At 46.0% G+C, this 70,809-nt stretch overlaps 3 protein-coding genes and 1 pseudogene across 3 annotated transcripts; 3 read left to right on the forward strand and 1 right to left on the reverse strand.

Moving 5' to 3' along the window:
• The first annotated feature begins 303 nt into the window (after positions 1-303).
• LOC118081325 (zinc finger protein 883-like) lies at positions 304-12,178 on the forward strand. The gene is made up of 4 exons (XM_060269241.1): positions 304-384; positions 3,149-3,353; positions 3,450-3,576; positions 8,329-12,178. The coding sequence occupies exons 2-4, from the start codon at positions 3,255-3,257 to the stop codon at positions 9,606-9,608; spliced, it is 1,506 nt and encodes a 501-aa protein (XP_060125224.1). The 5' UTR covers positions 304-384; positions 3,149-3,254; the 3' UTR covers positions 9,609-12,178.
• A 3,353-nt stretch (positions 12,179-15,531) lies between these two features.
• Positions 15,532-29,741, forward strand: LOC118081415 (zinc finger protein 571-like). The gene is made up of 9 exons (XM_060272219.1): positions 15,532-15,716; positions 16,530-16,710; positions 16,840-16,966; positions 18,085-18,699; positions 23,980-24,073; positions 24,183-24,342; positions 24,466-24,592; positions 24,755-24,829; positions 26,954-29,741. The coding sequence occupies exons 2-9, from the start codon at positions 16,636-16,638 to the stop codon at positions 28,390-28,392; spliced, it is 2,712 nt and encodes a 903-aa protein (XP_060128202.1). The 5' UTR covers positions 15,532-15,716; positions 16,530-16,635; the 3' UTR covers positions 28,393-29,741.
• Positions 29,742-32,862: 3,121 nt separating this feature from the next.
• Positions 32,863-43,231, forward strand: LOC118081356 (zinc finger protein 239-like; annotated as a pseudogene).
• A 1,923-nt stretch (positions 43,232-45,154) lies between these two features.
• LOC118081282 (vomeronasal type-2 receptor 26-like) lies at positions 45,155-46,507 on the reverse strand. The gene has a single exon (XM_035107712.2). The coding sequence runs from the start codon at positions 46,409-46,411 to the stop codon at positions 45,530-45,532; it is 882 nt and encodes a 293-aa protein (XP_034963603.2). The 5' UTR covers positions 46,412-46,507; the 3' UTR covers positions 45,155-45,529.
• Positions 46,508-70,809: the final 24,302 nt, after the last annotated feature.

Here is a 70,809-nt window from a genome sequence, read left to right on the forward strand (position 1 = left end):
GAAATGACACTGGACCAGCCATTAGGGTTGTCTTAAGTTACTGCTCTAAACCCCTTCCAAGGAGGAGGCTTTTCAAAAATATGGGTGTGTGTGTGTGTGTGGCCTTTTGCTGCCGCTGGAAGGAATTGAACGCATGGATTTCTCACTCAATAAATGGGAATATACTGTACAGCAGATCTATGCTGCCTGGGAAGGGAATTTCTGCTTGCAGGGAGGCGGATCTCCTGCCACTCATCCCTCCCTCTGGGCCAATGAGCTCCGTTTCCTAGAGAGGCAGGAAGTGGGGTTTTTTTGCGGGGGGAGTAGAAGCGAAGTTGGAGGGGAGGGGGGGGTCTCCATGCACATCCCCGGAAGAGAAAGAGGCCTGCAGAGGAGGATGAAGAGGTGCCACGTATTTTGGGGGGCGGGGGGGCGCGAATTGGGGTTGGGGCTTGGCAGAAGAATTTGCATTTCCTCCCCCTGAACCTATAAACAGAGCAGCTGGGAAAGGAGAGGGGGGAGGGAAGAGGGGGGAGGGCAAGGAAGGGAAGGCTACCCACTTTCCGTTTGGGAAGGGAATCAGTAGGGGGGGGCAGGATGCAGACCGTCCGTCTGCAAAGTGGAGTCCTCCCCCCCAAAAAACAGGGTTTGCATTGCAAGATCCTTTTTGAAGCGCAGAGATCAAGCCAGCCTCCCATGGTGGGGGGGTAGTGGTGGTGGTGGGGGCAAGACACTTGAGACGAACCACAAAAGGGTCCCCCCCCAGTGCACCCTAACTAGAAAGGGACTTTCAGCCCCACCCTGTGCATGTTGACTCAGAAGTCAGTCCTTCACCGTTCAAAGGGGTGGCAGCCCCATTCCACCTAGTGATGCTCCTCTCTCTTTAACAGCCTCCATCTCCCTTCTCACTGCTGCCCCCCTCCTGCCCCCCATCGCTCCCCCCATGCTCTGCCTCCTGCGGCAGGGGAGGGGGTGAGCTCCTCCAGGACCCTGATCTGTCCCCCTCCGAAATCTGCTGCTGAAGCCCCTTCCTCAGTGGGGCGGAGATGGGGAGGGCAAGCAGGGGAGAGGAAGTGGAAGCAGCTGGAGAAGAGAGTGGCCTCTGGATTGGGAGAGAGGGGGGAGATTTCGAGTTCGGTGGGGGGTGAGAGATGGACAATGTCAAGGGACATCGGCCTCCGGAGCTTCCTGAGTAAGAAAGAGGCTGATGTGAGAAGGAAGGGTGACCCCCCCCCCAGCTCCCCTTTCAGAAATCCTAGTCTGGCAGGCTGAGGTTGCTTTGGCACAAAGGAAAGAGCCTTGTTGGGTTTCCCGTGTTGGAGGTTCAGTTGGGGAGCGTTTGCTGTGCTGCTTTTGTGCCCCAAAACTGGAGGGAAGAGGCGGGTTTTCCATTTCCTGAAGCTTGAAAAAGCACCTCATCAGTTTTCCTCCTGTTTGGCAAGGGAAATGGGCACATGGATAGGAGGATTTGAAACTTTAAAAAGCTTCAAGGCAAAGACTGGAGGAATTAAAGAAATGCTAAGGGACTATCTGCTGGTTCTGGCAGCCTCACTCCTGCCTGGCCTTGTCTCCATCCAGGTTGCCAGGAGGGTCTTATAATACTGTAGATGATCTAAAGCCCACCACCTGGGCAATGCTCACACAATAATCCTGCAAGGTGGGCCAGGATGACAGCCAGTTTAGTGTTTGGATCAGGGGTGGAGACCATTATCCAGCCTGAGGGCCACATCTGCTCCTGAGCAGCCTTCCAGGGGCCACTTTCCATTGATGGGAAGGCCAGAGGACAGAGTTGAAGGGGCTATGGAGCTGACCATGAGCTTTGTCCAGGAGCTGCCTGCCTTCCAGGGATTTTTTCAAGCCAAACAAAAGCCCCCCAGGAGGCAGCTGGGAAGCATTGAAAAGAGGGTGTGGTGCTGGGGAAATTCCTGAGGGCCAGAGAGAGGGGGGGGACTTGAGGGCCAATTTAGCCCCTGAGTCTGAGGTTCCCCACTCTGCAGTTTGGGTGCTGGGCTTACACCAGGGAGACCCAATCTCACATCCCCATGCTCAGGAGGGATGCCCTGTAGCCAGTTTGGACCCCCCCCCTGATTATTTCTCATCCTGTCCTTCCTCACAGTGTAGGGAGGATAAAAGGGTACACAACGCACACACACACACACACACACACACACAGAGGTTCCTAAGAGGAAGGACTAGGGGGCCATAAGCCACTGAACTTCGTATTTATGTCCCCTAAACTACAATCCATCTTAGCGCAGAGAGTGCTCTAAATCAGGCAACCCCAAACTTCGGCCCTCCAGATGTTTTGGACTACAATTCCCATCTTCCCCGACCACTGGTCCTGTTAGCTAGGGATCATGGGAGTTGTAGGCCAAAACATCTGGATGTTTGGGGATGCCTGCTCTAAATATTTCCATCTGCTCTGCTTGCATGGAGCTTCTGCAACCTGGTGCCCTCCAGATGTTGCTTTTCTTTCAACGGCAAATTCTGCCCATAATTTAGGAGTTTGTCTTGTTTTCTTCTAAATGTATCAAAAGGTCAGAAACTGGTTTCCTGTATGGCTGTTCGGAGGAAAGGAATAGTGAGGTCTCTATAGGTACTGACCGTAATGCTTCATTAAGAGTTTGGGATTTGAAGCTGAATGTCCTCTAAAGACAGACATCTTATAGTATTATAAAGTTCCTGTAGAAAGGATTACAGTGGTACCTCGGGTTACAGACGCTTCAGGTTACAGACTCCGCTAGCCCAGAAATAGTACCCCGGGGTTAAGAACTTTGCTTCAGGATGAGAGCAGAAATCGTGCTCTGGCAGTGCGGCGGCAGCAGGACGCCCAATTAGCTAAAGTGGTGCTTCAGGTTAAGAAAAGTTTCAGGATAAGAACAGACCTCCAGAACAAATTAAATTCTTAACCTGAAATACCACTGTACATCCTTCCACTTCTCTGCCTATGTAATTAGAATTTATGAGTATTAGTTTATTCGTATTGATATTTGTAATTTGTAACAGGTATACTATCTGTGTAAATTTCTCCCACCCTAATGAAATCCATCTTTCTGTGAACCGCCCTGAGACCTTCAGGTATAGGGCGGTATATAAGTTCAGTAATAATAATAATAATAATAATAATAATAATACAGTAATAATAATTTCTGCATTTTTCTCCTTAAAGAGAAGTTACCTGCATTGAAGTACATTGTGGCAACAGCTGAGAGAGTCCCAGAAGTGGCCCAGTTTACGCCTCCTTCTCCTCCTCCGTCCTTTTCACTGGCAACGCAATGGCCTCTGGTAAACCCTCTGAATGGTGTCTTCTTAAAGATGGAGTGGAAAGAGGAGCCAGGCAGCTTCCTCAGGTAGCGAAAGAGCAACAGGAGCAGGTAGGAGGGAAGAGGCACAGATGGGACAACCCAGCTTCCCTCTGTGTTGAGTGGGGATGATGGGGATCTAAGAGAAGCTCTGTTTTCTTCTTCCAGGCCCTCTTGACCTTTGAGGAGGTGGCTGTGTTTTTCACGGAGGAGGAGTGGGCTCTGCTGGATCCAGGCCAAAGAGCTCTGCACAAGGAAGTCATGGAGGAGAATTATGAGATGGTGGCCTCTTTAGGTAAGAGCAGATTGTTATCCCTCTTGGCTGCTAGACATTGAAAGAGTGAATCTGCTGTTTGAGCCATTTATTCATGCTGTGTCTTCTTCTTTGGTGAATCCTCATGGCCGAGTAAGATTGTCTTCCATGAACATGATCTTAACAGTGTGTCCGTAAGTAACAATAGAGTCCAATTCTGGATCCACACATCTTTCCGCAGTGGGGACATAGGCTTCCGGGCAGGAGTTAATCACAATGAGAGTTTGCCAAACATGCTGTCCTCATAGCTTGTGTCTCCGTTTTGTCCGGAGTTTGTGCTTCTTCAAAGTCTATGATGCCTTTGCTAAAGGCCATTCTCCAATTGGATAACAACAACAACAACAACAACAACAACAACAACAACAACAACAACAAATTTATTTATACCCCCTCCCCCCAAAAAAATCTGGTTGGGTTTCCCCAGCCACTCTGGGCGGCTCCCAGCAAAATATTAAAGGGAGCGCTCACAGGCCAGTGTTTCCCAATTTTCTGTGCTTATATGCATTTTTTAGATTTGCCTTTAAACCTCTTTTGCTGTCCTCCGGTACATCAATTTCCATTTTAAAGTTGGGAATAGACTTGTTGTTTAGTCGTTTAGTCGTGTCCGACTCTTCGTGACCCCATGGACCATAGCACGCCAGGCACATCTGTCTTGCACTGCCTCCCGCAGTTTGGTCAAACTCATGTTCGTAGCTTCGAGAACACTGTCCAACCATCTTGTCCTCTGTCGTCCCCTTCTCCTAGTGCCCTCCATCTTTCCCAACATCAGGGTCTTTTCCAAGGATTCTTCTCTTCTCATGAGGTGGCCAAAGTATTGGAGCCTCAGCTTCACGATCTGTCCTTCCAGGGAGCACTCAGGGCTGATTTCCTTAAGAATGGATAGGTTTGATCTTCTTGCAGTCCATGGGACTCTCAAGAGTCTCCTCCAGCACCATAATTCAAAAGCATCAATTCTTCGGCGATCAGCCTTCTTTATGGTCCAGCTCTCACTTCCATACATCACTACTGGGAAAACCATAGCTTTAACTATACGGACCTTTGTCGGCAAGGTGATGTCTCTGCTTTTTAAGATGCTGTCTAGGTTTGTCATTGCTTTTCTCCCAAGAAGCAGGCGTCTTTTAATTTCGTGACTGCTGTCACCATCTGCAGTGATCAAGGAGCCCAAGAAAGTAAAATCTCTCACTGCCTCCATTTCTTCCCCTTCTATTTGCCAGGAGGTGATGGGACCAGTGGCCATGATCTTTGTTTTTTTGATGTTGAGCTTCAGACCATATTTTGCGCTCTCCTCTTTCACCCTCATTAAAAGGTTCTTTAATTCCTCCTCGCTTTCTGCCATCAAGGTTGTGTCATCTGCATATCTGAGGTTGTTGATATTTCTTCCGGCAATCTTAATTCCGCCTTGGGATTCATCTAGTCCAGCCTTTCGCATGATGAATTCTGCATATAAGTTAAATAAGCAGGGAGACAATATACAACCTTGTCGTACTCCTTTCCCAATTTTGAACCAATCAGTTGTTCCATATCCAGTTCTAACTGTAGCTTCTTGTCCCACATAGAGATTTCTCAGGAGACAGATGAGGTGATCAGGCACTCCCATTTCTTTAAGAACTTGCCAAAGTTTGCTGTGGTCGACACAGTCAAAGGCTTTTGCATAGTCAATGAAGCAGAAGTAGACGTTTTTCTGGAACTCTCTAGCTTTCTCCATAATCCAGCGCATGTTTGCTATTTGGTCTCTGGTTCCTCTGCCCTTTCGAAATCCAGCTTGCACTTCTGGGAGTTCTCGGTCCACATACTGCCTAAGCCTGCCTTGTAGAATTTTAAGCATAACCTTGCTAGCGTGTGAAATGAGCGCAATTGTGCGGTAGTTGGAGCATTCTTTGGCACTGCCCTTCTTTGGAATTGGGATGTAGACTGATCTTCTCCAATCCTCTGGCCATTGCTGAGTTTTCCAAACTTGCTGGCATATTGGGTGCAGCACCTTAACAGCATCATCTTTTAAAATTTTAAATAGTTCAGCTGGAATATCATCACTTCCACTGGCCTTGTTATTAGCAGTGCTTTCTAAGGCCCATTTGACTTCACTCTCCAAGATGTCTGGCTCAAGGTCTGGCTCAAGGTCAGCAACCACACTACCTGGGGTGTACGGGACCTCCATATCTTTCTGGTATAATTCCTCTGTGTATTCCTGCCACCTCTTCTTGATGTCTTCTGCTTCTGTTAGGTCCTTACCACTTTTGTCCTTGATTATGGTAATCTTTGTACGAAATGTTCCTTTCATATCTCCAATTTTCTTGAACAGATCTCTGGTTTTCCCCATTCCCCATTCTATTGTTTTCCTCTATTTCTTTGCATTGCTCATTTAAGAAGACCCTCTTGTCTCTCCTTGCTGTTTTTTGGAAATCTGCATTCAGTTTCCTGTATCTTTCCCTATCTCCCTTGCATTTTGCTTGCCTCCTCTCCTCCTCTATTTGTAAGGCCTCATTGGACAGCCATTTTGCTTTCTTGCATTTCCTTTTCCTTGGGATGGTTTTCGTTGCTGCCTCCTGTATAATGTTACAAGCCTCCATCCATAGTTCTTCAGGCACTCTGTCCACCAAATCTAAATCCTTAAACCTGTTCCTCACTTCCACTGTGTATTCATAAGGGATTTGATTCAGATTGTATCTTACTGGCCCAGTGGTTTTTCCTACTTTCTTCAGTTTAAGCTGGAATTTTGCTATAAGAAGCTGATGATCTGAGTTACAGTCAGCTCCAGGTCTTGTTTTTTCTGACTGTATAGAGCTTCTCCATCTTTGGCTGCAGAGAATATAATCAATCTGATTTCGATGCTGCCCATTTGGTGATATCCATGTGTAGAGTCGTCTCTTGTGTTGTTGGAAGAGAGTGTTTGTGATGAACTCTATTAGCCTTTGCCCAGCTTCATTTTGAACTCCAAGGCCAAACTTGCCAGTTGTTCCTTTTATCTCTTGATTCCCTACTTTAGCATTCCAGTCCCCTGTAATGAGAAGAACATCCTTCTTTGGTGTCATTTCTAGAAGGTGTTGTAAGTCTTCATAGAATTGGTCAATTTCACTTTCTTCAGCACCGGTAGTTGGTGCATAAACTTGTATTACTGTGATGTTAAAAGGTCTGCCTTGGATTCGTATCGAGATCATTCTGTCATTTTTGAGATTGCATCCCATTACAGCTTTTGCCACTCTTTTGTTGACTATGAGGGCCACTCCATTTCTACTACAGGATTCTTGCCCACAGTAGTAGATATGATAGTCACCCGAACTGAATTCGCCCATTCCCTTCCATTTTAGTTCACTGATGCCCAGGATGTCGATATTTATTCTTGTCATCTCATTTTTGACCACATCCAGCTTACCCCCATTCATGGTTCTTACATTCCAGGTTCCTATGCAATATTTTTCTTTACAGCATCGGACTTTCCTTTCGCTTCCAGGCATATCCGCAAAGCTGAGCGTCCTTTCAGCTTTGGCCCAGCCGCTTCATCAGCTCTGAATCTACTTGTACTTGTCCTCCGCTCTTCCTCAGTAACATGTTGGACGCCTTCCGACCTGAGGGGCTCATCTTCCAGCGTCATAACTTTTATATGCCTGTTGTCTTTGTCCATGGAGTTTTCTTGGCAGGGATACTGGAGTGGCTTGCCAGTTCCTTCTCCAGGTGGATCACGTTTAGTCAAAACTCTCCACTATGACCTTTCCATCTTGGGTGGCCCTGCACGGCATAGCTCATAGTTATTCAAGCCCCTTCGCCACGACAAGGCATTGATCCATGAAGGGGGGGAATAGAGTAGTTGCTTTCAAATACGATAATCAGGTATCCGAACAACATGACCAGTCCAACGAAGTTGATGTTGAAGATTGTACTTTATAGCAATGCTGTACTTTTGTCAGTAGGCAACTCTTCATAAGCTGATATTGTGTTATGAGTTCCCAAAAAAAACCTAAAAAGGGAAAATCTACAAAGAGCCTGAAAGGTTAGTAATGGTGGCATACGGTTTCCTTTATTTATTAGCTTTTAATGGGCTCTGTTTTACTTATTCCCCATATCAGAGACTCTGATACTCAAGTCTGAGCTCATCTCCTCGCCTGGAACAGCAAAATGGAGGGATGTTGTCCTGGAACAATTGAGACATACAGAGTTCCACTTTGCTGTGAGGCTGTACCTTTGTATGTCTCCTTTCAGTGTGTAGGAATATAAAAAAGCCCTTTTGGATCAGAACGAGGGCCCATCTTTCCCAGCATCCTGGTGGAGGTTTAGGTGATGTGTACAGTTGGTTGGAATGTATCACAAATCAGGGAGGAAGGAGAAGAATGAATACAGAGGCGTAGCAATTTCAGAGGAGGAAGAAGATGGAGAAAGCGTGTCCCTCCAGATGTTGCTGCACTACAACTCGCACCATCCCTGATCGTTGGCCATCTTTACTTGGGTTGATGCTACTTAAGAGTCCAACCACATCTGGAGGGCCATAGATGCCTCATCTCAGCATAGAAGGTTTCTCTTGGTGCCAAGTGTTAAATGGGATTTAAAGGTAGAACTGGATACTAAGGGTTCTTGATATTATTTTCAGATTTCCTTTCCTAAAAATGTCGTACATGGGAGAGGGAGGAATGCTAGAGGTGTTAAAATAAGAGAAAGTGCTGATTGGTCTGCCTGCATGTTTATTTCTCTTGTTTGCTTCCTTGAATACATAACAATATTTTCTTTCCCCCAACTTTCAACCAGGTGATGGAGAAGGCAATCAGAATTATGAGGGGCCATCTGTGAAGTACTTCCGTGCAAGTGAAGACCTTAGCACACATCTACAAACTAACACAGGGGATAAACCTTTTAAATGTATGGAGTGTGGAAAGAGCTTCAGTGGGAGTCAAATTTATACTCAACATCTACGGACTCACACAGGGGAGAAACCATTTTGGTGTATGGAGTGTGGGAAGGGCTTCAGTCAGAGTGGAACCCTTACTAGACATCAACGGATTCACACAGGGGAGAAACCATTTAAATGTATGGATTGTGGGATGGGTTTCAATGAAGGTAGAAAACTTACTAGACACCAACTGATTCACACAGGGGAGAAACCATTTACATGTAAGGATTGTGGAAAGAGCTTCTTTGAGAGGAGAGTTCTTAGAACACATCAACGAATTCACACAAGGGACAAACCATTAATATATAAGGAGTGTGGAAAGAGTTCCAGTCAGAAACAACAAATCAACAATCAACAAATTCACACAGGGGAGAAACCATATAGATGTATGGAATGTTGGAAGGGTTTCAGTGAATTTGCAGCACTTACAAGACATCAACGAACTCACACAGGGGAGAAACCCCTTAGATGTATGGAGATTGGGAAGGGTTTCAGTGAAGGTGCAACACTTACAAGGCACCACCGAACTCACACAGGGGATAAATCATATAGATGTATGGAGTTTGTGATGGGTTTCAGTGAAGGTGGAAAACTTGCAAGATATCAACGAACTCACACAGGTGAGAAACCATTTAAATGTATGGAATGTGGGATGTGCTTCAGTCATAGGGGAAAGCTTACAATACATCAACGAACTCATACAGGGGAGAAACCATATATATGTACGGAGTGTGGGAAGGGTTTCAGTGTAGCTGGAAAACTTACAAGACATCAACAAACTCACCAAGGGGAGAAACCATTTAGATGTTTGGAGTGTGGAAAGGGCTTCAGAGAAAATGGAAAACTTACTATACATCTACGAACTCACACAGGGGAGAAACCCTTTAGATGTACAGAGTGTGGAAAGAACTTTAGTCACAAAGGAAATCTTATCGTACATCAACGAACTCATACAGGGGAGAAACCATTTAAATGTATGGAGTGCGGAAAGAGCTTCAGTCAGGGTGGAAACCTTACCGAACATAAACGAACTCACACAGGGGAGAAACCATATGAATGTATGGATTGTGGGAAGTGCTTCTGTAATGGTGTAACTCTTAGAAAACATCAACGATCTCACAAAGAAGCAACAGTTTAAATATTAGGAGTGTGGAAAGCTTTCCAGTTATAATGCAGTTCTTAATTAACACGGACTCTCACAGGGAGGAACCCATTTAGATGTATGGAGTGTGCCATGTCTTCCCCCCCAGAGTTCACTTTGTCTCTCATATCAACAAACTCTTATAGGGAAAGTGCATTGTAAATGCATGTAGTGTGTTTTGTTTTCGTATTTGTATGGAATGTTGTACATGTATTAAAGCAACGAGGGTAATGTCTCATAATATAATACTAAGTATAATGAAAGATACAGTGTACTAGTTACAGGTAGGTAGCCGTGTTGGTCTGACCTTCCAGCAGCACCTTAGAAACCAACTAAGTTTGTCATTGGTATGAGCTTTCGTGTGCATGCACACTTCTTCAGATACACTGAAATAGAAGTCCCCAGATGCTTATATATAGTGAGAGGGTGGAGAGGGGTATTCTCAGGAGGGTGGTGGGAATGGGTGATTGACTGATAGTTGTTGACGACTTCAGCTCTCTATATTGGACAAACAGGCCAAACCCTACGCCAAAAGATAAATGGACATAAATCTGACATCAGGAATCACATTTACCACTCCTATCAGCCAATCACCCATTCCCACCACCCTTCTGAGTAATACCCCTCCCCACCCTCTGACTATATATAAGGGTCTGGTGCCTTCTGTTTCAGTGTATCTGAAGAAGTGTGCATGCACACAAAAGCTCCTACCTATGACAAACTTAGTTGGTCTCCAAGGTGCTGCTGGAAGAAATTTATACAATGTACTGTTAGGGATGTGCAGAATGTGACTCTCGAGGGCTCATTGTGAGTGAACATGTGCTGAGAGTCCATTGGTATTTGATCTTTGGCAGACATAGGAATGGAGAGTTGTGAAAAGTAGAACACAACGGTGGTGTTTAGGAAGCAGGATAGGCTCTGGAATCCTGTAACTGTAGAATTGAAAGGGACTCTAGTCTAGCTCCCTGCTATAAGAACAGTAGCATTAAGACCATTTTTATAATTGCAATAAAGGAAGAATGAAAACACAGAAAGACTGAAAAGTAATCCTTAAACCATCCTACGTTGTTTATGTTTTACAAATTAATTGTTTTACATTACCTTCTCATTCATGGTTACATGTCATGTCTGGGAGTCCCCCCCTCCCTTTTGGTAGTTGAGCAGTTGGTAGTTTTCTAGTCTTTTTATTACCTTATGTTGCTACCACCAATAGGCAACTCCTCGCAAGGATTGCAGTTCTTACCCACTTCCAACAGGGCGTCCCTGCTTCTCATTTTTTTTCTTTGACAGGCACATATATCAGAGAGTTTGGGGAGGGAGGGAGTTCCCCCCACTCTGGTTGGTGTATTGGTTAGGTGCCTCCCTCCTTACTGTTTCCTAGCTACTATCTCAAAGCTTGGTAGCTCCTGTCTCAACTGTGCAGCCTCTGAATCTGCCTGTCTCTCTGCTTCATGAAACTCTGGGAGGGGGGTGGGGGTGGGATCTTTCCTCTCCTCTTCTGTTAGAAGCTGATCTTCCTGCGATTGCATTCCCCCATCCTCCGATTCACACCAGCCCCTGACGGGAAGATCCAACATGGGGAGGGAAGGTGGCACAGGAAAATGTGGGCATTGCCAGTGGTTTCAGGAGAGCCATTTCCCTGCGGAGAGAGGAATCTTTCTGCCCACATAACTGGCCCATCTTTCAGAAATCTGTAGAAAGAGCAGGAAGTATAGGAGGCTGAAAGCAGAGTTCATCTGGAGCTTCTCCCTCTGCCAGCATTGAGCATTTGCCCATGACATAAAGAAGCCACAGCAGGTGCTGCAAGCTGCCCACAGTTGGACTTCACCCCCAAAGGCATCCCCCTCCATCGCCCCCCCCCCCCGAGACAGACAGATGCCAACAGGGGGCTCTTTGCCTGCAGAGGCTTTCACCCGGGGCCTTCTTCTGCATGCAAAGCATTGGATTTGAGACCTTTATTTAAACAACGTTCATTTATTTAAAGTAAATACACCTTTGTCCAGTGTGATGAAATCACAAAATGATCACTCCAATCCTCAGTCCCACATCACAGTCATGTTGGCTCCCCCAATACCCTCAATAGGAACCTAATCATTATATGCCCTCCACAAATACCTCTGTGATGATGATGATGGCATTAAAATATCCTGTTCTTCAATCAAGGGAGAAAAAGAGAGACCAGATTTTGTCAAAGGTATCTTTTTGGAGATACCTTTGATTAGACACCAATGATATGTTAGGCGTTCTGATAGAGCAATGCTCCAGATGTTATTAATCCAAGCCTCTATTGTTATTTTAGAGGTTTTCCTCCATCATGGGCAATGACTAGTCTACCTGCTGTGAACAGAAATATTTATTCTTTAGATTGAAGCGTAGAATACGGGGTCAAATTTGGATATAATAAGGCAAGTGCTGAGTAAGGACAGATAGATTGTTTAGAGATTTTGGAGGTCAGATAAAAAGCTCTTCCCCAGAAGACATGGACCATGCTACACTCCCACCAAACGTGAAAATAGGAATGAGACCTTCTGCATGCAAAGCAACTGTTCTGACCCTGAGCTGCACCCCCCCCCCGCCCCATAACAAAGCTTAACTTTCTCCATCAGCTTAGGCTTGTCTTAAGTTACTGCTCTAAACCCCTTCCCAGGAGGAGGCTTTTCAGAAATTGGGGTGGGGGGGTCCGTCTTTAATCGCCGATTGCAAGAATCGAACCCATGAATTTCTCACTAAATACCCGGGAACATAGAGCTTCCCGGCCTGGAAGGGCATTTCTGTTTGCAGGGAGGGGGAGGCGGATCTCCTCCCCCTCCCCCCCTCCCCCTGGGTCAATGAGCTCCGCTTCCTAGAAAGGCAGGAAGCTATTTTTGGGGGGGAGGGGTCTCCATCCACATCCCCGGAAGAGAAGCGGACTTGGAGAAGAGGATAAAGAGGTGCCGCATATTTGGGGGTTATTTGGGGGTGGGGGAGTGGGAGAAGGATTTGCTTTCCCTCTCCCTGAATCTACAAACAGGGCAGCTGGGAAAGGAGGCGGGAGGATGGGGGGGGGAGGAGAGAAAGGAAAGCAGGGAGGGGCTTCATGGATGCAGCCCATCCTTTTGCAAAGTGGGGTCCTCCCCCTCAACAGGGTTTGCATTGCAAAATCCTTTTTGAAGCGCAGAGATCAAGCCAGCCTCCCATGGAGGGGGGAGGGGAAGGGGCGAAGACACTTGAGACGAACCACAAAAGGGTCTCCCCCTCCCCAGTGCACCCTAACTAGAAAGGGATTTTCAGCCCCACCCTGTGCATGTTGACTCAGAAGTCAGTCCTTCTCCGTTCAAAGGGGTGGCAGCCCCATTTCACCTAGTGATGCTCCACTCTGATTAACAGCCTCCATCTCCCTTCTCACTACTGCCCCCCTCCTGCTCCCCCCAGGCTCTGCCTCCTGCGGCAGGGGAGGGGTGAGCTCCTCCAGGACCCTGATCTGCCCCCTCCGAAATCAGCTGCTGAAGCCCCTTCCTCAGTGGGGCGGAGATGGGGAGGGCAAACAGGGGGAGAGGAAGTGGAAGCAGCTGGAGAACAGAGTCGCCTCTGGATTGGGAGAGAGGGAGGAGATTTTGAATTGGGTGGGGGGGTGAGAGATGGGGAATGTCAAGGAAGATAGAGACTGATGTGAGGAGGAAGGGGGAGGCCCCCCAGCTCCTCTTTCAGAAATCCCAGTCTGGCAGGCTGAGGTTGCTTTGGCACAAAGGAAAGAGCCTTGTTGGGTTTCCTATGTTGTGGGTGCAGTTGGGGAGGGTTTGCTGTGCTGCTTTTGTGCCCCAAAACTGGAGGGAAGAGGCGGATTTTCCATTTCCTGAAGCTTGGAAAAGCACCTTGTCAGTTTCCCTCCTGCTTGGCAAGGGAAATGGGCCCATGGGTGGCAGGATTTGAAACTGATCAAGGCCTTAGGAGCCCTTTAAAAAGCTTCAAGGCAAAGACTGGAGGAATTAAAGAAATGCCCCCTCCCCAGCTGGACTTGGGGGGGAAAGAGGGGTGGGTGGGTTTTTGATGCTGTTTCTTTCCAAAAAGAGGCCTCTCCAGATATCCTCTTGGGACTTTGTACGAAAGCAGGATCAAAGCACCCAGGAGTGGGAGATCTGGCCTGTCTTGCAGGATTGGCCCAGCGCAGAGGTGCTGAGGGACCTTTTCTGCCTGTTCTGCCAGCCTCACTCCTGCCTGGCCTCGTCCCCATCCAGGTTGCCAGGAGGGTCTTATAACACTATAGGTGATCTAAAGCCCACCACCTGGGCAATGCTCACACAAGAACCCTGCAAGGTGGGCCAGGATGACTGCCAGTTTACTATTTGGATAACGGGTGGAGACTATTATCCAGCCTGAGGGCCACATTTGCTCCTAAGCAGCCTTCCAGGGACCACTTTCCATTGATGGGCAAGGCCAGAGGACAGAGTTGAAGGGGCTATGGAGCTGACTCCGAGCTTTGTCCAGGAGCTGCCTGCCTTCCAGGGATTTTTTTTCCAGCCGCCCCCCAAAAACCCAGGAGGCATATGGGAAGCATTGGAAAGAGGGTGTGGTGCTTGGGAAATTCCTGCGGGCCAGAGATAGAAAGAGAGCCAATTTAGCCCCTATGTCTGAGGTTCTCCACCCTGCAGTTTGGGGCCTGGGCTTACACCAGGAATTGATGTTAGCGCATTGGAATCCATGTTAGCACATAGAGTGCTCTAAACATTTCCATCTGCTCCGCTTGGAGGGAGCTTCTGCAACCTGGTGCCCTCCAGATGTTGCTTTTCTTCCAACGGCAAATTCTGCCCATAATTTAGGAGTTTGCCTTATTCACTTTATTCTAAATGCAGCAAAAGATCAGAAACTGGTTTCCTGGATGGCTGTTCGGGGGAAAGAAAAAGGGAGGTCTAGAGGTACTGACCTTAATGCTTTCTGCGAAGCTTCATTAAGAGTTTGGGATTTGAAGCTGAATGTCCTCTTATCTCTCTCTCTATATATAAATGTAGGCATTGCGCACGCGGATGAAACAGCCTTTTCTCCATAACTGCTGAACCGAACTGAAACAAATTTGGGCACAACGTACCTTGCCCATCAGGGAGGGATCTGGCATTAAAAAATTATCAAAAAACCACACCTTTCACACCTAAAATAATGATGAAACACAAAAAAGTGGCGCCCCTATTACACGTCACCAACAGAAGCTCTGAAGACTCCAGCAGCATCCAATAGAAAGCCTGATTGCACGCTCCCACCTCCAAAGCCGCGTCGCCAAATCCGCAAAGGCAGATTGCGCGCAGCCATTGCTGCTTCAAACACCTGCCCGCCATTTTTGCCGCGCCGCAATCCGCTGCCTACAGCCACTGGTGCCTCACATCGCAGCCTCAAACGGCTTAAATCTCGCCTCCACACGAGGCCCCACTGCCGGGAGACCACTCCCGAACCGCCACCGTCGGAGAATATACCAACCCAACAGGGAGCCAGGCCTCAAGAAAGAATTCTCCCCTATCCCAGAACCAACCCTCCCAACACCCTTGACCATTCCGCGGACCACGTCGCTGCCCATCAGCCGCAAAAGAGACAGGCCGAAAAAAATAAAACACCGACACCCACATCTTCAACACCAAGTCTCCCATGGCCCCTGCTTGATCTGCCACCCACGTCGCTGCCCGAGAACCACCCCACCCAGTCACACAGGCCTCTCTGGAGCCCTCCACGCCGCCGGAGAACCGTGTCCTCAACGGATCGGGACCTTCCACAAACCTCCCCCCCAACATGATAACTGTATTCTCCACTCACCCGACCCCTTACAAAACGCAAACCCCAGCCATAACGGACTTTCCCCCCTCTTACACAAGACAAAGCACATACAGAACGGACTTACCCCTCCACAAACCTCACCGCTCCAGAGGCCGACTCACCGCTGGAGACCCACGTCCGCAGAGGATCGGGACCCTCCACAAACCAACCCCCCCCCACGATAACTATGTAATCCACTCAACCGACCCCTTACAAAACCCAACCAGAACGGACTTAATCCCTGGGATCAACAGAAGGCTCAGGCAAAGGTGCATACTGGGAAATATAACCCAGAACCTAACAGTTCCTTCTCCAAGGGAGGGGGCCAAGGTATGGAAATACAGGGGGGAGGGGCCAACACTCCCCGGGAACAACAGAGGACTCAGACAGGTGGGGAGGGGACTCGATATCTTATGAGTGGGACCAGTCACAGGGATGAAATGGAGGGGTGGGGGGAGAAAGGGACTCGATAACTCATGGGTCAGGACTGAGTGGTATCAGTCACGTGGATGTGCCACGGGGGTGGGGGGAGGAGGGGACTAGATACCGCATGGGTCGGGACAGGGTGGGGACAGTCACAGGGATGAGCCGGGGGTGGGGTGGGGTGGGGACAGGATAACTTGTGTATGGACAGAGTGGGGGGAATCACAGGATAGAACCACAGCAATGTGTGCCCGGGTCAGCTAGTATTATTATAAAGTTCCAGTAGAAAGGATTACAGTGGTACCTCGGGTTACAGACACTTCAGGTTAGAGACTCCACTAACCCAGAAATAGTACCTCGGGTTAAGAATTTTGCTTCAGGATGAGAACAGAAATCGCGCACCGGCAGCAGCAAGAGTGGTACCTCAGGTTAAGAACAGTTTCAGGTTAAGAACAGACCTCCAGAACGAATTAAGTTCTTAACCTGAAGTACCACTGTACATCCTTCCACTTCCCTGCCTTTGTAATTAGAATTTATGAGTGTTAGTTTATTCGTGTTAATATTTGTAATTTGTAACAGGTATGCTATCTCTGTAAATGTCTCCCACCCTAATTAAATCCATCTTTATGTGAGCCACCCTGAGACCTCCGGGTATAGGGCGGTATATAAGTTCAGTTAATAACAACAATAACACTAATTTATTCATTGTTCTCCTTAAAGAGGTGCTCCCTGCATTGAAGTACGTTGTGGCAATAGCTGAGAGGGTCCCAGAAGTGGCCCAATTTACACCTCCTCCTCCTCCTCTGTCCTTTCCACTGGCAACACAATGGCCTCTGAGACACCCTCTGAACAGTCTCTTCTTAAAGATGGAATGGAAAGAGGAGCCAGGCAGCTTCCTCAGGTAGGGAAAGAGCAATGGGAGGAGGTAGGAGGGAAGAGGCACAGATGGGACAACCCAGTTTCCCTCTGTGTTGAGCGAGGATGATGGCGATGTAAGAGAAGCTCTGTTTTCTCCCTCTTCTTCTTCCAGGCCCCCTTGACCTTTGAGGAGGTGGCTGTGTTTTTCACGGTGGAGGAGTGGGCTCTGCTGGATCCAGGCCAAAGAGCACTGTACAAGGAAGTCATGGAGGAGAATTATGAAATGGTGGCCTCTTTAGGTAAGAGCAGATTTTTATCACACTTGGCCACACATGTTTCTGCAGGGGGGGACATAGGTTTCTGGGTGGTGGGAGTTAATCACAATGAGAGTTTACCAAACGTGCTTTCCTCATAGCTTGTTTCTCCCGTTCTTCTGGAGTTTGTGCTTCTTCAAAGTCCATGACGCCTTTGCTAAAGGAGTGTTATTCAACTGGATATTATATATATATATATATATATATATATATATATATATATATATATATATACCTGCCCATCTGGCTGGGTTTCCCCAGCCACTCTGGGCGGCTCCCAGCAAAATATTAAAAATAGAATCAAACATTACAGTGGTACCTCGGGTTACTGACAGTTCAGGTTACATACACTTCAGGTTACATATTCCGCTAACCCAGAAATAGTACCTCAGGTTAAGAACTTTGCTTCAGGATGAGAACAGAAATCGTGCTCTGGCGGTGCGGCGGCAGCAGGACGCCCCATTAGCTAAAGTGGTACCTCAGGTTAAGAACAGTTTCAGGTTAAGAACAGACCTCCAGAACGAATTAAGTTCTTAACCCGAGGTACCACTCTAATAACTTCTAAAAGTTATTTTATTCTAAAAGTCATATACTGTAGTTGTTTATTTCCTTGACATCTGATGGGAGGGCGTTCAACAGGGTGGGCGCCGGTACTGAAAAAGTCCTCTACCTGCTTCCCTGTAACCTCACATCTCGCAGTGAGGGAGCGCTCGCAGGCCAGTGTTTCCTAATTTTCTGCGCTTTTTAGATTTGCCTTGAAAGTGCCCTTAAACCCCTTTGGTTGTCCACCAGTACATCAATTTCCATTCTTAAGTTGGGAAAGAGTGTTGTTGTTGTTTAGTTGTTTAGTCATGTCTGACTCTTCGTGACCCCATGGACCAGAGGAGGCCAGGAACGCCTGTCTTCTACTGCCTCCCACAGTTTAAATCTGTTATTATTTTCAGATTCCCTTTCCTTTCCTAATATTTTGGTACATGGGAGAGGGGGGAATGCTAGAGGTGTTAAAATAAGAGAAAGTGCTGATTGATCTTGCTGCGTGTTTATTTCTCTTGTTTTCTTCCTTGAATACATAACAATATTTTCTTTCCCCAACTTTCAACCAGGTGATGGAGAAGACAATCAGAATTTTGAGGGGCCATCTGTGAAGTACTTCAATGTGAGTGAAGACCTTAGCACACATCTACAAACTAACACAGGGGATAAACTATTTAAATGTATGGAGTGTGGAAAGAGCTTCAGTCAGAGTGCAAGCCTTACTAGACATCAACAGATTCACGGAGGGGAGAAACTATTTAGATGTATGGATTGTGAAAAGAGCTTCACCGAGAGTGGTGGGCTTAGAAAACATCAACGGACTCACACGGGGGAGAAACCATATAAATGTTTGGAGTGTGGAAAGAGCTTCAGTCAGAGTGGACAGCTTAGAATTCATCAACGGACACACACGGGGGAGAAACCATTTAAATGCATGGAGTGTGGAAAGAGCTTCAGGCAGAGTGCAAACCTTACTAGACATCAACAGATTCACGGAGGGGAGAAACCATTTAGGTGTATGGAGTGTGGAAAGAGCTTCAGACAATGTTCACACCTTACTAGTCATCAACAGATTCACAGAGGGGAGAAACCATTTAGGTGTATGGAGTGTGGGAAGGGTTTCAGTGACGGTGGAAAACTTACAAGACATCACCGAACTCACACAGGGGAGAAGCCATTTAGATGTCCGTTGATATTTTGTCTTTGCAGAAAGAATTGGGAATGCAGAGTTGTGAAATGTAGGGTATGACAGTGGTGTTTAGGAAGAAGGATTAGTTCTGGAATCTTAGAACTATAGAGTTGAAAGGGACCCCAATGGTCTTCTAGTCCAATTCCCTGTTATAAGAACAACAGCATAAAACCCATTTTTATAATTGCAATAAAGGAACAATGAAAACATGGGAAGGCTGAAACCATTGTTGTGCAGAAAGTAATATTTAGACCTTCATATATTGCTTAATCTTACTCAGCTACGACACAGGGGAATGTGGGGTTGCCAATGTTTGTTTGTTTGTAAAAAATATATATTTTTATTGAAGAAAAAGGATTTTTAAACAATACAGGTTACATATCTGATTACGATTTTGTGAAGAATATCAGAGCTTAATCAGTAAATGCCTCTGCTATGACCCACTGGGCCACTGTTCATATTCTGGAATTTTCCTATGTAACTGACTCTGTTCTGCGACCATTTTTTCGAGCCAGGAGATAGCAATGGCAGAAAGCTATCCTAGAGTTTATTAAATTATTGATAAATTTTTACAGTTTGGAAGAAAACTGTTACAGCATTTTATTCAAATTAAATCAATAACCTTTATTAGGCATGACTCAGCGTTTTATTACTGAGAGCTTTATACACAGAAGAGCTGCAAACCGCTGCTTTAAAGGCTGCTGTTAAAGAAGAAACTCTGCTGTATTTCATGAGGTAAAAAAACAGAGAGGCGCAAGGGAAACGTGAGGGCACCATTTTGTACGTTTCAGTTCTCAATCTTTATTAAAACTTACACAAATTTTCCCCCCTTTCCCCTTCCCATCCCTCCCTCTCCCACCCTCTAAAGACTTCCCTCAGCTCCCCTCTCTGATTTGTTAGTACATACTTTTTTCTCCATGTTATAAAATTATACATATCATTACCTTATCTATCATATGCTCTACTAATAAATTGTGGATGTTTCGTCAAAACAAAAGGAATCCAAATCCTTTCGTTGTCTTTTATCTCAACTTTGCCAACTCTGCATAGCTCATTAGTTTTTCTTGCCACTGTTCTTTCGTTGGGATTTCCTCTGTCTTCCATCTTTGTGCTAACAGGACTCTTGCTGCTGTCGTGGAGTACATGAATAAGTTCTTTATTCATGGCAGGTCTTTGTCAGGTCTTGTCCTAAAATCCCAAACAAAAATGCTTCTGGTTTGTTTACAAATGTCATTTTAAACATCTTTTTCAATTCATTATATATCATCTCCCAAACACTAGCATTGCCAATGTTTTGTTTTGTTATTATATTATATTATTATTATTTTATTCCCTGCCCATCTGGCTGGGTTTCCCGCGGCTTCCAACAAAAGATTAAAAATACCGTACATTAAAACATCAGTCATCAAAAACTTCCCTAAAGAGGGCTGATTTCAGATGTCTTCTGAATGTCAGATAGTTGTTTATTTCTTTGACATCTGATGGGAGGGCGTTCCATAGGGCGGTGCCACTACCGAGAAGGCCCTCTGCCTGTTTCCCTTTAACCTCAATTGTTGCAGGGAGGGAACCACCAGAAGGTCCTTGCCCCTGGACCTCAGTGTCCGGATTGAACGACAGGGTGGAGACGCTCTTTCAGATATACTGGGCCGAGGCCATTTAGGGCTTTAAAGGTCAGCACCAACACTTTGAGTTGTGCCCGGAAACATGCTGGGAGCCAAAGCAGGTCTTTCAGGGGAGTCATTGCCCATGCGGGGAGAGAAATCTCTGTGCCCACATAATTGGCCCTGTTTCAGAAATCAGGCAGTATAGGAGGCTATACTAGTCACGTTAGACTTGTGGGGAATAATAGGCCTATGAGCAGCAAACAAAAACAAATTTAGTTCTCTTTATATGGTAAAAAATCTTCAACAAGGGTCCAGATTGACAACATTCTCAGCCGAAATCCTGTTCTAAAAGCAGCTACCAGAATTGACACCCTGCCGTTCCTTACCACCCCCTTTGTATGCGTGAATCATAGAATTGTAGAGTTGGAAGGGGCCGCGAGGGTCACCGTATTCATCCCCCTGAAATGCAGGTACCACATCTTGATAATCCCTGACAGGTGGCCATTCAGACAGATGTTTATTAAGACTGCACCTGGGACTTCCTTCTGCATGCAAAGCTTTGCATCTGAGGCGTTCTGCATGCAAAGCAACTGCTCTGCCCCTGAGCTGCACCCCCCCCCAAAATAACAAAGCCTAACTTTATCCATCAACACCAGCTTTTTTGTTTTACAAAAGGTATGCACTGAAATGAGAAGAGAAGAATCCTTGGAAAAAGACCTTCTCATGAGAAGAGAAGAATCCTTGGAAAAGACCTTGATGCTGGGAAAGATGGAGGGCACAAGGAGAAGGGGACGACAGAGGACAAGATGGTTGGACAGTGTTCTCGAAGCTACAAACATGAGTTTGACCAAACTGCGGGAGGCAGTGCAAGACAGGAGTGCCTGGCGTGCTATGGTCCATGGGGTCACGAAGAGTCGGACACGACTAAACGACCAAACAACAACAATGCACTGAAATGACACTGGACCAGCCATTAAGGTTGTTTTAAGTTACTGCTCTAAACCCCTTCCAAGGAGGAGGCTTTTCAAAAATTGGGGGTGGGGGTGGTGTTGCCTTTCGCTGCCGCTGGCAGGAATTGAACGCATGGATTTCTCACTCAATAAATGGGAATATACTGTACAGCAGATCTATGCTGCCTGGGAAGGGAATTTCTGCTTGCAGGGAGGCGGATCTCCTGCCAATCATCCCTCCCTCTGGGCCAATGAGCTCCGTTTCCTAGAGAGGCAGGAAGTGGGGGTTTTTTGCGGGGGGAGTAGAAGCGAAGTTGGAGGGGAGGGGTCTCCATGCACATCCCCGGAAGAGAAAGAGGCCTGCAGAGGAGGATGAAGAGGTGCCATGTATTGGGGGGGGCGGGGGGGCGCGATTTGGTGTTGGGGCTTGGCAGAAGAATTTGCATTTCCTCCCCCTGAACCTATAAACAGAGCAGCTGGGAAAGGAGAGGGGGGAGGGCAAGGAAGGGAAGGCTACCCACTTTCCGTTTGGGAAGGGAATCAGTAGGGGGGGCAGGATGCAGACCGTCCGTCTGCAAAGTGGAGTCCTCCCCCCAAAAAAACAGGGTTTGCATTGCAAGATCCTTTTTGAAGTGCAGAGATCAAGCCAGCCTCCCATGGGGGGGGGGTAGTGGTGGTGGTGGGGGCAAGACACTTGAGACGAACCACAAAAGGGTCCCCCCCCAGTGCACCCTAACTAGAAAGGGATTTTCAGCCCCACCCTGTGCATGTTGACTGAGAAGTCAGTCCTCCGTTCAAAGGGGTGGCAGCCCCATTCCACCTAGTGATGCTCCTCTCTGATTAACAGCCTCCATCTCCCTTCTCACTACTGCCCCCCTCCTGCCCCCCATGGCTCCCCCCAGGCTCTGCCTCCTGTGGCAGGGGAGGGGTGAGCTCCTCCAGGACCCTGATCTGCCCCCCTCCGAAATCGGCTGCTCAGTGGGCGGAGATCGGGAGGGCAAGCAGGGGGAGAGGAAGTGGAAGCAGCTGGAGAACAGAGTCGCCTCTGGATTGGGAGAGAGGGGGGAGATTTCGAATTGGGGGGGGTGAGAGATGGAGAATGTCAAGGGAAATCGGCCTCCAGAGCTTCCTTAGTAAGAAAGAGGCTGATGTGAGAAGGAAGCAAAAGGAAACAAGAATTTGCTTTTCGAGAAGAGGGAGGCCCCCCAACTCCCATTTCAGAAATCCCAGTCTGGCAGGCTGAGGTTGCTTTGGCACAAAGGAAAGAGCCTTGTTGGGTTTCCCATGTTGTGGGTGCAGTTGGGGAGGGTTTGCTGTGCTACGTTCGTGCCCCAAAACTGGAGGGAAGAGGCACATTTTCCATTTCCTGAAGCATGAAGAAGCACCTTGTCAGTTTCCCTCCTGCTTGCCTGTTTCCCTCCATATATAACACTATAGGTGATCTAAAGCCAACCACCTGGGCAATGCTCACACAAGAACCCTGCAAGGTGGGCCAGGATGACAGCATGTTCCGTGTTTGGAACAGGGGTGGACACCATTATCTAGCCTGTGGGCCACATTCGCTCCTGACCAGCCTTCCAGGGGCCACTTCCCATTGATGGACAGGGCCAGAGGACAGAGTTGGTGGAGCTATGGAGCTGACTCTGAGCTTTGTCCAGGAGCTGCTTGCCTTCCAGGGATTTTTTCCAGCCACACAAAAGCCCCCCAGGAGGCAGCTGGGAAGAGTTGGAAAGAGGGTGTGGTGCTGGGGAAATTCCTGAGGGCCAGAGAGAGAGAGGACTGAGGGCCAATTTAGCCCCTGGATCTGCGGTTCCCCATCCTGCAGTTTAGGTGCTGGGCTTAAACCAGGGAGACCCAATCTCACATCCTGATGCTCAGGAGGGATGCCCTGTGGCCAGTTTGGACACCCTGGTTATTTATCCTCCTGTCCTTCCTCACAGTGTAGGGAAGATAAAAGGGCACACACACAAACACACACACATATGTTCTTAAGAGGAAGGACTGGGGCCCATAAGCCACTGAACTTCGTATTTCTGTCCCCTAAACTACAATCCATGTTAGCGCAGAGAGTGCTCTAAATATTTCCATCTGCTCCGCTTGGAGGTGCCCTGCAACCTGGTGCCCTCAAGATGTTGCTATTCTTTCTACGGCAAATTCTGTCAGATAGTAGTATTATAAAGTTCCTGTAGAAAGGATTACAGTGGTACCTCGGGTTACAGACGCTTCAGGTCACAGACTCCACTAGCCCAGAAATAGTACCTCGGATTAAGAATTTTGCTTCTGGATGAAAGCAGAAATTGTGTGGCGGCAGCGGGAGGCCCCATTAGCTAAAGTGGTACCTCAGGTTAAGAACAGTTCCAGGATAAGAACGGACCTCCAGAACGAATTAAGTTCTTAACCTGAAATACCACTGTACATCCTTCCATTTCCCTGTCTTTGTAATTAGAATTTATGAGTGTTAGTTTATTCGTATTGATATTTGTAATTTGTAACAGGTATGCTCTCTGTGTAAATGTCTCCCACCCTAATGAAATCCATCTTTCTGTGAACCGCCCGCCCTGAGACGTCCCGGTATAGGGCGGTATATAAGTTCAGTTAATAATAATAATAATAATTTCTTCATTGTTCTCCTTAAAGAGCTGCTCCCTGCATTGATGTGCATCGTGGCAACAGCTAAAAGAGTCCCAGAAGTGGCCCAGTTTACGCTTCCTCTTCCTCCAGCCTTTCCACTGGCAACGCAATGGCCTCTGGGAAACCCTCTGAACAGTCTCTTGTTAAAGGTGGAGTGGAAAGAGGAGCCAGGCAGCTTCCTCAGGTAGCGAAAGATCTAATGCCCACCCCCGGGTATAGGGCGGTACATAAATTCTAATAATAATAATGATAATTTATGCATTTTTCTCCTCAAAGAGCTGCTCCCTGCTTTGAATTGCTTCATGGCAACAGCTGAGTCCTGGAAGTGGCCCAGTTTCCGCCTCCTTGTCCTCTGTCTTTCCCACAGGCAGTACAATGGCCTCAGGGACACCATCGTTTGGACCTTCTCTTCTTAAAGATGGAGTGGAAAGAGGAGCCAGGCAGCTTCCTCAGGTAGCGAAAGAGCAACGGAAGCAGGGAGGAGGGAAGAGGCACAGATGGGACAACCCAGCTTCCCTCTGTGTTGAGTGGGGATGATGGGGATCTAAGAGAAGCTCTGTTTTCTTCTTCTTCCAGTCCCTCTTGACCTTTGAGGAGGTGGCTGTGTTTTTCACGGAGGAGGAGTGGGCTCTGCTGGATCCAGGCCAAAGAGCCCTGCACAAGGAAGTCATGGAGGAGAATTACAAGATGGTGGCCTCTCTAGGTAAGGGCACATTCTTTTCCTCCTGGCTGTTAGACGTTGGAGGTGTGAATCTGCTGTTTGGTTTTTGGGACACCAGATATTACTTGAAAAGATTATTATTTTGAATACTTTTACAGTCACATATGAAGTAAATAGCACTTCTGTTTCACTTATTCCACATAGGAGAGATACTCAAGTCTGAGCTCATTTCACTTGATACAGAAAAATACGAAGATGTTGTTCTGGACCAATTGAGAGGTATGTCCTTCCACTTTGTTGTGAGACTGTATCTCTGTGTGTCTCAATTCAGTGTGTAGGAATATAAAAACAGCCCATCCGGATCAGGATGAGGGCCCATTTTTTCCTGCATCCTGTTCTCTCTTTTTTAAAAAAATAAACATTTTTATTAGCTTTTCCAATTTAAACATCTAATCCATTTTCAAATAATACAAATTATGCAAATATCAATTAAACAATCCAAATCGTCTGCCAAATTATACTAATTTAAATTTGACTTCCCATGCTTCAGACTCAGAAAGCCTAGTCCTCTTACAGTCACTGCTTTCTAATCAATAAAATCCAGATCTTATCCAATAATCTGTTAAAATCCTTCTATCTTCTTTCAAGCCCGAGTTTTTTTCAAGCAAGCCAGTTTAACCAAACCAATATGTTTTTGTGTGAATTCATGCCTATGCCTATGATTCTTCTATAAATTAGCACGGTCTCTTCACACGCTAGTTTCTTGCCAAGTCCGTCCAAAAATCCTTCTCACAGCCAGCAGCAGCCATCTTTTGAGCAGTCCCCATAAATCAAATCTTTAAGCTCCTGTGATGTTTCTCTCCAGATCGCTCCAAATCACTACTCAATATAGTCTTTCCAGGGGAAATTTGCCAGAACAAAACTGCAAACACGCATCTAATTTCTTATTTATGGCTCTCTCCCCCCTTGACTAATATCGTAGCTGGCTTTATCACCAACATGGCAGACTCTAAATTATAGCTGCGTTATAACTCAAAAGTTTCTTGACAAGTTTCCAACCACTAATGAGAAAGCTTCTCTTTGATGTCCATACCTTGAGGAATCCCCAACCACATTCCAAGCGAATCCAAGAATACAACTTTGATTATTTATGTTTTCAATTCACACAGTTTATATATTTAAAAAGACCATATTAATTCAGTAAATTTCCCACTTTCCAATCTCGCTTGCTTTATAAATGTTATTTACGGTTCTTCAGGCGAGAGTTTTGTTAAGTGAATTGTAAAGCACAATGAAGCAGAGTTATAAAGTTCTCACTCTCCCCTTCAGTCCGTCACATAACATTTCTTGCTGATTGCATTCCTCTGTTATCTTTTGTTTTCTCAGTGGCTGAGCTTGGCAGTATAAATCTTCTTTCCTTGTCTGAAGCATGTCTACGACTTACATCCAATCTTTCTCTTGTCATGGGTCCTGTTTTTACTCGTAGAGATGGCACCCAGGGATCCGGGCTCCCATTGGGGCTTACCATCCAGAGCCCCCAGCTTCTCCCTCCTTCTGAAGTCAAAGCTGGTAGTGGGCAGCTGTGGATGAGACTGCATCTCCCCATACTCTGGGGAGACTTCGGGAGGCTGCATACTCCCCTCTACAGCCTCATAAATTTCCCCATGGGGGTCGGAGAGATGGAATTTTCAAACATCTTCTACGGCGATCCAAGCGGAAGTGCCTGCATCCTGTTCTCAGAGTGACCATCCAAGGAGAAACCCACCAGAGGGCCGGAGGGCAACTGCAGTCTCCCAACTCATGATTCCCAGCCACTAGGATTCAGATTAATAATACCCCTGAAGTTGGAGAGGCGCGCACCGCTGCACTCCAAACACTGACTAGCTCCGCCCACAGCTAGTCACCTGACTCACCTGACTCACCAGAAGCCCTGCCCCCTCAGACCATGTGCTCAGGGAGAGCACACTTCCAAGGTCACCTGCCAGAAACAAACACACACAAGCCTGGACAGTCACACCCAAATCCAAGAGGCAGAAGCCCTAGAAAACAAGCACAAGCACACAAACAAATAAGGAAACAAATAAGCACACAAACTTTCTCACACACAGCCCCAAAAAGACAAACCCACAAAACCTACAGAGTGTCTCCCAAGCTCAGCTCACCTTGTGCTCCCTCCTCAGTCGCTGCACTCCAAACACTTGGAGTGTTTTCAAACACTTGAAATCTTAGTTCTTTTGTTATTTTCTGGGATTATTTCCTAAAAATGTGCTACATAGGAGAAGGGAGATTGTTGGAGGTGTTGAAAAAGAGAAGGTGCTGATTGGTCTTGCTGCGTGGTAAGTTCTCTTGTTCTGTTCCTTGAAATCCTAACAATATTTTCTCCCCCCCCCCACTTTTAACCAGGTGATGGAGAAGGCAATCAGAATTTTGAGGGGCCATCTGTAAAGTACTTAAGTGTGAGTGAACACCTTAGCACACATCTACAAACTAACACAGAGGAGAAACCCTTTAAATGTATGGAGTGTGGAAAGAGCTTCAGTAAAAATGGAAATCTTACCGCACATCAACGAATTCACACAGGGGAGAAACCATTTAGATGTATGGAGTGTGGGAAGTGCTTCAGTGAAAGTGGAAATCTTACTGTACATCAGCGAACTCACACAGGTGAGAAACCATTTAAATGTATGGAGTGTGGAAAGACCTTCCGTGAAAATGCTAAACTTACTATACATCAACGAACTCACACCGGTGAGAAACCATTTAGATGTACAGAGTGTGGGCAGAGCTTCAGTCAGAATGGAACTCTTACAACACATCTACAAATTCACACAGGGGAGAAACCCTTTAAATGTATGGAGTGTGGGCAGAGCTTCAGTCGGAATAGAACTCTTACAGCACATCTACGAATTCACACAGGGGAGAAACCATTTAAATGTACGGAGTGTGGGCAAAGCTTCAGTCAAAATGGACGCCTTACTCTACATCAACGAACCCATACAGGGGAGAAACCATTTAGATGTATGGAGTGTGGGAAGTGCTTCAGTCAGTGTTCACACCTAACTCTACATCAACGAATTCATACAGGGGAGAAACCCTTTAAATGTATGGAGTGTGGGCAGAGCTTCACTTCGTGTTCACAACTTACTCTACATCAACGAACTCATACAGGGGAGAAACCATTTAAATGTATGGAGTGTGGGCAGAGCTTCAGTAGATGTTCACAGCTTACTCTGCATCAACGAACTCATACAGGGGAGAAACCATATAAATGTTTGGAGTGTGGAGCGAGCTTCATTTGTAGTTCGAGACTCACTGTGCACCAGCAAAGTCACACTGGGGAGAAGCCATTTACATGTTTGGAGTGTGGGAAGTGCTTCAGTCAGTGTTCACACCTTACTATACATCAACGATCTCACACAGGGGAGAAACCCTTTAAATGTATGGATTGTGGGAAGTGCTTCAGTCATAGTGGATCTCTTACAAAGCATCAACAAATTCACACAGGGGAGAAACCATTTAAGTGTATGGAGTGTGGAAACAGCTTCAGACAGTGTTCACACCTTACTAGACATAAACGAACTCATACAGGGGAGAAGCCATTTAAATGTATGGATTGTGGAAAGGGCTTCAGTCATAGTGGAGGTCTTACAAGACATCTACAAACTCATACAGGGGAGAAACCCTTTAAATGTTTGGAGTGTGGAAAGAGTTTCAGTGAAAATGGAAAACTTACAATACATCAACGAACTCATACAGGGGGAAAACCATTTAAATGTCTGGAGTGTGGAAAGAGCTTCAGTGCAAGTGCAAAACTTACAATACATCAACACTCACATGGGTGAGAAACCATTTAAATAGTGTGGGAAGTTATAACAGAGTTATTAATAAATACCTATGAACTCTCACAGGGGAGAACCCATTTAGATGTATGGAGTGTGCCATGTCTTCCCCCCAGAGTTCACTTTGTCCCTCATATCAACAAACTCATATAGGGAAAAATCAATCGTAAATGTATGGGGTGTATTTGATGTTCTGGTGTTTGTATGGAATGTTGTGCATATATGTATTGAAGCAATGAAGGTAATGTCTCATAATACAGTGGTACCTCAACTTACGAACGACTCGACAACCGAAATTTTTGACTTATGAATGGGGGTAATGGCCGCGCACTTAAGATTTTACTTAACAAAACCACCCTGGAAGAACCGTCTATAATATCTCTAACAAGCGAAAAATTATAAAATGCAAGCTGTGTGGAAATTGAACTATATATAATTAAGGATTTATTTGTATGTTAATAGTATGTTGTTAGATGTGTGTTTTCTATTTGGACTTGGCTGACCCTTTCCTGGAAAGACTGTAAATCTGCAACCGGAGAAATTAATGAGCAGACGCTCGGACATTATTTATTGGATTTGGTGGAAGATGGCGGCTGCCAGCATGATAAGACTTTGGGTTGGACTCTGAAAAAAATCCCAGCACAGAAGGAGAGACTGCAATGGAATTTATTGGGAAGCATAGACATAAAATCCACACAGAAACGGATATTGTTTGCTTAATCTCGTTTGTGAGAACATCTCAGAGGCCGTGAGAGGATCGAAGGGTAATAATAGAATTATTGGAAATGATCTAGATTATATTGGACTATAATGATTGGAAAGGATTTGGACGATATTGATTAGAAAGGCAGTAATTCATCGATGATCAGAACCCTCAAAGTCTGAAGCATGGGAAGTGAAAAAGTTTATAATTTGGCATAATATTTGGATTAATCGATATGCATTTGTATAATTTGGAATAATTAATATGATATGATTGGATTGTTAAAGTGAAAATTTTAATAAAAATGATTTATAAAAGAGAGAGAGAGTGAACATGTGCTGAGAGTCCGTTTGTCTTTGGCAGACATAGTTAAGAATGGATAGTTGTGAAAAGTATAACACAACAGTGGTGTTTAGGAAGCAGGATAGGCTCTGGAATCCTGTAACTGTAGAGTTTAAAGGGACTCCAAGGGTCTTCTAAATAAAGGAACAATGGAAACACAGAAAGACTGAAACCATCGTTTTATGTGAACAATGTAATTTTAACCCATCCTACGTTGCTTATATTTTATAAATTCATTGTTTTATGATACCTTCTCATTCATGGCTCCATTAATGGGCAAAGTGAATAAAATATCCCTGGTGGCATAAAGGAGGTGCTGTGGGGAACAACCAGTATGGGGTGGGGGGAAGGTGGCACAGGGGAATGTGGGCATTGCCAGTGGTTTCAGGAGAGTCATTTCCTCCCTAAATGGTGGTCCAGTGTCATTATAATGTGTACCTTTTTGCAAAAAGCAGGAGCTGATGGTGAGTTAGGCTTTGTTATGGGGCGTGGGGGTGGGGTGGAGCTCAGGGGCAGAGCAGTTGCTTTGCATGCAGAAGGTCTCGGATCCCTATTTTCACGTTTGGTGGGAGTGTAGTGTGGTCCATGTCTTCTGGGGAAGACCTTTTTATCTGACCTCCAAAGTCTCTAAACAATCTATCCATACTAATTCAGCACTTGCATTATTATAACTCAAGGAGGACTGCCTGCTGGGAGCCTGGGGGCACTGCTCTGCCTCTCCCCACCTGGCCTCACCTGGTCTCACCTAGCTGTGCCCACCTGGGTACTCGGTGCAGCATCAGGCCAGACTCAAGGGTCGGTGAGGGGGAGTTGCTGTGGTCTGTAGATATTCTCTATCTCCAGGTTCTCTGAGCCGTTGAGGGGGAATCTAGAGCAGCGTTTCTCAACCGGTGTTCCGCGGCACACTAGTGTGCCGTGAGACGCTGGCTGGTGTGCCGCGACGTGCGGCGACGAGAAGGGCGATTTGCATTGTCACGTGCCTGGCGGCCACCAATATACAACACTGACCCGCCGGAAAGGAAGCCGGCCGGGTCACGACGCGGGGCGAGCACAGCTCTCAACAGCCACCACCACGGGAGGGTGGTTTTAGACAAACTTAAAGAAGCTGGCTGGATGAGCTCAACCTGAAACTTGCTGAGCAAAGGATTGTGCTGGCAGAGAAATCAGCGGCTTGTGAAGGCTTATTACAGGAGATTGCAACCAACACAGCAATTGGCAACTGTTTCTTACAGTCATAATTATATAGTCAATATAGGGCGGCACAGAGTTAAATTTTTTAACTTTTTTAATGGTGGTGTGCCTCGTGATTTTTTTCATGGAACAAGTGTGCCTTGGCCCAAAAAAGGTTGAGAAACACTGATCTAGAGTGTGTGTTCCTGGCTATGGGCAACCAGGAAAGATTCTGGATTCTGCTGGTTTATCGCTCATCTTGCTGCCCAGAAGTCTCCCTGCCTGAGCTGACAGAGTTGGTCTCGAAGGCGGTGTTGAGGACTCCCAGACTGCTGGTTCGGGGAGACTTCAACATCCATGCCGAGGCAGCTGGTTCTGGGGCGGCTCAGGACTTCATGGCCGCCATGACATGCATGTGGCTGTCCCAACGCACATGGCAGGCCACACTCTGGACCTTGTTATCTCTACTGAGCAGGAAGAGGGTGGTCTGAAGGTGGGGGACATTGACATCCGGCCCTTGTCATGATCTGATTACTTCCTGTTGAGATTTAGGATGTCCACACCTTTCCCCCTCCGCAGAGGCGGGGGACCTATTAGGAAGCGCCGCCTTCAGAGGCTGATGGATCCAGGGGGATTCCAAACGGCTCTTGGGGGTGTGTGTGTTTACGGCTGATATTACTAGAGCCCCTTTCAAAGCTCTGGCCAGCCTGTGGAACACCGGAATGCCTCAGTCTATTGACATGATCGCCCCTCCATGTTGTGGAGCCTGATTGGTCCCCGGTATACTCCAGAGTTTAGGGCAAAGAAAGTAGCTGGGAGTAGACGGCTCGAATGCAAGTGGAGGAAAGATCCGAATGAATGCAACTGAATGGAACACTGGTAAGGGCTCACTATCGAGCCTACCTGTAGTGGTCTTTGCTGCCTCCATTGCATCCTCATTTGACATATTGCAGAGCTTTTCCGGGTTGTATGGGACCTTTTACAGGCTGGCCCCAAAGCAGTGGAAGAACCAATGGTAGCTTGCTGTGACTTGTCTGCAAAGCATTTTGAGGATAAGATCGCTTGCTTGTGTTGGATGAGTTTCAGTTGGTAAGGCTCAAGGATGTGGACAAGGTGATTGGATCAGTCAGGGCGACTACTGCAAGAAAGAAGATTCCACCTAAACATTAGGAAGAACTTCCTGACAGTAAGAGCTGTTCAGCAGTGGCATTTGCTACCAAGGAGTGTGGTGGAGTCTCCTTCTTTGGAGGTCTTTAAGCAGAGGCTTGACAGGCATATGTCAAGAATGCTTTGATGATGTTTCCTGCTTGGCAGGGGGTTGGACTGGATGGCCCTTGTGGTCTCTTCCAACTCTATGATTCTACTTGCGCTCTAGACCCTTGTCCCTCTTGGCTGATGAAAACCAGCAGGGTTTAAACAGCTGGCTGGGCCAGGGAGGTGATCAATGCCTCTTTACGATAGGGGGTGGTACCTGCCTGTATGAAGGAAGCAGTGGTTAAGAAACTTTCCCTAGATTCAAAACCTAACAAACTACTGCCCAGTTGCTAATCTCCCTTTCCTGGGCAAGGTTCTGGAGCGAATGGTTGCGGACCAGATCCAGGCGCTTTTGGAAGAAACTGATTTTCTGGATCCATTTCAATTGGGGTTTAGGCACAGTTTTGACACAGAAACTGTTTTGGTCACCCAGAGAGACAAGGGAAACATGTCCCTGTTAATTCTTCTCAACCTCTCAGCGAGGGTGTCGTCTTTCATCCCTGCTTGCAAGAATTGAACCCATGAGGCTTGACAGGCATATGTCAAGAATGCTTTTGATGGTGTTTCCTGCTTGGCAGGGGGTTGGACTGGATGGCCCTTGTGGTCTCTTCTGATTCTATGATTCTACGAATTTCTCATTAAATAAACGGGCATATAGAGCCTGCCGGCATTTCTGTTTGCAGGGAGGGGGGAGGCGGATCTCCTGCCCCTCCCCCTCCCTCTGGGTCAATGAGCTCCGCTTCCTAGAGAGGCAGTAAGTTTTTATTGGGTAGGGAGGCAATCTGGAGGGGCGGGGTCTCCATCCTCATTCCCGGAAGAGAAGCGGAGTTGGAGAAGAGGAGAAAGAGGTGCCGCATACAGTATTTGGGGGTTATTTGGGGACGGGGGTGGGAGAAGGATTTGCTTTCCCTCTCCCTGAATTTACAAACAGGGCAGCTGGGAAAGGAGGCGGGAGGATGGGGGGAGGAGAAAGGAAAGCAGGGAAGGGATAAGTGTGTGTGTGTGTGTGGGGGTGGTGGTAAAGGCCATCCTGTTGCAAAGTGGGGCCCTCCCCCCCCCACAGGGTTTGCATTGCAAGATCCTTTTCGAAGCGCAGAGATCAAACCAGCTTCCCATGGTGGGGGCAGGGGGGAGAAGACACTTGAGATGGACCAGAAAAGGGTCTCTCTCTCCCCCCCCCCAGTGCACCCTAAGTACAACGGGATTTGCAGCCCCACCCTCAGTGCCGGATTTACCTATAAGTTAAACAAGCTGTAGCTTAGTGCCCCGCTCTCTTGCCCCCCCCAAAAAAAAATCTAAAGAAAAAAAACCTGGATGTACATTTAAAAAATAAAAGATAAAAATAAAATAAAAACTGCATACAGCAACAGTGTTTTGACAGGAGTGCCTGGCGTGCTCTGGTCCATGGGGTCACGAAGAGTCGGACACGATTAAACGACTAAACAACAACAACAGGCTCCTATGATGTAAGTCATGGCCCCACCTGCTCACCTGCTGCCTAAAATATCACTGGTTTGCTCATTTCTATATATAGGGTGCCTACATTCTGCATGGACTGGTTGCATGGCAACAAGTGCAAATGGCTTTAGATATCTATTAGGTCCATAAATCACCATATAGCATATATCCAACAACAAAAAAGAGCAACAATTTGTTGTTGTCAAAGGACAGCTGGACATATAAAGGGCCCCTACTCCATTCAAAGGGGTGGCAGCCCCATTCCACCTAGTGATGCTCCTCTCTCTTTAACAGCCTCCATCTCCCTTCTCACTGCTGCCCGCCCTCCTGCCCCCCATGGCTCCCCCCAGGCTCTGCCTCCTGTGTCTGGGGAGGGGTGAGCTCCTCCAGGACCCTGATCTGCCCCCCTCCGAAATCTGCTGCTGAAGCCCCTTCCTCAGTGGGGCGGATATGCCACATTGTATCACTACCAGATTACCCCACACATTTCTCATTAACATTAAAAAATAACAAACAAAGAAAAAGACATTCTCCCCCCCCCCAATCCCCGGACTTCCCTCCACCCCCTCTTCCAGTTAAACAAACCGAATCATCTTACATTCCATCTTTACACAATTTCCCAACTACTAAACAATTAAACTTGTGGGATACTGCACAGATATTTTAAACATTCAGACTGCTTTATACATTACACATCTATGCTTACAGACTATTTCCCCTTTTAAAATTATCTTTATTGTTGCTTTATGTAAGCATTTAATCCATGTCTGCTGACTTATTGTTGCTTTATGCAAGCATTTAATTATTGTTGCTTTATGCAAGCATTTAATCCATGTCTGCATCCATGTTGCAAACTGTTCCTTAAAGTCTCATTTGTGTTTGTGGACCTCCTTTTTTAACCCTTCGTGTATCGCCAAATTCAGTCTAATTAAATCTAATCTGATTTTATTTATTTCTTCGATCAAAATGATAGAAGATGCAGAGTTCTTCTTACCCTTTTATTTCAGCTTGAATATTTTTAGTTGAGAATCTCCTGCTGACAGTAGGCAGCTCAAGGTTTCGTCCCACAGAGTCACAGTGTAGGCGAGAGCGCTCTCAACCGCTCCCCCCCCCCGCTTGCCCTGCGGCAACGGTTGAATTCTGTGCTCGTGAGGGGTCAGTTTTGACCCCCTGCTTATATTTCACCCTGTCCTACCTCGCAGAGTTGGGAAGATAAAAGTGCAGCTCATTGCTTTGAAGTACAGCTGGGACAGTCCCAGAAGTGGCCAACTTTACGCCTCCTCCGAATTGCCTACAGGCAGCGCAGTGGCCTCAGAGGCACCACCTTTTGGACCATCTCTTCTTAAAGGTGGAGTGGAAAGAGGAGCCAGGCAGCTTCCTCAGGTAGCGAAAGAGCAACGGGAGGAGGGAAGAGGCACAGATGGGACAACCCAGCTTCCCTCTGGGTTGAGTGGGGATGATGGGGATCTAAGAGAAGCTCTGTTTTCTTCTTCCTCTTCTTCTTCCAGGCCCTCTTGACCTTTGAGGAGGTGGCTGTGTTTTTCACGGAGGAGGAGTGGGCTCTGCTGGATCCAGGCCAAAGAGCTCTGCACAAGGAAGTCATGGAGGAGAATTATGAGATGGTGGCCTCTCTAGGTGAGGATGCATTTTTACCCCTCTTGACTGATAAACGTCGAAGGTGTGAACCTGCTCTTTCTGTCATTTATTCATGCCGTGAAGGAACAACATAGGAATAGCCTGCTGGATTTGACCAGTGGCCAATCTAGTCCAGCATTCTGTTCTCACAGTGGCAAAGGCAGATGTCTGTGGGAAACCAGCAAGCAGGATTTGAACACAAGAGCACTCTTGCCTCATGTAGTTTCCAGCAACTGGTATTTCGAAACATTGCTGCTTCTGACTGTGCTGGCATTGCAGAGCCATCACGGCGAGTGGCCGGCAATAGACCTCTCCTCCATGTATTTGGGCCATCATTGCCCCCTGTGTGCTGTGTGAAGAAGGATGATATTTTATTTGTGCTATTATTATTATTATTATTAAATTTGTATACCGCCCTATACCCGCAGGTCTCCCAGCGGTTCACAGGATAAAATCACAATGTTAAAACACAAAATACAGAATTAAAATAAAACCTCAAGACAACCCATTTGTTGCATTCCTTGCTGAAAGAAATGTGATTTGGCTAGATTCAAGATGAAGGGGAGGGCGGGAGGAATCCTGCTTTGCTCTATGATTATTGCTGCACTTCTAATCCTATATAATAATGTCCAAGATGTCCCTGCGTCCAGTTGTCCCGTGTGTCCCTGAGGTACTGCGCATGTACCCCAGATACACAGGGATTGGACAGCAGAGACTGCCCGCGCGCACTCTCCCCCCCTCTGCCTCCTCCAACCGCCGCTCCCGCCGGACAACGCCTCACTGCAGGGCACGTCAGGGAAGCGAGGGTGGAGGCCGGCGAAGGCCTCCTCACAACCCTCCCTGGCCCGTGAGGAGCGGCGGTTGGAGGAGGCGGGGGGGGGGGAGAGTGCGCGCGTCCTTCCTGTCGGCGGCTGGGGGAGAGGAAGGAAGGAGAAAGCGCTCCTCCGTTCCTGTCCCCCTGCCGCCGACAGCAAGGACGGGTCCCAGGGTTCGGAGAAGCGCTGCGCAAGCGCTTCTCCGAACCCTGGGAGGAGGTCTTGCTGTCGGCGGCTGCGGGAGAGGAACGGAGGAGGAGAAAGCAGCGCTTTCTCCTCCTCCGTTCCTGTCCCCCTGCCGCCGACAGCAATGACAGGTCCCAGGGTTCGGAGAAGCTCTGCGCAAGCGCTTCTCCGAACCCTGGGAGGTCTCCTTGCTGTCGGCGGCTGCGGGAGAGGAACGGAGGAGGAGAAAGCGCTGCTTTCTCCTCCTCCGTTCCTCTCCCGCAGCCGCCGACAGCAAGGAGACCTCCCAGGGTTCGGAGAAGCGCTTGCGCAGAGCTTCTCCGAACCCTGGGACCTGTCATTGCTGTCGGCGGCAGGGGGACAGGAACGGAGGAGGAGAAAGCGCTGCTTTCTCCTCCTCCGTTCCTCTCCCGCAGCCGCCGACAGCAAGGAGACCTCCCAGGGTTCGGAGAAGCGCTTGCGCAGAGCTTCTCCGAACCCTGGGACCTGTCATTGCTGTCGGCGGCAGGGGGACAGGAACGGAGGAGCGCTTTCTCCTTCCTTCCTCTCCCCCAGCCGCCGACAGGAAGGACGCGCGCACAGCATTGACAGGTCCCAGAGCGCAAGTGCTTCTCCGAACCCTGGGAGGAGGTCTTGCTGTCGGCGGCTGCGGGAGAGGAACGGAGGAGGAGAAAGCAGCGCTTTCTCCTCCTCCGTTCCTGTCCCCCTGCCGCCGACAGCAATGACAGGTCCCAGGGTTCGGAGAAGCGCTGCGCAAGCGCTTCTCCGAACCCTGGGAGGAGGTCTTGCTGTCGGCGGCTGCGGGAGAGGAACGGAGGAGGAGAAAGCAGCGCTTTCTCCTCCTCCGTTCCTGTCCCCCTGCCGCCGACAGCAATGACAGGTCCCAGGGTTCGGAGAAGCGCTGCGCAAGCGCTTCTCCGAACCCTGGGAGGTCTCCTTGCTGTCGGCGGCTGCGGGAGAGGAACGGAGGAGGAGAAAGCAGCGCTTTCTCCTCCTCCGTTCCTGTCCCCTTGCTGCCGACAGCAATGACAGGTCCCAGGGTTCGGAGAAGCGCTGCGCAAGCGCTTCTCCGAACCCTGGGATGTCTCCTTGCTGTCGGCGGCTGCGGGAGAGGAACGGAGGAGGAGAAAGCAGCGCTTTCTCCTCCTCTGTTCCTGTCCCCCTGCCACCGACAGCAAGGACAGGTCCCAGGGTTCGGAGAAGCGCTGCTCAAGCGCTTCTCCGAACCCCAGGATTCTAGCGCCCGTTATTAAACGGGCTGAAAACCACTAGTTTAATATAACATCATCAGTCCAGAAAGTGTGTCCCTCCAGATGCTGCTGCCCTGCAACTTATCATCCTGACCATTGGATGTTCTTGCTTGGGTTGATAATAGTTTAAGATCAACCACATCTGGAAGGCCATAGGTGCCCACCTCAGCTTAGCAACCATTCCTTCAACCAGCACAGACAAGATGCTTCATAATATAATCTTATATCAGGCAGAGAGAAACCTCCTCTACCTTTCATGTCTATCAGTATTTTATATTTTATTCTCATTTTCCCCCTTGCCAGATATGTTTAGAAATATCTTTTTGCCATTTGTTGAAGCAATCAGTCTTGCAGATTACCGGCATTTCCAATCTTCTTCAAATACTTTTTTATCTTGATCTCTTATTCAATTTGTCAATCTTCCCATTTCTATATATTCTATTAATTTATCTGCCACTAGTGGATTTTAGCCCGTTTAAAAACGGGCGCTAGAGGAAGCGGCCTGCCGGGACTGGCTTGGCGGTGGCGGGTCTTCCCGCCACCACCAAGCCAGTTCGCAGCGGGGGCTTTTCGCCGTTTGCCTTCCCCTGAGGGGGAGGCAAACGGCGAAAAACCCCGCCGCGCCGCAATTCGGCTCCGGGACTGGCTTGGCGGTGGCGGGTCTTCCCGCCACCGCCAAGCCAGTCCGCAGCGGGGGCTTTTCGCCGTTTGCCTTCCCCTGGGGGAGGCAAACGGCGAAAAACCTCGCCGCGCCGCAATTCGGCTCCGGGACTGGCTTGGCGGTGGCGGGTCTTCCCGCCACCGCCAAGCCAGTCCGCAGTGGGGGTTTTTCGCCGTTTGCCTTCCCCTGGGGGAGGCAAACGGCGAAAAACCCCGCCGCGCCGCAAATCGGCTCCGGGACTGGCTTGGCGGTGGCGGGTCTTCCCGCCACCGCCAAGCCAGTCCGCAGCGGGGGGTTTTCGCCGTTTGCCTTCCCCTGGGGGAGGCAAACAGCGAAAAACCCCGCCGCGCCGCAATTCGGCTCCGGGACTGGCTTGGCGGTGGCGGGATGTTCCCGCCACCGCCAAGCCAGTCCGCAGCGGGGGCTTTTCGCCGTTTGCCTTCCCCTGGGGGTGGCAAACGGCGAAAAACCCCGCCGCGCCGCAATTCGGCTCCGGGACTGGCTTGGCGGTGGCGGGTCTTCCCGCCACCGCCAAGCCAGTCCGCAGCGGGGGCTTTTCGCCGTTTGCCTTCCCTCGAGGGGGAGGCAAACGGCGAAAAACCCCGCCGCGCCGCAATTCGGCTCCGGGACTGGCTTGGCGGCGGCGGGAAAAAGGGGAGGAATTCCTCCCCTTCTTCCCGCCGCTGCCAAGCCAAAGCGGGCCTCCCTCCGCGCCCGCTGCCGCTTCGGCTTCCTCGGGTTCCCCGAGGAAGCGCCGTCCCATGCCGGAGGTGTGCGGCAAGGCTGCCGGGGGGGGAGCGCTTCTCTCCCCCGCCGCCTCACCGCGCACCTCCAGCATGAGACTGGGCTTCGGAGCGGCGGTTGGCGGAGCGGCAGTTGGCTGTTCCCTGTGTCCCGAGAGCACGGGTCCAATCCCTGTGTCCCTGGTTGTCCCTCCGTCCAATCCCTGTATCCCTGGGGCACATGCGCAGTACCCCAGGGACACACGGGACATCTGGACGCAGGGACAACATGGACATTATTATATAGGATTCCTCCTTTGTTGGCATCCTCCATCCACCTCTGATCATACGCCATACCTGCTGCTGTAGTTGCATATAAAAAGAGATCTATGATCCCTAGATATACTTGCATCTATTATACCTAAAAGAAAAGCTTCTGGGGTTTTAACAATGGTTATCTTAAACATTTTTTCCAGCTCATTAAATATCACTCCCCATAAGTTCTTAACCTTTTTGCATGTTGACCACAGATGATAAAAAGTACCTACTTTTCCCTTTCATTTCCAGAAAATATCTGATTCAGTTTTGTACATCTTAGCTAATTTACTCAGTGTCAGATACCACATATATATCATTTTCATAAAATTCTCCTTCAGTGAGCAACATGCTGTAAATTTTAAATCTCTTCCACATTTTTCCTAATCTCTATATTATGGTCTATATCTCTTGCCCAGTGAATCATAGCTGGTTTTACCAGTTCATCCTCAATAGAATTGAGTTGTGATCAGAAATATTCCTCGGTAGAATTTCTACTTTTTGGGGTCTTAAATCTTAGTTCTTTTGTTATGCATATTGAATTATTTTTCCAGAAGAATTATTAGCGTTGGAATAAAATATCCATTGTCTTTCTAGTGGGTGTTTGTATCTCCATTTATTCTCGTATAGTGCAAAGACTCTCACCAAGACCATTTTTTTCTCCTTCAACAATTGCCTCTACCCTGATAATTCTTTCTTGGTCCTCTTTAAATTATTGTTAGGGCTGAAAACCGTGTTCTATATGCACTACCACATTACTCTTTTTAGTTTTTCACAGGTTATAAACCAGGCATCCCCAAACTGCGGCCCTCCAGATCTTTTGGCCTACAACTCCCATGATCCCTAGCTAACAGGACCAGTGGTTGGGGAAGATGGGAATTGTAGTCCAAAACATCTGGAGGGCCGAAGTTTGGGGATGCCTGTTATAAACCCTTCAACAAATGTTTTGTTTCCCAATACTCTGCTGGGTTGACTTGCAACATGTGTCTCCTGCGCTAAGGGACTACAGTAGTACAAACACTTCGGGTTACAAACTCCACTAACCCGGAAGTCGTACCTTGGGTTGAGAACTTTGCCCCAGGGTGAGAACAGAAATCGTGCGCCGGCAGTGTGGTGGTAGTGGGAGATCCCATTAGTGAAATCATGCCTCAGGTTATGAACGGTTTCAGGTTAAGAACGGCCCTCCGGAATGAATTATGTTTGTAACCCTAGGTACCACTGTATTTTCTGGGATGTTTTCCTTTCCAAAAAATATGCTACATAGGAGAGGGGAGATTGTTGCAGGTGTTGAAATAAGAGAAGGTGCTGATTGGTCTTGCTGCGAGTTAAGTTCTCTTGTTCTGTTCCTTGAAATCCTAACAATATTTTCTTACCCCCAACTTTAAACCAGGTGATGGAGAAGGCAGTCAGATTTTTGAGGAGCCATCTGTAAAGTACTTAAGTGTGAGTGAACACCTTAGCACACGTCAACAAACTAACACAGAGGAGAAACCCTTTAAATGTATGGAGTGTGGAAAGAGCTTCAGCAAAAATGGAAATCTTACCGCACATCAACGAACTCACACAGGGGAGAAACCATTTAGATGTATGGAGTGTGGGAAGTGCTTCAGTGAAAGCGGAAATCTTACGGCACATCAACGAACTCACACAGGCGAGAAACCATTTAAATGTATGGAGTGTGGAAAGAGTTTCCGTGAAAATGGAAAACTTACTATACATCAACGAACTCATACAGGGGAAAAACCACTTAAATGTATTGAGTGTGGGCAGAGCTTCAGTCAGAATGGAACTCTCACAACACACCTACGAATTCACACAGGGGAGAAACCATATAAATGTATGGAGTGTGGGCAGAGCTTCAGTCGGAATAGAACTCTTACAACACATCTACGAATTCACACAGGGGAGAAACCCTTTAAATGTATGGAGTGTGGGCAGAGCTTCAGTCGGAAGGGACGCCTTACTCTACATCAACGAACCCATACAGGGGAGAAGCCATTTAGATGTATGGATTGTGGGAAATGCTTTAGTGAAAGCGGAAATCTTACCGTACATCAACGAACTCACACGGGTGAGAAACCATTTATATGTACGGATTGTGGGAAGTGCTTCAGTCACAGTGGAGGTCTTATAAGACATCTACAAACTCACACGGGATAAACCCTTTAAATGTTCGAAGTGTGGAAAGAATTTCAGTGAAAATGGAAAACTTACAGTACATCAGCGAACTCACGTGGGTGAGAAACCATTTAAATGAATGGAGTGTGGGAAGAGCTTCAGTTATAACGGAGTTCTTAATAAACACCTACGGACTCTCCCAGGGGAGAACTCATTTAGATGTATGGATTGTACCAAGTGTTTCCACTTTGTCCCTCATGTCAACAAACTCGTATAGGGAAAAATCAATTGTAAATGTATGGAGTGTATTTGGTGTTCTGGTGTTTGTATGGAATGTTGTGCATATATGTATTAAAGCAATGAAGGTAATGTCTCATAATAGTAAGTTTAATGAAATATACAATGTACTATTAGGGATGTGCAGAATGTGACCCCGGAGTGCTCATTGTCAGTGAACATGTGCTGAGAGTCCGTTGATATTTGATCTTTGGCAGACAGAGTTAGGAATGGAGAGTTGTGAAAAGTAGAACATAACAGTGGTGTTTAGGAAGCAGGATAGGCTCTGAAACCCTGTAACTGTAGAGTTGAATGGGACTCCAAGGGTCTTCTAGTCCACCTCCCTCTTGTAAGAACAGCAGCATAAAGTCCATTTTAAAAATAATTGCAATAAGGAAACAATGAAAACACAGAAAGACTGAAACCATTGCCATATGTGCATAAAGTAATTTTTAACCCGTTCTACGTTGTTTATATTTTATAAATTCATTGTTTTTACGATACCTACTCATTCATGGCTACATTTAGGACAAAGTGGATAAAATCCCTGGTGGCAGCCAGACTAAAGGAGGTGCTGAGGGGAACAACCAATATGTGGGCGTGGCCAGTGGTTTCAGGAGTGCCGTTTCCCTGCGGAGAGAGGGATCTCTCTGCCCACGTAATTGGCCCATCTTTCAGAAATCCATAGAAAGAGCAGGAAGTATAGGAGGCTGAAAGCAGAGTTCATCTGGAGCTGCTCCTCCCTCTGCCAGCATTGAGCATTTGCCCATGACATGAAGCAGCCACAGCAGGAGCTGCAAGCTGCCCACAGTTGGACTGCCCACAGCCCCGTGGTTTTCCCCGTAGCTGAGGGTGATAAAACAATCACTGAGACGGCTAGTGCTGGTGGTGGAAAACACATTTTTAATTGAATCGGGCAAGGGTTAGAGCTCAACATTGAGCCTACCAAGTGGCGATAGCGATGGCAAAGAGGACTTTCTTCACCGCCTCTATTGCATCTGCAGAAAATAGCAGCAGGAGACTCTTTCAGGTGGTTTGCAATTTAACAGAACCACCTTTGCCATTGGGGCCTGGTAAAGACCCCAAGATCTTCTGCAACGATTTTGCAAAGTTTTTTGCAGATGAAGCGCTCAAATTCGGACGGAGGTAGACTCCACCATGGGATCAGGGCTGGGGAGGTAGAGTGCTAGGGTTCCTGTCTAGTTGAGTTGCATGGAATTCATTCCAATCTGTTACCTCTGAGGATGTGGACAGGCTGCTTGGACATGTGAAACCAACCACCTGTCTCCTTGACCCTTGCCCATCCTGGCTAATAAAAGCAAGCCGGGAAGGGCTGGGAGATGGGCTCTGCAGAGTGGTGAATGCTTGCCTCTGTGAGGGAGCCTTCCCAGACCCACCGAAATAGACAGTCATTAAACCGCTTATTAAAAAACCATCTTTAGATGCGGCCAATATGGACAACTATCGCCCAGTCTCAGATCTTCTATTCTTGGGCAAGGTGATTGAGCATGTGGCTGCTGAACAACTCCAAGCACGCCTGGAAGATTTTGGATACCTTCCAATCAGGATTCAGGCCACATCATGGGACTGAAACTGCCTTGTTCGTTGATGATCTCTGGTGGGCTAAGGACAAAGGTGAAAGCTGTTTCCTAGTTCTGCTGGAACTCTCAGTGGCCTTTGATACCCTCAAGCATAACATCCTTCTGGACTGTCTAGAGCAGGCTTCCTCAAACTCGGCTACAATTCCCATCATCCCTGACCACTGGTCCTGCTAGCTAGGGATCATGGGAGTTGGAGGCCAGAAACACATGGAGGGCTGAGTTTGATGAAGCCTGGTCTAGAGGAGCTGCCTCCTATCTAGTAGCCCTCCCATTCGTCGAGACCTTGGACTAAGAGGGTCAGCTCCCTCCTGTTCCTCATTCTCTGAGGGACTGTCTCTTCACTCTTTCCCGCCTGATGAACTGCTTCCTTCTCTCTTTGCGGTATTTTGCACTTCTCGAGAACGTTGGCAGGGCTCCGGCTTGCCCTCCGTCATTCTCTTACCAACTGCCATTCCTAAGGGCGGGGGAGTCGGCACTAGGCTATGCTCATCTTGTCTGGCAGTTAAACCTCTCTCTTCCTGGCTACTTCCTTCACTGGGAGCTGGCTGCAAACCTTCCCTGGGGGCTGGCTCATTCATGACACCTGCCTAAGGTCCTCCTCCACCTCTCCCTGCTCCCTCTCCTTGCAAGGGGCGCTGCCAAAACCTCCCCACCATTCACCCTCACTCTCTTCCCAGTAACCTCCCCCTGGCGGGTTTTCCTCTACTTCCAATCCCCAATCTGCCTCACTCTCTTCGTCTTCTTCCCATGCCTCATACTCTTTCTGCCACCCTCTTGGTTTGGGTTTGTTAGGGTACGTGCGGTGAAACTCCACCTGCAACCTAGGGGCGTGTATGTTCCCAGAGTCCTCCCATGAATTTTCCTCACCCCTTCCAAGACATTAGATACTGCAATCTCCCCCCCTCCAACGAGAGTCCAGCAGTTGTGACACCTCATATTCAGGTTCCCCCTCTACCATTATAGGAATCACGGGAGACAGTAATAACCTATGAAAGACAGGGTATGTCTTCTGGGACGCAGGTAGTCAAAGCTTGAATGACACAGAGTTAATTGGCTCTACCACTTCAAACATCCCCACCCTCTGAGGGTCCAGCTTACGACTCCGCCCCTTACTCGGCAAATCTTTGGTGGACAACCACACCTGGTCTCCTACAGACTCTCACAAGGGAGAACCCATTTAGATGTATGGAGTGTGCCAAGTTTTTCCCATAGAGTTCACTTTGTCCCTCATATCAGCAAACTCATATAGGGAAAAATCAATTGTAAATACATGGAGTGTATTTGATATTCTGGTGGTTGTATGAAAAGTTGTACATATATATATGTATTAAAGCATAGGTCGGCAACGTCCAGCCAATGGGCTGGATGCGGCCCACGAAGGCCATTTATCTGGCCCATGGGCCGCCCGTGAACCGAGCCGCCCGCTCAGCAAGTCCCCTGCCTGCTGCACTAAACTTGCCAAGCGGCGCTGGAAATGACGCCGGTGCCTGCACAGACACTGTAAATCACATCCGCGCAGCCGCAGAAACGATTTCCGGTGCTGCAGACATGCGCAGAAGCCATTTCCAGCTTTCCAGCTTTCTGTTTAGGGAGGCTTTTAATGTTTAATAGATTACTGTGTTTTATTTTTCTGTTGGAAGCCGCCCAGAGTGGCTGGGGAATAAATAATAAATTATTATTATTATTATTATTATTATTATTATTATTCCAGACATGGGCACCATGGCACCAGAAATCGCTTCTGCGCATGTGCGGTCCGTGTCTGGCCCACGGACAATAGTCCGTGTGAATGCTCCGGCGGCCCATGGCCGAAAAACGTTGCCGACGTCTGTATTAAACCAATGAAAATATCTCATAATAGTAAGTATAATGAAAGAGATAATGTACTATTAGGGATGTGCAGAATTTGACTCTGGAGTGCTAATTGTGAGCAAGCATGTGCTGAGAGTCCCATTTGCCTTCAGTACCAGTAAAGCTCTGCTGGATGAAGTACAATTGCCTCTGGTCTATTTTTTTTTTTGAAATTCTGCCACATGTTTAAGTTTTTCTCTCCTCTGGCACTGACGTGACAGCATATACTTTTGTAACTCAATAAAATATTTAATTAAAAAAATTAAACAAAAAATAATGCCAGTATCTTATTGAGGGGAGACCTAACTCAGATGAGTCGCCAGAATCCCAGGAGGAAGCCCTTTATATCCTCAAGACTCATTTGCCTAAAATATTTATTTTATTGTTTGGTAAATGTGTATCAACTTTGTAGATTCCCATCATACCTTTTACCTACCTCCATGGTGCAGCAGGTTTCATGTTACCGTTCTGCTAATTTAGCTACATTAATTTTATACTTAGTCCGCTATGTTTGCAACATCTTAAGCAGATTTTGAAATTTAGCTATGAGTACTGAGCAGCTTAACTCAAGATACAAGAGCCTGGTAAAGGAATGATTTAAAGAAATAATGGGGTCTCCTGGTCTCCACAGTTGCCATTGCTGAAGAATTGGGAGTCAGAAACTCTTAGAGGTCTACTGCAAATCATCCAGATATCTACCAGCAGATCTTTTTCTTTCTCTTTACCACCAGGATTCAAATTTCTTTTTTTATCCCCACAACCAGCTGTGATCAAATGTCTTGTTTAGCTTTTTCTTGTCAGGTGCTCCTTCATGTTCAGATCAGGCCTTAGTATAATAATGAAGCACTTGGGAACGAAGATGCAGCCCAGAAGCCCAGCACTGGAGGCCAACATAGAGAGGACCTGCACGGCTACCATGTCCTTCCCCTTGGTGCTCAGGTAGGTGGGAACAAAGGACACCCAAACACTGCAGAAGACCAGCATGCTGAAGGTGATCAGCTCGGCTTCATTGAAGGACCCAGGCAGCTTCCTGGCTAGAAAAGCCACCGTGAAGCAGATGGCAGCCAGGAAGCCCATGTAGCTGAGGGCAGCATAGAACATGCCCACAGACCCTTCGTTGCATTGCAGGATGATCTCCCCAGGTTGGGAGTAGTTGTCAGAGTCAGGGAAAGGAGGAGATGTCCCCAGCCACATCATGCAGATGAGAACTTGTACACTGGAACAGGAAATGACAATGGAGTTGGCCAACCTCTTCCCCAGCCATCTTCTCACCCTGCTCCCTGGCTTAGTGGCCAGGAAGGCCAGCACCACAGTGATGGTTTTTGCCAAGACGGAAGAGACAGCAACTGAGAAGATGATGCTGAAGGCTGTTTGGCGCAAAAGGCAGGTCAATTTTCTTGGCTTTCCAATGAAGAGGAAGGAGGACAAAAAGGAGAGCAGGAGGGAGATGAGGAGGATGTAGGAGAGGTCCCGGTTGTTGGCTTTGACTATGGGAGTTTCCTTGTATTTGATGAAGATTCCTAACACAAAACCTGTGGTTAAGGATAAGAAGAGGGCAAAGGAAGCCAGGATGCTCCCCAAACATTCTTCATAGGACAGAAAATTTATTGCTTTGGGGACACATTGGTCTCGATCCTCATTTGGATGCTGATCTTCTGGACACATGGTGCAATCATCAGCATCTGCAGAGAGGAAAACACACTTCAGTCTCCTAACATCAGGCACAGACCTACAATGGTCTGAATGCTGTTCCAGTTGTGGGGAAAGGTGCGCCTATGGGAGAGATCAGGAAAGAACACTGTTGTGTTGGAAAGGAGAGGAGCAAACATTCACTGCTTGATAAGCCTCAGTCCACTGACTTAGTCCCCCCAAAAGATCTCGTGCAGCGTGGCTGGAAACACTTTCTTTGTGAGATACTTCAGAGCTGTCTCTATTAAGGTTGCCACAATATCTGTAGCTGTCACATGAGTAAAAGAGAGGCTTCAAAAGAACAGTTGGCACCTTAAGTAAGGTACACTACCACCCACCCCATCAGCTTATATATTGTGTTGGTATGAAGGAGTTAAAGTGTACACAGGATATTACGTTCTGTCACTGAGAATGCTGGGAATGCATGAGCTTGTATAAATGTCTCTCTATGAAAGGGGGAGTTCTCTTCCTCTTCTTCCTAATTGCTTTGTGTTCTGTTAGTTAGTTTCGTTTCCTGGCTGGAGAGAGCATGTCAGCTCAATCCCCAGGAATGTAAATAAATATACCGGTAGCTAAAAGATAAGGAGCCCAACGCAGTCCTGGTTTACTTGAGACCAGCTGCTGTGCTACTGTTGTGCTCTCTGCTAAAGGGAGACGAAAAGCAGGACGCTTCAGAAGTGTGCTGGGCGGCCATTATTGCCAAATTAGTCTCCTGGTCTGCGTTATTGAGGTTTCACCACCTCATAACTCAAAGTTGACCATAAAACTATAAATTAATGAACATATTGCAATGGTCTGTCTACCAGCTCCACCCGGTACACTGGCTGAGACCCTACCTGCCCGCAGACTGTCTCACCAGAGTAGTGCATGCCCTGGTTATCTCCCGCTTGGACTACTGCAACGTGCTCTACGTGGGGCTACCTTTGAACGTGACCCGGAAACTGAAATTAATCCAGAATGCGGCAGCCAGACTGGTGACTGGGAGCGGCCGCCGGGACCACATAACACCGGTCCTGAGAGATCTACATTGGCTCCCAGTATGTTTCCGAGCACAATTCAAAGTGTTGGTGCTGACCTTTAAAGCCCTAAATGGCCTTGGTCCTGTATACCTGAAGGAGCGTCTCCACCCCCATCGTTCTGCCCAGACACTAAAGATCTAGCGCCGAGGGCCTTCTGGTGGTTCCCTCTCTGTGAGAAGCAAAGCTACAGGGAACCAGACAGAGGGCCTTCTCGGTAGTGGCACCCACCCTGTGGAACGCCCTCCCGTCAGAGGTCAGAGAGATAAACAACTACCTGACATTTAGAAAATACCTAAAGGCAGCCCTGTTTAGGGAAGTTTTTAATCTGGGATATTTTAATGTATTTTAATGTGTGTTGGAAGCCGCCCAGAGTGGCAGGGGAGTTCTGGCCAGATGGGCGGGGTATAAATAATAAATTGAAATTGAAATTGGTCAAGGGGGCAGAAGTGGTTTCCATCCCATAGAAACCCCTTCTCTTTTTCAGTGGTGTTATTGTGGATCTGAGGGACGCCCCCTGGCACAGCCCAAGTCCCAGCCTGCATCCCCATTTGCCAAAGCAGGGTGCAGGCTAGGATCCGGTTCCTGATAGGCAGCAGGGGCTTATGCCCTCACCGCCTATCAGGAAGGGCACCAAAGTTCAAGTTCTCTTGTCGGTGCTCCAGGGAAGTCTCTGCTGTCCCGCAATGCCGCTGCACCAGGAGGGGTGAGCAGACTTATTTCAACCTTCCGAAACCACAGGTTCAAAGACTAGTGTGGGCTGCTTCAGCTTGGCTGCTTTTTGGACCCTGAAACACCAGAGTTTTTGGAACAGTGTTCAGCACCTTCTGAAGGGTGAAATCAGCTGAAATCACTACTGCATTAGGTGGTTGACAAGTTGTCAGCAGCTCCCAGCTGCTGGTTTTTGCTTGGGAAATTAAGATTTAGAGCAGGCATCCCCAAACTGCGGCCCTCCAAATGTTTTGGCCTACAACTCCCATGATCCCTAGCTAACAGGACCAGTGGTCAGGGATGATGGGAATTGTAGTCCAAAACATCTGGAGGGCCAAATTTGGGGATGCCTGATCTAGTGGAAAGGTTAGGGGGGGAAATTCTGGACTTCTGGATTAAACAAAAGTAGGTTTGCTGGCTTAATGAGTTGACTTGGTATATACAGTGGTACCTCTACTTACGAATTTAATGTGTTCCGAACACACATTTGTAAGTCGAAAAAAATTGTAAGTTGGATCCTATAGGAATGCATTGTGAGAAAAAATCCGTAAGTAGAAGCAACCCTATCTAAAAATTCGTAAGTAGAAAAAATCCTATCTAAACCGCATCCAAGATGGCGGATGGATCTCCATTTGTAAGTAGAAACATTCGTAAGTAGAGGTACCACTGTAGGCAACTTCTTGTCATGTTCCAGTATTGAGAAGCAGGTATATTAAGCCCAACTTAATTTTATTATATAGTGACTCTAGAATAAAAAATTTAAAAATCACATATTACATTTGGATCTGATGATTCCTCTGAGGAACGGGGGGGCAGTATTATTTTGTATCACCATCTCCATTCCTGAACTGCTGGAGAACTCTGAGAAATAGTCAGGTCCTCTCACTGGCCCTAGTGCTGACTGACACCGTAGCTCACCAATAACCCTCCTGAGATCACAGGTTTGGTGAACCCAGGGCTGTCTGTCTTGTGCACTTTTCTCTCAACCATCAAAATATCCCCCAGTATCAGATTCACTGCCATGTACTCCCTGCAACAGGGAGGTGACCTTTGAATGTCTTTGTATACCAATTGCGATAGATCACATGGGGCGTCAGTTAGACTGGTGGGTGATATAATAGAAGACAAAATGAGAAAGGATAAAACGCCAATATAAAAATCATAAACCAGAGTTCTGCAGAACAGCTACCATTAAATCCAGATTTCTTGTCCAAGTGTGAGCTAGCAGGCAAATAAAAGTTTCTGGTGCTGGGAGGACATTGCGGACTAACAACAGGTGAGCCCTCTCTGGGAATGACATTCCCTTCATGGGGTGCCATTACAAACATTATGTTCAGCCTGGCCCAGAAATTACCCCATCCTCCCATCGAAGGCCATTTTCTCCTACCTTCCTGAGTGGAGATTGTTCCTTCTGAGCAAGGAGCGCAATCATAGCAGCAGGGCGGCTTCCCTTCCTGAACTTTTCTGGAATATCCAGGGAGACAACTTTCTGTGCACCTTGAACGAGGCACTGTCTAGGCACAAAGAGAATATTGAGCATTAAGGAGAAAGTGATAGGTGCATTTGTGCCTTTGGACACAGAGGATAGAATTTTGGAAGGATACCAGAGAAGAGTTATTTACTTCAAGGCCCTATTTGGGAGCAATTACATTTTCCTTTGGTTTTTGCAGACCAGCGTGGCAGAGAAACCCTTGTGGTGTTTCTGCTCTTTTACCTTAACCCCGATAATCTCGCTTTTCTATAAAGGGCAGCATGAAAAATACAAAAAACAACAACTTAAGTAACTAATTTACACTACTAGGACAACAGGTAACAAGAAAGAGGAGCATGAAATAAACCACCTTAAAAAGAACAGCAGCAATAAAACAAGTCCTCAAGCTGTTGCCATCACATCTGCTACTGTATTACACAGTTTTGAAAGAAGGAATGGCTGCCTGACTGATTTCTGCCACTCTCAAGTTAACTGCCCTCTTAGAATCATAGAGTTGGAAGAGACCACAAGGGCCAGCCAGTCCAACCCCCTGCCAAGCAAGAAACACCATCAAAGCATTCCTGACAGATGGCTGTCAAGGACAAAAAAGGACTACTATAAGCCAATGTCCGCTGTTTGGTCTTGATTGACCAAACAGATGTGGAAAACCTTACTATACTCCAGCCTTACCCAGTCTGATGCCCCTCAGATACCTTCACCCATTGCTGGCTAGGGCAGGTGGAAGTTGCAAAAATTCTGGAGGGCACCTCTTTGGAAAGTCTCCTATCCCACTGCGAAATCTTATTCATGAATACCCATTGAGCTCCATTAAGCTCAATGGGACTTAGCTCCAGGGAGGTATCTAGAGCTTAGCACAGGCATCCCCAAACTGTGGCCCTCCAGATGTTTTGGCCTACAACTCCCATGATCCCTAGCTAACAGGACCAGTGGTTGGGGAAGATGGCAATTGTAGTCCAAAACATCTTGAGGGCCGAAGTTTGGGGATGCCTGGCTTAGCACATGCCACAGGTAATAAAATGACACATATAATTTTCCTACCTTGTTAAAAAGCTTGGACCATACAATTGCTTCCGGGTTTATGGTGAACTTTAGATCTGGGGAGGTTTGTCTCTCTATGCTCCCAATCTTCACTCTAGCACGAGAATTATTAGGAAACATCACCCAATTCACGATATCAAATCCAATGGCTAATGCTCCATTCTCATCCACGTTCTGTCCATCAGCTGAAGTATTAGAAGAGAAATGGACTTCTTTCAAGAAAGGATGAAGCTACAATGACAGAGAAAACTCCAATATTGAGAGAACATGAAACCATGTTGGATAATTCAGCCCTGCTTACACTGCATCCTGATCTCCTCTGAATTAAACCTACAGTGGCTCCCAGTACATTTCTGAGTGCAAGACCAAGTTTGGTGCTGACCTTTAAAACCCTGAACAGCTTTGGCCCTGAATACCTGAAGGGTGTCTCCACCCCCATCATCGATCCACCCTGGACACTGAGATCCAGCTCTGAGGGCCTCCTGGCAGTTCTCTCCTTGTGAGAAGTGAGGTTACAGGGAACCAGGCAGAGGGCTTTCTTGGTAGTGGCACCCGCCCTGTGGAATGCAGCTTTGAAAAGGGGAGTGAAATTTATAAGATAATTTCCCAACATCTTTCTCTACAAACCTCTCTCACAACAAACACAATGCTATTGGATTATTTTAATAGTTGTTCACATATACTGTTCACTGCATTTTTAGGGAAACTTCCCTGGGGTCATATTGATGCAATGGAGGGTGGCTTATAAATTTGTGGAAATAAACTGCACCACTGCTGTGTCTGACTCATTGTGAGGCGGCTTCCTCTGTCTTTGCCAGTGGATGTAAAACAAGCTGGATCACACAATATAATGAGCTTCCTAGGTTCACATCTTGATGATTCCAGAGCTGGGACAATGAATGGAAGTTTGCAGAAGTCAAAAGACGTACCTGCCATGGCTGTAGCCTCTCAAGTTCCAACTTGTTTCCACCACCCACCCTCAACATCCATTTTGAGCTGGAAGAATATGCAGCATTCAAGGCCTCAGCCACGACTTGGACACTGTAGTAATTGACATAGTTGTCTTGGGACTGAATTTTTTCAATCTCCTCCTGGGGCAGGATCCTCAGATTCTCCTTCTCCCTGCACCTTGTCCAACCCCTCACAGACAAGGCATGCTTTGAATATGTTGTTGTTGTTGTTGTTTAGTCGTTTAGTCGTGTCCGACTCTTCGTGACCCCATGGACCATAGCACGCCAGGCACTCCTGTCTTGCACTGCCTCCCGTAGTTTGGTCAAACTCATGTTCGTAGCTTCGAGAACACTGTCCAACCATCTTGTCCTCTGTCGTCCTCTTCTCCTTGTGCCCTCCATCTTTCCCAACATCAGGGTCTTTTCCAAGGATTCTTCTCTTCTCATGAGGTGGCCAAAGTATTGGAGCCTCAGCTTCACGATCTGTCCTTCCAGGGAGCACTCAGGGCTGATTTCCTTAAGAATGGATAGGTTTGATCTTCTAGCAGTCCATGGGACTCTCAAGAGTCTCCTCCAGCACCATAATTCAAAAGCATCAATTCTTCGGCGATCAGCCTTCTTTATGGTCCAGCTCTCACTTCCATACATCACTACTGGGAAAACCATAGCTTTAACTATACGGACCTTTGTCGGCAAGGTGATGTCTCTGCTTTTTAAGATGCTGTCTAGGTTTGTCATTGCTTTTCTCCCAAGAAGCAGGCGTCTTTTAATTTCGTGACTGCTGTCACCATCTGCAGTGATCAAGGAGCCCAAGAAAATAAAATCTCTCACTGCCTCCATTTCTTCCCCTTCTATTTGCCAGGAGGTGATGGGACCAGTGGCCATGATCTTGTTTTTTTTGATGTTGAGCTTCAGACCATATTTTGCGCTCTCCTCTTTCACCCTCATTAAAAGGTTCTTTAATTCCTCCTCACTTTCTGCCATCAAGGTTGTGTCATCTGCATATCTGAGGTTGTTGATATTTCTTCCGGCAATCTTAATTCCGGCTTGGGATTCATCTAGTCCAGCCTTTCGCATGATGAATTCTGCATATAAGTTAAATAAGCAGGGAGACAATATACAACCTTGCCGTACTCCTTTCCCAATTTTGAACCAATCAGTTGTTCCATATCCAGTTCTAACTGTAGCTTCTTGTCCCACATAGAGATTTCTCAGGAGACAGATGAGGTGATCAGGCACTCCCATTTCTTTAAGAACTTGCCATAGTTTGCTGTGGTCGACACAGTCAAAGGCTTTTGCATAGTCAATGAAGCAGAAGTAGACGTTTTTCTGGAACTCTCTAGCTTTCTCCATAATCCAGCGCATGTTTGCTATCTGGTCTCTGGTTCCTCTGCCCTTTCGAAATCCAGCTTGCACTTCTGGGAGTTCTTGGTCCACATACTGCCTAAGCCTGCCTTGTAGAATTTTAAGCATAACCTTGCTAGCGTGTGAAATGAGCGCAATTGTGCGGTAGTTGGAGCATTCTTTGGCACTGCCCTTCTTTGGAATTGGGATGTAGACTGATCTTCTCCAATCCTCTGGCCATTGCTGAGTTTTCCAAACTTGCTGGCATATTGGGTGTAGCACCTTAACAGCATCATCTTTTAAAATTTTAAATAGTTCAGCTGGAATATCATCACTTCCACTGGCTTTGTTATTAGCAGTGCTTTCTAAGGCCCATTTGACTTCACTCTCCAAGATGTCTGGCTCAAGGTCAGCAACCACACTACCTGGGGTGTACGAGACCTCCATATCTTTCTGGTATAATTCCTCTGTGTATTCTTGCCACCTCTTCTTGATGTCTTCTGCTTCTGTTAGGTCCTTACCACTTTTGTCCTTGATTATGGTAATCTTTGTACGAAATGTTCCTTTCATATCTCCAATTTTCTTGAACAGATCTCTGGTTTTCCCCATTCTATTGTTTTCCTCTATTTCTTTGCATTGCTCATTTAAGAAGACCCTCTTATCTCTCCTTGCTATTTTTTGGAAATCTGCATTCAGTTTCCTGTATCTTTCCCTATCTCCCTTGCATTTTGCTTGCCTCCTCTCCTCCGCTATTCGTAAGGCCTCGTTGGACAGCCATTTTGCCTTCTTGCATTTCCTTTTCCTTGGGATGGTTTTCGTTGCTGCCTCCTGTATAATGTTACGAGCCTCCATCCATAGTTCTTCAGGCACTCTGTCCACCAAATCTAAATCCTTAAACCTGTTCCTCACTTCCACTGTGTATTCATAAGGGATTTGATTCAGATTGTATCTTACTGGCCCAGTGGTTTTTCCTACTTTCTTCAGTTTAAGCTGGAATTTTGCTATAAGAAGCTGATGATCTGAGTTACAGTCAGCTCCAGGTCTTGTTTTTGCTGACTGTATAGAGCTTCTCCATCTTTGGCTGCAGAGAATATAATCAATCTGATTTCGATGCTGCCCATTTGGTGATATCCATGTGTAGAGTCGTCTCTTGTGTTGTTGGAAAAGAGTGTTTGTGATGACCAGCTTGTTCTCTTGACAGAACTCTATTAGCCTTTGCCCTGCTTCGTTTTGAACTCCAAGGCCAAACTTGCCAGTTGTTCCTTTTATCTCTTGATTCCCTACTTTAGCATTCCAATCCCCTGTAATGAGAAGAACATCCTTCTTTGGTGTCATTTCTAGAAGGTGTTGTAGGTCTTCATAGAATTGGTCAATTTCACTTTCTTCAGCACCGGTAGTTGGTGCATAAACTTGGATTACTGTGATGTTAAAAGGTCTGCCTTGGATTCGTATCGAGATCATTCTGTCATTTTTGAGATTGCATCCCATTACAGCTTTTGCCACTCTTTTGTTGACTATGAGGGCCACTCCATTTCTTCTACAGGATTCTTGCCCACAGTAGTAGATATGATAGTCACCCGAACTGAATTCGCCCATTCCCTTCCATTTTAGTTCACTGATGCCCAGGATGTCGATATTTATTCTTGTCATCTCATTTTTGACCACATCCAGCTTACCTCTATTCATGGTTCTTACATTCCAGGTTCCTATGCAATATTTTTCTTTACAGCATCGGACTTTCCTTTCGCTTCCAGGCATATCCGCAACTGAGCGTCCTTTCGGCTTTGGCCCAGCCGCTTCATCAGCTCTGAATCTACTTGTACTTGTCCTCCGCTCTTCCTCAGTAGCATGTTGGACGCCTTCCGACCTGAGGGGCTCATCTTCCAGCGTCATAACTTTTATATGCCTGTTGTCTTTGTCCATGGAGTTTTCTTGGCAGGGATACTGGAGTGGCTTGCCAGTTCCTTCTCCAGGTGGATCACGTTTAGTCAAAACTCTCCACTATGATCTGTCCATCTTGGGTGGCCCTGCATGGCATAGCTCATAGCTTCTCTGAGTTATTCAAGCCCCTTCGCCGCGACAAGGCATTGATCCATGAAGGGGGCTTTGAATATAAACAATCAAAATTTTCTGCCCAAACATTTAGACTTGCAGCGGACATTGGCTTATAGTAGTCCTTTTTTGTCCTTTTTTTGGTCTTCAGTATAAAGGACAAAGAGCCATGGGCATACCGGAAGGATTCGGTATCATAGAACAAGATTGTGTCCTGAAGAGCTGTGGTTATCCAGACTTTACCCCCAGTTTGTAACCTTTCAAGGAAGGATTGTACCTCTATGATTATAAAAAGTCCATACTGAGAGCCTGTGTAGTAAACAAATACATTGACTTGTCTCCACATTGCAGGCTGTTCATGGGGTAACCACAGCCAAGTTTGTAGTAGTACTCTTTTTGCGAAGGCAACACAAATTTCCCTTTTGTTCATCAGGGATGTCAAGGTACTCAGGAACCTTTCTCCATTGTCATTGTCTGGAGCAAAGAGGCCAACCCATGTCCACTTGAAATGCAGGAGGAGTTGGACCATCCCCAGGTGCTGAGTTTCTTGCTTTGGAACCATGCGATAGACAAAAGGGGATTGGACATCATCCTGAACTAAGCCGTAACTGAGCTGTTGAAATGAAAAAAGACTCATGCCTTGTTTTTCAGGACAAAGATTGGACACTTCTGTGTGAAAGATTCATTTACTTCATACCTCTCAAAGAGTCTGGGAACAAAGACTTATCCGCTACCCTTCTAATCTGGTGAATTTCTATATATTAATCACCTGATCTAAGGTTAAACACTCACGTGTTAGCTAGCAGAGAATAACAACAGTTAATTATCAACTCAGTTAGAACTCCAAGTTCCTTTTTGCTCTTAATTTTGCGTCAGTGGCATCTTCCAGTTAAACCCTATCACCAATACACATAGCCATTTCCGTTTCAGTGTCAATTAAACCAATTCTACTCAATACACCACACAATAAAATTGGTGAAGAGCCATGCCACAGAGCATCCGTTTTACATGCAGAAGTGCTAGCATCAATTTAGTTACTGAAATATTTCTACAGTATATGGCTCTTCACTTCATGAAAAGCAAAGTTTCAAAGTGATGTAGAATGTAAAGCAAGCAGTAAAATCAGTTGCATAACTTGTTCTTTCATGAGGTAGCCAACGTTGCCAGGTGTGTTTGTTATGAACCCAGTTCTTGTTCTTACCTGTGGGATCTTGTAGGTGCCCAGCATGCTTGCAATGTATGTGGAGATGTTGGATTCACCCCCTTCGAGAAGAGCCAACAGCTTATTCCATCTTCCACACCTGTAGTTTGGAATGTTGATTTCCCCACCAGCAAGGAGGTCTGTCAGGGCATCAGAAGTCGTTCTTCCATCAAGATAAGTATCATAAATGCTGTAGCCCAGGGTGATGTTTGGCAAGAGCATGAGGTTATGATTGATCTCCTGAACAGCAAGCAGGAAGGAAAGAATGTGCCAGTCCCTCCCATTCATCCGACTGCAAAAAAAGCACGTCACATAGTCATCCACAATTCACTGAAAATGAAAGTCAGTTGCTTCTCTTTGCACTAATTGAATTAAATTTGAAAGGAGACGAGAAGTATCTTAGAAAGAGAGGAGGATGGGGTGGGCAAAACAGAACATGAATCAGTCCTTTTCCTGGTGACCTGCCTTGGATGCTATAGTTGAGATTCCTGTATTGCAGGGGGTTGGACTAGATGGTCCTCAGGGTCCCTTCTAACTCTACAATTCTACACGTCTATGACCTCCTTGGCCACCCCATCAGGTCCAGTGTGTGGGATGTGTCAGTCAACTCCAACATTCCAAGAAGGACCAACTGTCATCTCTGTGTCAGTTAGAATCATAGAATCATAGAGTTGGAAGAGACCACAAGGGCCATCCAGTCCAACCACCTGCCAAGCAGGAAACACCATCAAAGCATTCCTGACATATGCCTGTCAAGCCTCTGCTTAAAGACCTCCAAAGAAGGAGACTCCACCACACTCCTTGGTAGCAAATTCCACTGCCGAACAGCTCTTACTGTCAGGAAGTTCTTCCTAATGTTTAGGTGGAATCTTCTTTCTTGTAGTTTGAATCCATTGCTCCGTGTCCGCTTCTCTGGAGCAGCAGTTAGTTTTAGTCTGTTGAACAACTAAGCTGCTGCTGCTGATAGATGCTATGAAGGAGTTGTTAAGACTTACTAATATGTAATTTATGTAATTTATTTTGTAACCTAAGTATGAATCTGACAGTAAACTTGTTTGTTTTATTATAACACAGATTCATGTGTATTGTTGACTCTGCAACTAAACTAAAGTTTTAACACTTTTTTGTTCTTACACACTAAATGTTCTTACACAGTGGTTAGCAGCTACCACTGTATCTGAGAACCTCTCCAAGCATTGAATATCGCACAACAATTGGTTCTCAAATAATGGTTTGTATATTTCTAGTGAGAGCATGGGAAAAGCAGCCCAGGATAGTTTCATCCATTTCATATCACAGATTTTAAAGCAAGGAGGGTGTTTGTTGCTTTTGTATAACATTGTAATCCTACCCACAATTTTCCAATTGTACGCGATCCCACAAAATGAAATGCTCCGTCAGTCTTCAAACAAATATCAGGAGATAGTGATTCATCAGGAGTACCAGAAAACAGAGGCTGACCTGGCTACATCAAGAGAACTGGAGAGTGGGTAGGAAGCAGAAATATGTCAATGCATCATTACTTACGACTGAAGCTCGCTGTAAGGGGTGCTTGAAAAGGTGAATGGAGAGAGATCTTTAATATATTTCAAAGGTGTGACTCCACTAATGAGGTAGTCTCCTGACCTGTAGAAATTCATAACAGAATTTTTATCCCTGATCAGATTCAGTGGGCATTTGGCCGCCTGCTGCATTCTGGAGGTGGCAAGAGGCAAAAGCAGAAGAACCAGTGTTATCATCCTGGGTCTGCCTGCTACACTTCCCTTATGACTTCCTTCCAACCCCATAGCCAGCTAATGAGAAGAAGCCCCAAACTCTTGTAAAACAAGGGTTGAGAAAGACAGGACTTGAGAAATACAGCTCTGATGCTAGGTTCAATCCCACTAAACTCTGCATGTAGGGGCTGGGAAGGTCCTCTATCAGGAGAACTCTCATTCAGTAGAGAGTACTGAGCTAAATGGCTCAGCTTCCTGTATTCTGAGGAAGCTTCACACACACTTATCTCACCCCTTCACCTGTCCGCCCTGTATCTTGGCCCCAAATATTCTGTGGAACATGAGGTATTTTATGCATCAAACTTCTCAGGCACAGTGGAATAAATGACACCACACTGAGCCTGACTGTGATATTTACATTATTGTTCCCATAGGTAACATGGAAGTGGGTGTGAGGGAGTCACTTGGACTCTGGACAGAATAAGCATAGATAACTGTAGTTCTGATAATTATTGAGGGAAAAAGTTCTCTGAACTTTATGGGAGCAGGTGCAGAGTAGGGGAAAAACATGTTTACTCAATACACTGAGGTGGATCATGGAGGGAGAAAGGTGAGTTTGGCTAACTTTTATTGACATCAGAAGAGTTCTGAAACTGGATCAGGCCAAGGTTCCATGAATTCCAGCTTCCAGTTCTCACACTGACCAACCAGACGCCCCAAAACAAAAGATGACGACAGTGGCAATTCCATACATGTGGTTCCCCAAAGCATGTACTCCTAGGAATCCTTAACTGTGGGGAGGGGGGGAATATATCCACCTCCATGAATTTGCCTGAACCTCTGTTTTTCTTATTTTTAACAAGATTTATATACCACTTTATTGTAAACACACTCTCCAAGTGTTTTGTGGCCATGTTTTATGGTGCCCTTGGCTACATGGGCTTCCTGGCTGCCATCTGCTTCACGGTGGCTTTCCTGGCCAGGAAGCTTCCTGGGGCCTTCAATGAAGCCAAGCTGATCACCTTCAGCATGCTGGTCTTCTGCAGTGTTTGGGTGTCCTTTGTGCCCACCTACCTGAGCACCAAGGGGAAATACATGGTGGCCGTTCAGGTCCTCTCTATCTTGGCTTCCAGTGCTGGACATTTTGGGCTGCATCTTCATTCCCAGATGCTACATTATCATACTCAGGCCTGATCTGAACATGAAGGAGCACCTGACAAGAAAAAGCTAAATAAGACATTTGATCACAGCTGGTTGCGGGGGTCAAAAAAGATATTTGAATATTGGTGGGAAAGAGATAGAAAAAGATCTACTGGTAGATATCTGGATGATTTGCAGTAGACCTCTAAGAGTTTCTGAGTCCCAGTTCTCTGGGAGTCAGAAGGAGCACTCTGGCTCTGAAGGAGCACCTGAGCACAAAAAAATAAACATGGCATTTGATTCCTAGCACTTGGGATATGGGAAAGTCCCCCAACAGAATATGGACTTGACCACAGCTTATAGTGGGGAGTGAGTTTGTTTGTTTGTTTGTTTTTAAAAAACAACCTAGATTCCAGGCCTATTGTTTCCCAGAAGGTGCCCGTATACTCTAGAATTATTTCTGTATGTATGTCCTACGGTACTACTGCAATGTACAGTTCACCAGGTTTAAGGTAAGTCAGAGATCCAAAAGCATCATTGTCAGCATCCCAGAATTACACCAGGAGTTTGAGGGAGGTCACAGCTCAGAGGCAGATGAGGGGGAAAGCTGGGAACTAATGGGAAAGGAGGAGGAGGTGTGGGGTTTAAAGGTGCAGTCAAGTGCAACATTCCGACAGAGGACTAACGGCCTCCATGTTCTAAACGGTTGCCGTGACAACCAGTTTGTTGGTTGCTGGTACAGTAGTTTTGAAAGATAACTGATCAGTTGCAGTCACCTCAGGACCAACTTCCCTCTGGTATAGTTTATTTGCTTGTTATGTAACCTAAGCCTGCCTTCAGGTACAGTTCTGTAAACCTGAATGAATCTGAGAGTTTTATATTAACATGAATCAGATTTCGTGTGTGTATTCTTTAAGAGGGGTTCAAAGGGATTTTTAACCAGGAAGGCATCTTTATTAGTAGAACTCAGACGAGTCAGGTCATCAACAAGCTGATCGCTGCATAAACTTGAAAAGGAGATTGTTTAACTCTGCTAAAGTAAACCTTCCCACACTAAATGCTAAAGCCGTCTCCCTCTCCTCTGCTGGAACCTGTCACCTTCAACCACTGCCATACATTCTCATCCCATTACAAAAATACATGTCCTAATGGCTGTCACAGAAGTGAAAGAATATTTCCTCCTTTGAAACACAAATGAAACCATAGATTTCTAGTGCAGTTCTCTGCTCTCTGACCCTTTAAAGCTGCTGACCGTGACCTGGCTCCTCAAACTGGGCTTGTTGTTGTTGTTTAGTCGTTTAGTCGTGTCCGACTCTTCGTGACCCCATGGACCATAGCACGCCAGGCACTCCTGTCTTGCACTGCCTCCCGCAGTTTGGTCAAACTCATGTTCGTAGCTGCGAGAACACTGTCCAACCATCTCGTCCTCTGTCGTCCCCTTCTCCTAGTGCCCTCAATCTTTCCCAACATCAGGGTCTTTTCCAAGGATTCTTCTCTTCTCATGAGGTGGCCAAAGTATTGGAGCCTCAGCTTCACGATCTGTCCTTCCAGTGAGCACACAGGGCTGATTTCCTTCAGAATGGAGAGGTTTGATCTTCTTGCAGCCCATGGGACCCCTTCATGGATCAATGCCTTGTCGGGCCAAAGGGGCTTGAATAACTCAGAGAAGCTATGAGCTATACCATGCAGGGCCACCCAAGATGGACAGGTCATAGTGGAGAGTTTTGACTAAACGTGATCCACCTGGAGAAGGAACTGGCAAGCCACTCCAGTATCCCTGCCAAGAAAACTCCATGGACAAAAACTCAAACTGGGCAATTGATGTAAACTAGAAAGCTGGTCTTTTTCCTCCAGCAAGGGGCTAGAGACCAATAGCCTAAGTATGTGTCACGAAATCATCATGTCTCAAAGATGAATAATTCTTTGGCTTAATTTTACTGGAAGCAGGCGGAATATGTTTCTTGCTAGATTAAATATTAAACATTAAGCAGGCATCTGAACCCACTGTATCCAGTTCCCAGCAGCTACTATGGCCAAGGATTGGGAGGGATGGGGGGGGTGGAGTTGTGCAACGTATTGAGAGACCTTTTATTGTGGGGCATTGGTTGTGCAGATTGCTGAAGAGCTTGTGAACTGTGTTCACTTTGCAGATTAAATACATTCATAGCAGAAATGATTCCCCGCCCCCTTGCCTGGGATATATTCATCATTTTTGTGCTAAGAGTTCAAATTATTTATTGCTGAAAATTTATGGGCTTGTATGTGGAACAGTCCCAAAGTTGCCAATTATCAACAGTTTTGACGCATAAAAGAAATGAAAAAATTCCTTCCAGCAGCACCTAGAGACCAACTACGGTAAGTTTGTCATTGGTATGAGCTTTCGTGTGCATGCACACTTCTTCAGATACACTGAAATAGAAGTCCCCAGACGCTTATATATAGTGAGAGGATGGGGAGGGGTATGACTCAGAAAGGTGGTGGTTCAACTAAATTAGAAAAAAAAGCGACATTAAAACCAGATACTTCAAAGACATATATGAAAGATCTCATTGAAATCTGAAAAGTATAGACACTTTTTAAAAAAGCTTATGGAACGGAAATATTTTGGACAAATGGATCTTGGTGAGGCTCTAATCTGCAAAGCTGGGAGTAAGCTTGGTACCTTTAAGGATTTGAATGAAGACTGTGGTTTTGGATGTCAGTCTACTTAGTAAACATGTTTTCTTCCTGCTCTGCACCTGCTCTTGTAGTTTCAGGGGAGATTTTTCTTCCCTTTACAATAATCAGAATCACAGCGAACTAAGCGTCACAATCAAGGGCAACAGGGGTTTGTTTATTCCACTGTGACTGAAAGGTTTGATGTATAAAATACCATCTGGGTGCAAGTCCCTGAAACATCATTCTTTCAGTGAGACAGGATTTCTTCTGAATGGCTGGCTACAAAGTTGAGAGGAACTATCAATAGGAAAGTGTAGTAGCAAGTAGACCCGGAATGACAACACTGCTTCTGTTGCTGCCTCTTGCAACCTATGGGATGCAGCAGAGGACTAAATGCCCACTGAATCTGATCAGGGATCAAGATTTGGCTGTGAATTTTTACAGGACAGGAGACCAGCTCATTAGTGGGATTGTATCTTCACAAATGATTGGAGGTCAATATCCCTTCACCTTTACCAGCACTCCCTTAACCCAATTTGAGTAGTAAGTAATGCTGCCTTCAGGACTTTTTTTTTTCAGCAGGAGATCATCAGGACTCAGTTCCGGCACCTCCCTGGTTTTCCTCAAGCACCTGGTAGAAAATGATAGATGAACAAATGAGTCATTGGCCTGATCCAGCAGGCTATTCTTTTGTTCTTTATGTAAAAGAATTGGAGAGTAGGTAGCAATACATTCATAAAGTCAGTGATATTTTTCTAGAAAAAGAGGTGCCAGAATTTACCACTAATGTTCTGGGCACTACTCAATATTAAGTCCAAGGTCACTGCCCTTCTTGTCAGTTCCAGCATCAAGTGTCTAGTACACAGTCATTTGGGGTGTCTAGAAATGTCACCTCTTTGCCATGACTGGAAACATACTGTATGTAGCCAGTCTACGTAAGGGTAGTTGAAGTGACCACTTATCACAATGTCTCCCCTTTTAGATGCTACACTTGATTTCATTCATCATCTGAAGGTCCCCTTGAGCATTTTTATCACTTTGGGGGGGCTATATCACCACCTACAAAGATTCTGTGAAGGTGTACAATGCTTTCAAGATTTCTAGTTTCCTGGGCTCAAGGCTTTATTTGAAATACAGAGTAATACCACCTCTGGAATGCCCATCTAGTTTATATCCAGAGATAACCATGACCCACTGGTTCTCTCCATTCCACCTGATGTCCCTTGTGCTCAGTATATTCATGTTGTCCTCTAAGACCAAAAACTTCAGTTCACCCATCTTGGCTTGGAGGCTTTCAGCATCCAACCCTTTGATCTATATTTGACTTCCAGGAAGTTGAGACTACATTTCCCCTTTTCAACATGCCCCAGCACTATCCATCATCCTATATAGAAATTCATCTTGCAGATTGCATGATTTGTTGTCGCTGGTTCAGCCCGTTTTATTGTACCCCTAATAAATAAATAAATATCTCCTATCTTACGTCTCAAGACTGAGGGAGCATCTCATTCGGTGGGATCAAATACAATGGGAAACACTGGATAGGAGCACAATGTTTTTAAAAAGCGACAAACACCCTCTTTGCTATTAAAACTGGGAGATGAATCTGATTGAAACTAGGATGGGTCTTTTCTGGGGCTGTAAACCAGAATGTCAATGTGAGGGGACCTGTGATTTATTTCATTTGTTTATTAAAATATTTCATGAAAAGCAGCGTTTCAATGCATTTGCATTGCAATGTAAGTTTTAAAAATTCAGTCATGCTCCCCAAAGCAGAACTTGTTTTCTCAAAGGTAGAAGAAGCTGTGAGATGTGTTTGAGTTGCAGGCTTTCATTCGTAAGCAAAATGCAATTGAAACAGGAGTGGGAAACCTGATTTTAAGTAATTGTATTCAATGAAAGTAATTTGGTTTGATTTGTAATACTTTGGAAAATTAATGAAAATTATTTTTTTTTAAATCCCAAAAAGGACAGATAAAAAAAGGGGGGGACTCATTCCCTCATTGCCTCTCTCAGAATATCATGAAAGGCTGAATACTGTGGTCAAGATCCTTAGCATGAAAACTGGGGAGTTTCACATTCTCAATTTGAAATTATTTTCTGGAAGTTCATAGACAGAATTAGTGACTTTGGTTTGAGTCATTTGGAGTGGCAAGAAAAGCGGGTGCTCTCATGGATAAAAGTGAATAATAATGTATTTTGGATTCTCATTTTGTGTTTTTATGCTGTGAACCACCATGTGATATTTGCATGAAATGTGTTCAACAAATTTAATAAATAAAAATAAACTGACAAGGTCTCCCCCCCCCAGTTGGTTTGATGGGGGAGTCTGGCATGTTTATTCTTTCCCAAATGCCATTCGGGAGATCAATCATAACCCAAGGCTCTTACCCAACATCACCCTGGGCTACAGCATCTATGATACCTTTTTCGAGGGAAGAACAACTTCTGATGCCATGACAGACCTCTTTTCTGGAGGGAAAATCAACATTCCCAACTACAGCTGTGGAAGATGGAAGATGCCACTGGCTGTTCTTGAAAGGGCTGAATCTGACACCTCCACACATATTGCAAGCATGTCAGGTATCTACAAGATCCCACAGGTAAGAACTGGGTTAGAATCATAGAATCATAGAGTTGGAAGAGACCACAAGCAAATTCCACTGCCGAACAGCTCTTACTGTCAGGAAGTTCTTCCTAATGTTTAGGTGGAATCTTCTTTCTTGTAGTTTGAATCCATTGCTCCGTGTCCGCTTCTCTGGAGCAGCAGAAAACAACCTTTCTCCCTCCTCTATATGACATCCTTTTATATATTTGAACATATTATATATTTGAACATCACCCCTTAACCTTCTCTTCTCCAGGCTAAACATACCCAGCTCCCTAAGCCAGACATCCCCAAACTGCAGCCCTCCAGATGTTTTGGCCTACAACTCCCATGATCCCTAGCTAACAGGACCAGTGGTCAGGGATGATGGGGATTATAGTCCAAAACATCTGGAGGGCCGAAGTTTGGGGATGCCTGCCCTAAGCCGTTCCTCATAAGGCATCGTTTCCAGGCCTTTGACCATTTTGGTTGCCCTCCTCTGGACACGTTCCAGCTTGTCAATATCCTTCTTGAACTGTGGTGCCCAGAACTGGACACAGTACTACAGGTGAGGTCTGACCAGAGCGGAATACGGTGGTACTATTACTTCCCCTGATCTAGATGCTATACTTCTATTGATGCAGCCCAGAATTGCATTGGCTTTTTGAGCTGCTGCATCACACTGTTGACTCATGTCAAGTTTGTGATCTACCAAGACTCCTAGATCCTTTTCACATGTACTGCTCTCAAGCCAGGTGTCTCCCATCCTGTATTTGTGCCTTTCATTTTTTTGCCCAAGTGTAGTACTTTACATTTCTCCTTGTTAAAATTCATCTTGTTTGCTTTGGGCCAGTTGTCTAATCTGTTAAGGTCATTTTGAAGTGTGATCCTGTCCTCTGGGGTATTAGCCACCCCTCCCAATTTGGTGTCATCTGCAAACTTGCTCAGGATGTCAAGCATGCTTGGCAACATTTGCCACCTTGTAAAAATGCAAGTTATGCTTGGTAGAATGCATCTGATTTTTTTAAAAAATAATTTTTATTGAATTTTCCATAGAGAAAACAAAAACGAAGAAAAGAAATTTTTTAAAAAGAAATACAAAACTACAGAAAAGAAAAATAACAATATTATCACATCTTATCTCTTCAAGCTTCTTCACTTCCCCTTCTTACAGTCCTTATTAATAATTAACTCTTACCATTTCCAAATCTTAGCTAAGCATCATAAAATTATGCCTTATCTCTCATTTCATAACCTTATTCTTAAATAATTCTTATTCATTTTGTATAGAAGAGTGAAAGAAAAATAGAAAGAAAAAAAACCAAGATAAAAATAAAAAGACACAATCATATTTTCCAATTTCTAATCTAAACATTTCGGACTTCCTCATTTCCCCTTCTTGAGTTCCTTATTAATCACTAATTATTGCAGTTTCCAAATCTAATATTACATTCTTTCTTCCAATTTACCCAAAAATATTCATAATTAATTTTCAAAATCTTTCCCCCCCTTTTTATTCCCACCCTTGAAACTTAATCTACCCCCTTTCCTTGGAATCGATGTCTCCAGAGATTTCAGCCAGCTCCTTAATGCTTTCCGAGTTCAAACCGTGTTTTATCCACCTATAAAAAATCACCCCAGTTCCTCCTCACCCCACTCCTGCTCTGTCCCAGTCTAGATTTTGCTCAACCTTTCCCCCCCTGCTGTATTCCCAACATTTTATCTTCAATCTCATTCTCTTTCTGCCCCCCACCTGCTTCCTTCTCCCCCTCTCTCACTGGGGTAACAACCTTTTGTTTTTCTCCTTTTTGGGGGACTTTTGGATCGAATCCCTTCCCTGTTCCACCCCTCCCACCGGTGAAACAGTGATTTCTTCTTCATCCTCTTCTTTCTCAAAGTTCAGTTCTGTTAGGTCAGCAGTCTTCTCTCCCATAGTTATTGCATTTCCTTCAGGATTGCAGTTCTCCTCTGTCATTTCCAGAATTTTCCCTGGAATCAAATCACAGCATGCGTCTTCTTCTAGTCCTTCCCCTAGTCCTTCTTCCTCTTCTCCCCTTTCTTCCCTTTTCTTCCTCTCTGAATTCATATGGATCATCTATTTCACTCTTATGTAGACTTGTTATCTAGGTAAACATAAATCTCAGGTTACAATTCTCTCTTTTAGTATGTAGGCTTGTATCTATGTAGACTTCAGAACTTTAGTAAGAAGTGAGGGGCCCTCGAAGGTCTGCCACGCCAAGGTGCAGACTAGGCATCGCAAAGAGTTGTATCCAACGAGTGTTTTGCCAGCTACCCTCTACAGATGTCTGGGGCTTTTTGACTGGATTCTATATGAATTCTTTGTCTGAAAACCCTATAAAAAGTCTAGGTGGATAACACCCCGGAGTTCAGCCTTTGGGAAAAACGTCCCAGTGAATCTGTTGGCTTTGCACAAACCAATAAACACTCCTCATCGCCTGCGTCTCATTGGCCAGGAAAAGCAATATTTTGGCTGGCTGCACCAGGGCCTAAAGAAGACTTCTTTTTTAAAAAAAAAGTTGCAGCAGTTTTACATTCTCAATTTTTTGTATTGAATCTTTGAAAACTATTGCCGTTCAGCAGTATATAAATAGCTTAAATGAAGTATATAGAAGTACAGTGTTCGATCATTGTCCTGAAAAACAAAACCCCAGTCTCTTTTCCTTTCATCACCAGCTCAGCTATGGCTTCGTTCTTCACGATAAAGTCCAGTCCCCTTTTGTCTACCGCATGACACCAAAGCAAGAGATTCAGTACCAGGGGATGGTCCATCTCCTCCTGCATTTCAAGTGGACATGGATTGGGCTCTTTGCTCCAGACAATGACAATGGAGAAAAGTTCCTGAGTACTTTGACACCCCTGCTGATCAAAAGGGAAATCTGTGTTGCCTTCACAAAAAGAGTATTACTACAAACCTGGATGTGGCTACCCCACAAAGCCCCTGCCATGTGGAGACAAGTCAATGTATTTGTTTACTGTACAGACTCTCAATATGGACTTTATATAATCATGGAGGTACAGTCTTTACTTGAAAGGACAGAAACCGGAGGGAAAGTCTGGATAACCACAGCTCTTCAGAACACAATCTTGTTTCATGATACTGCATCTTTCCGTTATGCCCACGGCTCTTTCTCCTTTGTAATGAAATCCAAAAAAATGACAAAATATAAATACTATGAGCCAGTATACTTTCCTACTCGACCCGTTTGGAACCATGAATTTGATTGTTCATATTCAAAGCTTGCCTTGTCTGTGAGGGGTTGGAAAAGATGCAGGGAGAAGGAGAATCTGAAGATGCTGCCCCGGGAAACGAATGAAAGAATCCAATCCCAAGACAGCTATGTGAATTACTTAAGTATCCATGTTGTGGCTCAGGCCTTGAATGCAGCATATTCATCCAGATCAAATCAAGTGTTGGTGGGCGGAGGAGGCAGGGTGGAACTTCCAAGGCTACAGCCATGGCAGGTATGTCCTTTTACTTTTGCAAACGGCAATTCTTTATCCCAGCTATATGGAATAATCATGACAGGAACTTAGAAAGCTACCTATTCAAACCAATAAAGTAATTTCGTTGGGGCTTCCTGGTTCAGCGCCAACGCCGATCGGCGGGGTTTCGTCTCGTCTCCGAGACGGCCCGTCTCTGCTAGGAGTGGGGAGGGCAGCGAGAGCGACGCTGCGCCCCTTAGAACCTCGGGAAGGGCGTCCCGGGGGCAATTTGCTCGGCATAGACCCAATCCGGACACCCCAACTCTTCGGTTAGCTCTAATAAGAGCTCCGGAGTGAGGAGGGTAGAAGTCGCGGGGGCCATTTTGAGCGGCAACGTTATTCTAGCAGGGAGAAGCTTCAAGCCGAAGGCGGAGAGCGCTGGATTCTTCCGAAAATAAAACGATTGGAAAAGACTGTAAGTAACCTCACGATTTGGATTATAAAACAATTTGGATCTGGGAGAGAGGGGAGAAAAGAGGAAGCCACCCCCCCCACGGCAACAAAGAGACAGTAAATAGAAACCCGAAGCCATAAACAGAAGATTTGTAATTCAAAAGGATCCCTCAAAGGCATCAAAGAGAATCTCCCCTTTGATGCAGGGTGAAAAGGGGAGAGAGACTGTGATTTATGACTGCCCTGCAACAAGAGGTAAAGGCTAAGATAAACCTTTCTTTCCCTTGGGAGCCGGCAGCCCAGACAACCCAGTGAGTTGATCAGGATTTATAAGTCAATTTTTATTTCACTTGGTATTCCTGGACTTTGTGGAATTTCTTTTTTGGTTTAAGTGCTTGTGAAATGTGAGTTCGAACTTTATTGTTAACAAGACTTGAAGAATGCAGTCAGCTTGTTAAAATGGAGTCGAGAAAATAAACTGTGATCATATTCCACCCCACGTGACAAGTTTTGACCTTGGCAGGATTGAATTATGTCAACAAAGAAGTGTTCCCCTGAGTTCCAGCGGTCTGTTTTGACCTTAATGTGGGAAACAAGAATAGAGCTATGTCAAGAGGAGATAAGACGGCAAGAGTTACAGGAAAAATTTCAGATGGTGATGGCGGAATATGATTTTTTAGGAGATGCTTTTGACACTGAAAAAGATGAATGTGAGAATGACAATGATGATAACTATGATTTGGAAGGAAAAGATGAAGATGAGGACTGTGATGATTCAACACAAAATGAAGCACACCATGGAAAAAATGATGACTCTACTCTACAAAAAGTTGGATGGAGTGCCCTGCTTTTGAGGGGGGCACGATTGGTATTATTGGAACTCCAGAACGCCCACAGGGAAGAAGGAAAAAATATGCAGAGAAGAGAAGAAATCCAGGGGTCCTGTATGGTGGCCTGGATGGTAAAAGACTGTAAACAGGGGGTGGGGTGAAGGGAAAGGGATGTTGTGATTATAAGGATGGATTAACAGGTTTATAACTGGTCTGCTGATTTTGGAATTTGCTGGATTGGGGGGGGGTGGAGCCGGTATCGGGGATGTAAGGTTAAATTGAGAATAGTTATGGTTTTAAAAGTGAATGGATTTTGGAAAATGTGTAAATATGGAGGCTTATAGAGGGAGAAAAAAATTAGGCACGGGAAGAGAAAATGGGAGTTTGATTTTTCAGTGATTTGAGTATTAGATGAAAATGTTAACAATTGATTTATAAGTTGTATAAGATACAAAGGTGTATTTTTATAAAGTAAGAAACTGTTGCAGATGATAAAAAAGGGAGGAAAACCGGGGAAGGGGGGGGAGGGGAAGCCCACAAAATATGGTTTTACAACTATGAATGTAAGAAAAATTTTTCTGTTTTGTATTGTTTTTTTCTTTTTTTCTGCCCTTTCTTTTTTCCCTTTTTTCTATTTCTATTTTTTTTCTTTTTTTGGTATGACAATAGATGGTTGGATGGATGTCCTCCTGCGTACTGCCCTGGTTTGCTGGAGCTCCCTGGTGGCAGGGGGGGGCTTTGGGGTCAGGGGAGGGGGAGGGGGACAGAAATCCAAGCATAAAATGGACCATCTCTGACTGTCCACATACATGGGATACTTCTGTGGCAGGGGAGGACCCATGTGGGTGGGTAGGAAGGAGGTGGAAAAGGGGTTTAAGTATGTACCGTTTTTTTGTTTTTTTGTATTTTGTAAAATTAATAAAAAGTATGTTCAAAAAAAAATGAAACATTCTGAATCCTTAAAATAAAAAGGGGGTGAGCGTTCATAAAAAAATAATAATAAATAAATAAAGTAATTTCGTTAAGAAGCATTTTGTATATACAGTCAAACCTCGGTTTACAACTACCTCGGCGAGCGACCGCTTCGGCGAACGTCTGCCGGATGCGCAGACACGATCTGCGCAGCTCGCACATGTGTAGAAGTGATCTGCGCAGCGCATGCGTGCGCAGAAGCGCTCTATCGGTGCTTCGCGCACGCGCAGAAGCATTCCTTCGGTGAGTGACCACTTCGGCGAGCGACCACCTCCGTGGAACGGATTGCAGTTGCAAACCGAGGTACCACTGTATATTGGATGAGATGTTTTATTTAGAAAAAAAAATTATAAGATGCCCTTCATCACATTGATGTGATTCCACTGCGGTTTCCCTAAAAAGATGTTGAGGCTGTGTGAGGATTCAATATGTGGAGTTTTTAGAGTTGGAAGCCAGAGTAGGTCTTTGCTATTCAAACATCAGTGGACTAACCCGAGAGAAAACATAGACTATAGTGTGCTTCTCAGTCCCCTCACGCTGCTCAAGAATGAGCTCATAACCAGGGGACTTGCTGAAGCTGCCTGTTCACACCCCTGGCCAGCCACATTAGAAAAATTATATACAAACATTGGCATATTGTGGAAGACATACCTGGCTGTAAAGATCCCCCCCTTTTAGGGTTGAGGAAGAAAGGAACTTTGCGTAATCAGTTGGTCAAGGCTGATTGTTTGGAGTCACCATCCACTGTCACTAAAGGCCACTATAGATGCG

This window comes from Zootoca vivipara, chromosome 2, assembly GCF_963506605.1.
Source record: "Zootoca vivipara chromosome 2, rZooViv1.1, whole genome shotgun sequence".
Lineage (NCBI taxonomy): Eukaryota > Metazoa > Chordata > Lepidosauria > Squamata > Lacertidae > Zootoca > Zootoca vivipara.

Bases quoted from the DNA above. Each gene is read 5' to 3' on its own strand.
- LOC118081325 (XM_060269241.1), top strand. From the start codon at position 3,255: ATGGCCTCTGGTAAACCCTCTGAATGGTGTCTTCTTAAAGATGGAGTG. The intron at 3,354-3,449 runs GTAGGAGGGAAG...TTCTTCTTCCAG, and splicing joins CGAAAGAGCAACAGGAGCAG to GCCCTCTTGACCTTTGAGGA. The intron at 3,577-8,328 runs GTAAGAGCAGAT...ACTTTCAACCAG, and splicing joins TGAGATGGTGGCCTCTTTAG to GTGATGGAGAAGGCAATCAG.
- LOC118081415 (XM_060272219.1), top strand. From the start codon at position 16,636: ATGGCCTCTGAGACACCCTCTGAACAGTCTCTTCTTAAAGATGGAATG. The intron at 16,711-16,839 runs GTAGGGAAAGAG...TTCTTCTTCCAG, and splicing joins GAGCCAGGCAGCTTCCTCAG to GCCCCCTTGACCTTTGAGGA. The intron at 24,074-24,182 runs GTAGCGAAAGAT...CTCCCTGCTTTG, and splicing joins GAGCCAGGCAGCTTCCTCAG to AATTGCTTCATGGCAACAGC.
- LOC118081282 (XM_035107712.2), bottom strand. From the start codon at position 46,411: ATGTGTCCAGAAGATCAGCATCCAAATGAGGATCGAGACCAATGTGTC.